This window comes from Aulonocara stuartgranti (genome assembly GCF_965226115.1).
Source record: "Aulonocara stuartgranti genome assembly, chromosome: 9".
NCBI lineage: Eukaryota > Metazoa > Chordata > Actinopteri > Cichliformes > Cichlidae > Aulonocara > Aulonocara stuartgranti.
Genome location: NC_138960.1, coordinates 12,535,051 through 12,603,498, shown reverse-complemented (window position 1 = coordinate 12,603,498; position 68,448 = coordinate 12,535,051). Strand labels below are relative to the sequence as shown.

General features: G+C 43.6%; 1 protein-coding gene across 2 annotated transcripts; it reads right to left on the bottom strand.

Moving 5' to 3' along the window:
* Positions 1-22,078: 22,078 nt before the first annotated feature.
* On the bottom strand, positions 22,079-26,463 carry LOC309714714 (cell adhesion molecule 3-like; the record flags this gene model as incomplete). 2 transcript variants are annotated; one of them, XM_082547364.1, is made up of 7 exons in its annotated part: positions 25,960-26,463; positions 25,381-25,767; positions 23,273-23,578; positions 22,908-23,189; positions 22,674-22,752; positions 22,486-22,525; positions 22,079-22,321 (listed from the first exon to the last, which is right to left on the bottom strand). In XM_082547364.1, exons 1-7 carry the CDS (start codon positions 26,036-26,038, stop codon positions 22,079-22,081), a joined length of 1,416 nt encoding a protein of 471 aa, XP_082403490.1. In that variant the 5' UTR covers positions 26,039-26,463. The 2 variants fall into 2 exon arrangements, with proteins under 2 accessions (XP_082403490.1, XP_082403489.1); XM_082547363.1 differs by lacking the exon at positions 22,079-22,321 and having other exon boundaries at positions 22,450-23,189; positions 25,960-26,011; positions 26,177-26,463.
* Positions 26,464-68,448: the final 41,985 nt, after the last annotated feature.

Below are 68,448 nucleotides of genomic sequence, written 5' to 3'. Positions count from 1 at the left end.
CGACTTACGAAATTAATTTGTTACCGAGGGTCTTTCGTAAGTCGAAAAGTTTCGTAAGTCGAAGCACCCATCGCGCCTTTTGAGTGAACGATAGGCTATAGGCTAATTGCTAACTGCAACAACAATACGTCGTTCAAGTGGAACAGCGAAGCACCAGTACGAAAGCCAAGGGGGTTGCCACATGATTCGGAAGGCATTGTGGGCATTGTAGGCATTCTGGGCTCAGCCAATCAGAGCCAGAGAATTTCGTTACGCGGGCATTTTGCCGTTTCACGGGCAGAAATATTGCCCTTAAGTGCCATTTTTCGTTAAATGGGGTATTCGTAAGTCGGGGTTCCACTGTATAGGGTTAGACCCCCGTTTAATATTCAGATACTTCAGATTCACAGCTCTATCTCTGTTCTTCTGAAGTACAAAGTCTGGTCATCTGTTCATGACCAGAAGCTGAAGCATACAGGTTTTGCAGCAGGGCAATTATCAAAAATAAACCATCAAGTCTGCCTCTGAATGTCTTAAAAGAAACGAAATAAAGAGCTTTTTAAGGCCTTGTCTAAGACTAAACTCAATGACGCTGAGATGGTGTGGCATGACCTTAAACAGACAGTTCATGCTCAAAAACCCTCCAATGTGACTGAATTGGAACAATTCTGCAAAGATGAGTGGGCCAAAATTCCTCCAAAGCTTCATAAAAGACAACTGCTAAAAAGACATTGCTAGTTAGCACAAATGCTTGATTGCATTTTGTGTTTACTTGTGTTATGTTAACACATTTAAGTGCGACAAACATACAAAAAATTGGAAATCAGGAAGGGAGGAAACACTTTTTCAGAGCATTTTATACACTGCTCAAAAACATTAAAGGGAGACTGAAAACATATCAGAGTTTAATGGGGGACAATATCAAACTGATATGGGCTAGTTATGTGCGATACAAAGCAAAATTCAGGGTGGTATCAACGATACGGCTCCAATACGATACTTTGTTGTATTTCAAATTATAGCTCCATAATTACTACAAGACATCAGACTACTTGTTCGTATTGTTTAATTTTGAAGAATTGTAATATAGAAATCAAGAACCTGAAGCTTTCTGTTAATTCATGTGATTTGAACATGTATATCTTGTCATTTAACATATATATACTTGCCTGGACATTTCAACAAAAACATTCAACATTCACACTTTCTTTCATTCACAACAGTGCTGCGCCACACTACAAATTTTTGGCTTTGATCCAATACCAAGTAAATACAGAGCCAGTATCATTTACACTTATCTGATGCGATGTTTAAATTGGTAGCTTGCTGACATCAACCACCCCACATTCCAGACATTTATTTCAAGATTGCCCCAAATTAAATAAAAAATTCCTCAAGAGCACAAAAAGCATGCTTTTATAGAAATCCTATATGAACATGATGACACAAATTTAAACAGCTGAAGTATGTGGAGACTAAATTTTGCAGAACTATTTGTTTTTTGTGAAAATCAGTTCCTGATTCAACTTCTGTTTAATCAAATTACATATGACCACAAGGAATCACCTGAAAACAGTTGGATGAAGTTACTACAGAAAACTAAGCTTAAAAAGCGGCAGAATGTTGTTCGTTTAATTTTGCTAAACTGTAAAACACATTTTGTCACGGCACTGGAACTGGTGACCCAGTCTTTGTGTTCTTGGTTTAAGTTTATTCTTTGAATTATTGTTTTTTGTTTGTATTGTATTTATAGTTTCTGGTTTCTAGGTTTTCTGTTCAGTTTCTATGCCTCCCCTGTGTTCCTGGTGCCGTGTCTCTACAGGGTGGGCCATTTATATGGATACACCGTAATAACATGGGAATGGTTGGTGATATTAAAGTCCTGTTTGTGGCACATTAGTATATGTGAGGGGGCAAACTCCTCAAATATGGGTGGTGACCATGGTGGCCATTTAGAAGTCGGCCATCTTGGATACAACTTTTGTTTTTTCAATAAGAAGAGGGCCATGTGACACATCAAACTTTTTGGTAATGTCACTAGAAAAACAATGGTGTGCTTGGTTTCAACGTAACTTTATTCTTTCATGAGTTATTTACTCATGTAAGTTTCTCTTTGTTCACAGCCATTGATATGTCGAAGAGGTAACGTGTTTTCTTTTTGTCCGTTAATAATCATGTGGCACTGCACATGATTGCAGCTAGCAGGTTGTTATTGCTATCCATCAAGTCTAAAAACAACATGTTAATACTTGGAGGTTCTGAAGGCTGCTCCAAAAATGATCAGATTATATTTTAAATATTTGTTCAGTTCTCTTCTAAACCCCAGCTGTCTATTGTAGGTTTTGAATGTTTACTAAACTAAAAAGAAAATTGTTCTAACATCTCACCTGTTTGTTTTTATTCAGGCATACATGTATACTAAAGAGATTAAGTTTGTGTTTCTGTCACAAAATCATAGTGCTTAACTGTATGAGTGTTATTAGATATTATAAAACATATGATACGTAAATTCTCTTTTTTTTGCTTAAAGAAATCTACTACATCATGTGTAAATGTTTTTATGTCATGTGCCATTTTGTATTGCAAATATTAATGACAGTTTAACTAAGAGGCGATGGCAGGAAAGACTCCGGAACTGTAATGTCATCAATTACACTGCCGTTCCAGTTGTAGAACGATCGCGCTGTGTTCTGGGGAAATCTCGACTTCCGAAGTCCAGACAAGCGAAAATGCGAGTACGGATTTGCGTACTTGAGAACTGAGAAATGGCCTAAGAGTCTGCAGTCTATGAACTAACCACAACTAAAGCCAGCTAACAAATGTGAGCTCGCTGGTGAGTAGCCTTCATTAATAGCAATAATGTGGGGCGATCATGGCTCAAGAGTTGGGAGTTCACCTTGAAATTGGAAGGTTGCCGGTTCGAGTCCTGGTTTGGACAGTCTCGGTCGTTGTGTCCTTGGGCAAGACACTTCACCCGTTGCCTACTGGTGGTGGTCAGAGCCTTCCCTCTGTCAGTGCGCCCCAGGGTGGCTGTGGCTACAATGTAGCTTGCCATCACCAGTGTGTGAATGTGTGTGTGAATGGGTGGATGCACGTGTGTAAAGCGCTATACAAATACAGGCCATTTACCATTAATAGTAATAAAAATCACACAGCATAAGAAAGGATTTATGAAAACATGTTCTCCCTCAGATGACATACGAAAGCTACTCCATTTGATGTGGCTGAGCCAGTCTAAAGATACCCCAATAGCAGCTTTCTCCTTAGATCTGGAGAAGGCTTTTGACAAAGTTTTTATAATCTTGTTGCAGTGTGGGTTAGGTCCAGATTTTCTAGACTGGGTTACTTTGCTATACAAAGAACCAAAGGCGGCGGTAATATCAAATGGTATGATTTCACCCTTTTTAGTTTGTCACGTGGAACTCATCAGGGCTGTTCTTTAAGTTCTTAATTTTTATAGAAACATTGGCAGTGAGTATTACATCAATTAAAGGTGTGATAGGTGGGCAGCAAGAAAACAAACTTCTCCTCTATGCTGATGATATTCTTGCCATTATGACAAGAAGATTGAAACGAAATATTGTTTCTCACCAGCCTCTACAGTGCAATAAGCAATACAGTTTAAAAAGAATAAGTACAGTTTAAAAAGAGTAAATACAGTTTCAAAAAATTTGTTTTAAAAAAGGAGCAGCAAAAAAGGCATAAATAGCATAAAATTTAAGTTCTAAAACAAACTCCAGTCACATTCGCTTGGGTAGATAGCATCAGTCCTTTCATAGTAGGGGATGGAATAAATTAGGTAGTGTGTGTATCTGGGGAGTGTATTTTGTGTGTGTGTGTGTGTGTGTGTGTGTGTGTGTGTGTGTGTGTGTGGATAGGGGCAACACAATCTGCTTGTTGATCTCAGAGTGTAGCTGTGTGAATGGGTGTGTGGGTGGGGAGGGGGCACAGACCATTTATCAGTCTCACGGCTTGTGCAACGAATCCTTCCAGCATCCTGGTGGTTCTGCTGTTGATGCTCCTGTACCTCTTGCCAGACAGCAGGAGTGAGAACAGGCCATGAGAGGGGTGGTGGGAGTCTCTGATGATGGAGATGGCTCTGCGTGTGCAGCGCTGGTTGCAGATCTCCTCAAGCGGTGAGAGAGGGGCACCAACAATCCTCCTGGCAGTCTTAACAATCCTATTAAGTTGACGCTTCTCATAGGACTTGCACCTGCTAAACCTAGCTTTAAAACTTTGCGTCAGGATGTTTTCAATTGTGCCTCTGTAGAAAGTTGTGAGATGAAGTGTGCAGAGTCCTGCTTTCCTGAGTCTCCTGAGGGAGTGGAGACACTTTAGTGCTTTTTTGATAACTGCTGTGGTCTTAATGGAGAAGGACAGGTCATCAGCAAAGTGTACACCCAGGAACTTAACACTGCTGACCCTCTGCACAGCAGCACCATCTATGGTGAGGTCGGTGTGGTGATCTCTGCCAGCCGTCCTGAAATCGATCACTATCTCTTTTGTTTTGTCGACATTGATAGTGAGATTGTGGGATCTGCACCACACTCCAAGCTGCTCCGCATCCATTCTATAGGCAGACTCATCGTTGTCAGTGATGAGACCAACCACAGTTGTGTCGTCTGCAAACTTCAACTCTCCTTAGTGCCGCGTTTAATGGACACCATAAAGGCATTTTCTGAGGTGTCAGGTTATACTATTAACTGGGGAAAGTCTGAAGTAATGCCACTATCCCCACTATGTTATCCATACATGGTAGAAAAATTCGATTTTAAATGGGTACCTAGAGGGATGAAGTATCTCAGGATTAGGCCAAGCCCAGTTATGGAGGTCCTACCCCAACTCAATTTTGACTGAATATGACTAAAAATAAAAACAAATATAGAAAAATGGGGCAAATTAAAAATCTCATTGAGGGGCAAAACTGGTTAATTACTCGGGAAAAAATCAAGCTGGACAGGAATGGTTAAGTATAGAGTCTGAGATTTATACTCCTCTCGATTCAAAAGTATGCTCTCTCAAAGCCGCACTTCAACGAACCTAATTTTGCTTCACTCTAGCCATGTATGGCTCAATATACATAGAATTCTTAAAATATCACCTCGTGTGCAGTTTTACTTATCTCTTTGGAACAATCCAGCTATTTGTATAGGGGGAAAAAAACAAACTGTGTTTTGGAAATTGTGGAAGTCTCATGGCATAAATGTTGTTGGTGACTTATTTAAAGATGGAATTTATGTCCTATATAGATCTTGTCCAAACATACAAATTGGAACGGGAAGGAAAATTTTTGGAGATATTTGCAAATTAGACACTACAGTACAGTACAGTACGTCCTGAGCTGAAAGACTGGATTAGAACTGCGTCCTATGAGTCCATGCTGAATAAACTTAAAAATGATACAGAAGACAAAGATAAATATTGGGACTAATTTTGGAGCTATCTAAAACAACCAGGAAATCATGACCCTAATTTCATAATCTGAAGGATTATTATCTGTGACCACCGGTCCAAATGTTACTTTACTGTCATTTTTATTTGCCCGTTTCTGTGTTTCTTTCCTTGGAACCCACTGTAAGTACAGTCTGCCTCCGCCAGACTGTATGGAGTTACGAAGAGGACCCAAAATGCAGACACGAAAGGAACTTGGAACCAAAACTCGAGTATTAACAAAAGGCGAGCTGTTTAATGAGGCTGGTAAAAAGGGTACAAACAAAGGGCAAGGCAAACTGAAGAAAAACTAGCATTAACCTAAATGTAATGTAACAGTAACCTAAATGGGTGAACTAAACAGACGACAAGAAAAACCTGGACATGAAAGTTGGAAACATGGCGTGGAGAACATAACGTGAATAACAGATGACCTGACAAAGAATGAACAGAAACGCACAGGCTGTGTCCCAATTTAGAGACCGCACGCTTGAAGTACGCTCAGTACGCGTACTACGGACGGTGCGTACTATAAGTACGGGAAATGTGGAAGTGAGAGGCTCGTGAAATGGGACGGTCTACCCTTTGAATTTGCGTCACCAGCTGTGCCTGCCCGTACCACCCCTCCCGATCGGCAACATGGACACAGACCACGTCCTGAGGTGTCTGCCCTGGAGGAAGTACCCCCTGACCACGATTATTGTCATCAGGCAAGTAGCCCTTAGTGGTGCATCTGCACAGTGCTGGGATTTCACGTGACAGATCTGTATTAACATGCTTGTTGTTACCATGTCGTTTTCCCACTGCCATGATTACAATCCAGTGACATGGCAGCTGTCAGTTTCACCAGCCCTGCAGACCCAAGTGGAGGATGATGCGGTGGACAGTGGGAATGAGCATACCTGAGCAACATCTGGGGACGCCTTTGTGGGATGCTCCACTCAGTACCTGGCTATGCGAACCGGGGGTCTTACCTGTGGCACCTCCCTCATCTCTCTGGTCCTGGTCCAGTGGACCAAGCAGCACTGCCCGTGACTCCCTGCTCAGGCAAACGTCAGGCCTGGTTGATGATGTATGTGCATGCTGGCACACTCAGGTTTATCCTGGACCACAGTGGGCAGTGCATTTCCCACAATCATGTTGTGTTTTACGTTGCACTGTTTTTATTTTCACAATTTGGCATGTGCAATAGGTCAGGTCCCCTGAAATTGTGTTATGTAGTTTGTGACAGACATGCACTCACAGTTTGGATGTTCTGGCTGTTTTATTTACACAACTAAAATAATCATGTTTGTGCAAAACAAAGGTTGGAGCGCCAGCATAAATAAAGTGCAACTATGTACAGTGGCTGTCTTTGGACACGACTCAGTCCTTTTTCTGCTCCACTAGCTTTTCGAGGACACCTATCAGCCTGTCCATCCTCTCTGCTCTCTGTTCCTCCATTTGGCGTTGCTGAGCCATGTCCTCTTTTATTAGGGCAATGAGCTCATCCTCCCCGTCCCTCCTCCTTTTCGCCACCCGTGCCTCAGGCGGCTCCTCATCCTCCTGCCCCTCCTGGTGTGGGAGTGGGTTGCCCACTGCTGCACTGGGCCCTGGTGTGTCCTCCTGGATGGAGGCGATTAGGACATGTGGCCTGGTGGAGGGCCTCTGTCCTAGCACCTCATCCATGGCACCAAACCAGGGCCATGTTGCGGCAGTGGGCTTCCCACTTGCACCCTCGCCTGTCGCTTGATACTTGCTCTCCTAAGGGCAGAGTACATCACAAGTGGCAGTTGGCTACAACAGCAATATTGCAGGTTTACATAGGTGACTTCTCAGTGTTCCGTGTGCAGCTACATCTGTCACTATCACTGTACATACTTTGTTTTTCCTCTTCAGGTTCTCTCATTTGCGTTTGGCCTGCACAAGGGATATTTTCCCCGCCAGATCCATCTTCTCCACGATTTCACTGACAGACAAAATATGAGAGCACATGTATATCAGGTCATTCTGTTTATGGCATCCACAGCAGGATGTACTGGATTAGGACCACAGGGCAGAAAGTTCACTGTCCCTTGTGCCTCATACTGTTGCTGTACCTCCAACCCACTGCGGCTGAGTGTTTCGCACCCGTGAACAGGTGCTTATTGTCACGGCGGAGTCGGATGAGGTCTGCCATCTGCTCCTTGGTCCCTGTAATGCAGCATGACATTGGATTACATTCCCCACCATCCTGCACTTCTGTTTTAGCAGTTCTCCGTTTGCTGTCTGTTCAGCATATACAGCTGTATGGGACATACACACTGAAATGTGTATGTATGTATGTTGAAAAGATGGCGCGGCCACGTCCAGACGCCTTCCTGACCGCTCCGCTCCGACTATCCACTTTTCTTGTTTTTTACCTATTTTTTGCTCTGGTTTACATCCCAAAATCCTCTAGTCTTATAGTATTGACAGCAGATCACTTGTAAACATCGGTGCCAAGGTTGCACATCTAATCTTGGACACTTTTAAACCTGACCCTTCCTGGCCGCCAGAGATTCTACGTGGCGCGGAGAACAACAAAGGACGGGCCGCTCATCCGAGGCACAGAACAAAGAAGCGCCGGGGAAAACGCGCTGGTATTAGGAACAGACTGAGACAGCAGGCGCATCGCGCACCACTGCCCAGTATCCTACTGGCCAATGTACAATCCATGGAGAACAAGCTCGATGACCTAAGAGCAAGGGTCACCTTCCAACGTGACATGAGGGACTGCAACATTCTGTGCTTCACGGAGACATGGCTGACCCCCACCGTGCCGGACCAGGCCGTAACTCCGTCGGATTCATTCTTTGTGCTCCGCGCGGACAGAACGGCAGAGTCGAACAAAACCCAAGGTGGGGGAGTGTGTTTCATGATAAACAGAAAGTGGTGTGATGCCAGGAGCATTTCTACTCTCTCCAGCGGCTGCTCGCCACATCTGGAGTTCCTGAGCATTAAGTGCCGCCCTTTCTATCTGCCCCGTGAGTTCACCTCAGTCATCGCCACGGCGGTCTACATCCCACCCCAAGCGGACACAGGTATGGCTTTGTCCGAATTACATGATGTGCTGAGCTCGCTTCAAAACAAGGACCCGGGCGCAGCCCTCATTGTAGCAGGAGACTTTAACAAAGCGAACCTCAGACAAGTCATGCCAAACTTTTACCAGCATGTCTCGTGTCCAACGAGAGGGGATCGGATTTTGGATCACTGCTACACGCCATACAAGCAGGGCTACAAAGCTGTCTCACACCCGGCTTTTGGGAAGTCTGACCACAACGCCATCTTCCTCATCCCCCAGTATAAACAAAGCATACGGAGGGAAGACGTGACCAAGAGGGAGGTAAAACGGTGGACTGCCCAATCAGAAGCTACGCTACAGGACGCACTCAACGACGTAGACTGGGACATGTTCAGAGCATGCGCAGTCGACATCAACGAGTTTACGGAAGTAGCAGTATGCTTCGTCAACATGCTAGCGGAGGAGATTATCCCCACTGCGAGAGTCACCACATTCCAAAACCAGAAACCGTGGATGGACAGATCGATCCGCACTGCAGTAAACGCCAGGACCGCCTCCTACAACGCGGGTCTCGCCACTGGCGATATGAGCGCCTACAAAGCGGCCTCATACGGCGTGCGGCGCGCGGTGAGAGATGCCAAGCGCCGGTACCGGGAACGTGTGGAGTCCCGCTTCCACCAGGGCGACACACGGAGTATGTGGCACGGACTACGCACCATTACGGACTACAAAGCCAGGGACACTGCGCCGATCAACGCCGACTCTGCATTCACCAACGAGCTGAATCAGTTCTACGCCCGTTTCGAGGTTAGCCAGGCGGCTAATGCTATCTACCGCCTGACTACCGAGGACAGTGACGTCATCAGCGAGAGACCGGTGACCAGCATCGCGGAGCATGACGTCCAAGCGGCACTGAGGAGAGTGAACACAAGGAAAGCGGCGGGGCCAGACGGCATCACCGGCCGTCTGCTGCGCTGCTGTGCTGACCAGCTAGCAGGTGTGTTCACTTACATCTTCAACGAGTCCCTGGCGAAGTCTGTGGTCCCCACATGCTTCAAAAGATCCACCATCATCCCTGTGCCCAAGAACAGCAAACCCTCATCCCTGAACGATTACCGGCCAGTTGCACTGACCTCGGTAGTAATGAAGGTGTTTGAGAGGCTGCTGAAGAACATCATCATCTCCTCCTCCATCCCAGACACCACAGATCCGCTGCAGTTCGCCTACAGATCCAACAGATCCACAGAGGATGCCATCGCCCACGTCCTACACACCACTCTCAGCCACGTGGACAAGAAACAGGGTAACTATGTGCGAATGCTGTTTGTTGATTACAGTTCAGCGTTTAACACAATAGTGCCCTGCAGACTGTTCACAAAGCTGAGGGATCTGGGACTTAACAGCCATCTGTGTGCATGGGTGTTGGACTTCCTCACTGGCAGAACTCAGGTGGTGAGGGTGGGCAGGTGCTTCTCCAACAGCATCACCATCAACACAGGAGCACCTCAGGGATGTGTCCTCTCGCCACTGCTCTACTCCCTCTACACTTCAGACTGTGTGGCCACCCATGGTTCCAACACCATTGTGAAGTTTGCTGACGACACAGTGGTGTTGGGTGCCATCTCCAACAACGATGAGGCGGCCTACATGGATGAAGTGAAGAATCTGGCATCGTGGTGCCAGGACAACCACCTCCAGCTGAACGTCAGCAAGACCAAGGAGCTGGTGGTGGACTTCAGAAGGGGTCAGCACAGAGACTACAAGCCCATCATCATCAATGGAGCTCCAGTGGAGAGGGTGCAGTCCTTCAAGTATCTTGGTGTCCACATCTCCTCAGACCTGACATGGGCTGCCAACATTCAGGTCCAGACCAAAAAGGCTAGGCAGCGCCTGTATCACCTACGACAACTGAGGAAGTTCAGGGTCTCTCCAAAGATCCTCAGGATTTTCTATACAGGCGCTGTGGAGAGCATCCTCACACAGAACATGACATCGTGGTTTGGGAACAGCTGTGTGAAGGACCAAAAAGCTCTCCAGAGAGTGATCCGTACAGCAGAACGCTGCTGCAGGATTGCTCTCCCCCCGCTTCAGGACACCTACACCAGGAGATGCCGGACTAGAGCAGCGCAGATACTGAAGGACCCGTCCCATCCTGGCAACAAACTGTTCCAACTTCTGCAATCTGGTAGAAGGTTCCGCATCTTCCGGGCAAGGACAGAGAGACTCAAGAGGAGCTTCTATCCCCAAGCCATCCGTGCCCTAAACACACACACCCGCCCTCTCACATCATCTATAATTGACTGAGACAGGACTCTCTTCCAGACACTAAACCAAGGCACAATGTACATTTCAATTCCTTTAATTTTAAATATGCTTATATTGTCTATCCTGTAAAATAGTTAGATGTCTATTCATATAAATGTACAGAATTCACCTGCTTGCTGCTACTACTGCACATTCACCCAGTGTATATACTGTATGTATGTATATATATATATAATGTTCTTCCTCTACACCCCCCCCCCCCCCCCCCCCCAATTTTTGCACATGTCGAGGAGCGTGTCAGGCTACATTTCACTGTGTGTTATACTTGTATAAACTTGTATAACTATGCATGTGACAAATAAAGAACCTTGAACCTTGAACCTTGAAATGTCAGGCAAAACGGTTTATTGCGGGATGGGGGCAGCACTGACTGGGGCAAAACATTTACTTTATCAGGCCCTAGGTTGGGGTCAGGGGGTTCTCTGTCATATTTTTAATTCAATTCAATTCAGTTTTATTTAGATAGCGCCAAATCACAACAAAAGTCGTCTCAGGGCGCTTTAAAATATCCCCTTTAAAATATTTGACATGGCAGGTGTGATAACCGTTGCAAATGTATATATGATTTGCTGCGGACACAGCTACATTCCTGCCTGGTATATGTTGACATTTCTGTTTGCGGCTCAGGAAGAGTCATATTAGTACAGTTGATTGCATTTGTAGTGGTGATACTTCTATTCATACTGCCCTCCGTCTGGTACAGGATTCACAGCTTTGCGGGTCTGTGCATTTACGGTCACGTGGGTCCGACAGGTGTCACATGATTCACCTTGACATTTACTAGTGATGGCCCGCTTGAAGCTGAAGCTCCGGTGCTTGTGTCAAAAAAATCAACACACTGCTTCAGAAGCACTGTGTCGAAGCTTGATTCGTTTGGCCAGAGTCACATGATCAGTGACGTCCGAAGCTTCATTTAGAACCTAACTGCTGATTCAATGGTTTAAAAGGAAGTGAATCATTTGCGGGATTTGTGGAGTGTTTTGATGGTGACAGATAGCAAACCACTGATCATTCCACTGAGAGATTTGGAGCCAGCGAGGAATAGAGGAGGTTCTGTTGTGTGGGAGTATTTTGAGTTGATTTTTGTCAATCGGGTGGGTTTTCCAGCTTTGTTTCTGGCCGTTTGCTTTTGTTTTGTGCGTGTTTATTATATCTAAAAACGGGAAAAAGATAAAATGTCAAAAATCTGCTTCCATAATATAAATATCATTAAATAACTTTAGAAAAACTTCCACTTGACTCTTTACATGTAATGTTGTAAAAATATATATTTTATTGTTTAATTAATCTGAATAATGTTAGTCTGCCAAATGTGCAGCAATTGAATTTATTTATTCTCTTTAGCTGATAGTTTGTGGGGCCCAGGTAGACTGTAAAACTGCATCTCTACCAGTTTCTGTGCACTCCAGCCTCCTCTGTGCCATGTGAAGGGATTTTCCTTAAGGCAGGAGATATTATCGCCACGAAAAGGAACAGGTTCGGCCATCGCACATGGAACAAATTCTCTTCTTAAATAAAAATGAAAAAGGGCTACTTTAAATGCATCATGTTTTTCATTTGCAAGTTCATAAGCATTTTCCATTTCCATTTCACAATCAATTCTGCCCCCAGGTCAAAAATATGTCTGGGAAAATTTCCCTAATATAATATTATGTATAAATATACCCGTCTAGCTGTTAATTGCATAAGTGCATGGAGGCAGGACCTCACAGCAGAAGCATACTCCATAATGTGTTGTACATTATCATATGTATATTATATGTAATGTGGTATTTTTCAATTATTGTATTTACCAACATCAAGAAGTCACAAGCAAAGAAAGATCACACCATGGAGCATGTTTAAACAAGAATGGTAAATGGCCTGCATTTGTATAGCACTTTTCTAGTCCCTAAGGACCCCAAAGCGCTTCACACTACATTCAGTCATTCACCCATTCACACACACATTCACACACTGGCGATGGCAAGCTACATTGTAGCCACAGCTGCCCTGGGGCGCACTGACAGAGGCGAGGCTGCCGGACACTGGCGCCACCGGGCCCTCTGACCACCACCAGTAGGCAAACACGCGGTTAGTATCTTGCCCAAGGATATTTGGCATGCAGCCAGGAGGCAGCCTGGGATCGAACCACCGACCTTCTGATTAGTGGCTGACCTGCTCTGCCACCTAAGCTACAGCCACCCCAAGAAGAGTTTACTGGTCAAAATTATTTATTATACAAATAAACCACATTTTTTTAACCACCAAAAAATACACGTTCAAAGCAACACAACGGCAGCCCAATATCAGACAGAATTCCACTCTGTAGAGTGGGGAATCTTAATGAAGCAGTTGGTTTTATTTTGTGGATTCAAGCGGCTCTTCATATTTTGGCCACCAGATGTCACCAGAGAGGACTGTGTTGAAATGCTTCGAGTAATGAACCGTTTTTCAATACAAGCTTCAGTGCTTCAGAAAGCTTCATTTGGCCATCACTAACATTTACTATTTGTGGTGTAATTGCATTGTACAGTAGATGTTAATGCAGCCGGTCAGTGTAGTTAGGCTGATGGCAGCTAGAGGGCGAGACCGGTGTTTCTGTAGAGAATGTTATGTTATGTGGGGGCAGAGCAAGAACAAGGAAATAAAGTGTGGTTATGAATCGTACAGTGGACCCGCGTATAATTGAATAACACGACATGGTGTCAGAAGTCCTGTACTGATCCATATAACCTCGACTGAATGAACCTGTGTCTGGCGGAGCTCGCGGAAATACGAGGGGAGAATATGGTGGATGAGACTGCACAGAGAGCACCGGCGGGGCTGGGCGGGGCTGAGCGCGACATTCAGCATCCAGCCACCGGAATCCTTTGACTTTTCAAAACCGCAGGAGTGGTCCAAATGGATACGGAGGTTCGAGAGATTCCGTCTCACCAGTAATTTGAACGTCAGCTCGGAGGAAAACCAAGTCAACACGTTGATTTACTGCATGGGAGACGAGGCGGACGATGTGCTTCGCGGTCTGAGTTTAACAGCGGAGCAAAGGACAACGTACGAGGGGGTACGTGATGGTTTCCAGGCTTTTTTCATTGTGAAGAAAAATCTGATCTATGAGCGCGCCAAATTCAATATGCGCCGACAGGGAGACAATGAGACAGTGGATGTTTTTGTGACAGCACTGTATGCGCTAGCAGAACATTGCAACTATGGAGTGCTACATGATGAACTGATACCATATAGGCTCGTTGTCGGTCTCACGGACAAACGGCTGTCAGAACGCATGCAGCTTGACCCAGATTTGACTTTGCAGAGAGCTATCAACATGGCGAGGCAAAGTGAAGAGGTAAAGCGACAACAATCCTCCTTGCGAGGTCACTCTAGAGCTGAGGCTAGCGATGCTAAGTCAGTAGATAGAGTGCATAAAATCAGTCGTAAGCCTGTTGGAACCAAACTACTCCAGACTAATAGTCGTCAAGCTAAAACATGTGGATTCCGAGAAGACGGCAAAAAAGGGCCAACCTGTCAGAAATGTGGTGGCGCTCCATCCCATTCAAAGCAGGATTGTCCAGCGAATGAAGTGAAATGCCATGCATGTGGGAAAAAAGGACATTACAGGCGTGTATGCAGGGCACCAAAAACAGTGCATGAGCTTGAAGAGGATGAACACGGTTTGTTCCTGGGCAGTGTTAAGTGTGAGGGTGAGCCGTGGACTGTCGACTTAAGCAAAAACAACAAAAACGTGTCATTTAAAATTGATACAGGTGCCGATGTGACAGTCCTACCCCTTAAGGTGTTTAAGGAGCTCTACAGACACAACCACCCCCCCAGTCTCCACAAACCAACCAAGGCTCTGCTGGGTCCCGGGAGGAGTCGTTTGGATGTTGTTGGTGCCAGTGAGCTTGCACTGAGGAAGAAGGGAGACAAAGAAATCCTTGAGGATGTCTTTGTTATCAGACACATGCACACTGCTTTGCTGGGGAGACCTGCCATTTGCAAGCTGAAGCTTGTGGCTCGTCTGGAGAGCATAACTATAGAGACGCTTAAAAAGTGCTACCCAAAGCTGTGCAGTGGTCTCGGTGAAGTACGTCAGCCGTACGACATCAAACTGAAACCTGGAGCTCAACCTTTTTCCTTGAAGATGCCACGGAGAATCCCGTTACCTCTGATGGACAAAGTTAAGCAGGAGCTGGCCCGTATGGAAGAACTAGGGGTGATCAGCAGGATTGAGGAGCCAACTGATTGGTGCTCAGGCATGGTGGTGGTACCGAAGAAGACAGAAGATGTACGCATATGTGTCGACCTTACACACCTCAATGAGTCAGTGTGTCGAGAGAAGTACATACTGCCATCGGTGGAGGAAACATTGGGCAGATTGACTGGTGCCAGCATATTCAGCAAGCTGGACGCTAACATGGGGTTTTGGCAGATACCTCTGACGGAAAACTCAGCCAAATACACCACTTTCATCACACCGTTTGGGCGGTATTACTTCAAGAGACTGCCCTTTGGGATTGCTTCAGCACCGGAGCATTTCCAGAACAGGATGGTCACAGAGGTCACAGATGGTATGGAAGGGGTGGTTTGCCACATGGACGACGTGCTGGTCTTGGGCAGAACGCAGGAGGAGCATGACTCTCGCCTACACGCTGTGCTGGGCAGGATCCAAAAAGCTGGCATCACCCTAAACATTAACAAGTGCGACATCGCGAAACAGCAGGTGACGTTTTTAGGGCATGTTCTCTCAGCCAGCGGTATCAGCCCTGACCCAAGCAAGACCCAGGCTGTGAGGGAGATGAAGAAGCCACAAAGTGTGAGTGAGATAAGGAGCTTTCTGGGAATGGTTAACCAGCTTGGAAAGTTTATCCCACAGCTCGCAGAGAGGGACAAATCTCTAAGAGACTTACTGTCTAAGAAAAACTGCTGGAGATGGGACCAGGCTAGAGCATTTCAGAACCTGAAAGATGTGCTCACATCACCGCCAGTGTTGGCCATGTATGACCCAAGCCGTGACTGCAAGGTGTCAGCGGACGCATCATCGTATGGCTTAGGGGGTGTGTTGCTTCAAAGATGGGATGAGGAGTGGAGACCTGTTGCCTACGTGTCACGCTCCCTCACTGCAACAGAACAGAGATACGCTCAGGTTGAAAAGGAGGCTTTAGGTCTGAGCTGGGCTTGTGAGCGGTTCCGCAACTTTCTTATTGGCAAACACTTTCAAATGGAGACAGACCATAAGCCGCTGCTAAGTCTGCTGGGGGCACAAACTCTGGATGCGCTCCCTCCCAGAATTCAACGCTTTAGGATGCGCCTCATGCGATATTCCTACTCGATTTCGCATGTACCAGGCAAACACCTGTGGACAGCTGACACGCTCTCACGATCTCCAGTGAAAGCAAAAGAAACACTTCAAGACAAGGAGTTGTTGGAGAGGGCTAAGCCAGCAGATAAATGAGCTTGTCCTTAACTGTCGGACATGTTGCCAAGTGAGAGAAAACCACACAGAACCGCTGATTCCATCACAGTATCCGGGGCGGCCGTGGCAAAAGCTAGGAGCCGATCTGTTTATGCTGAGAGGGAAAACCTACCTTCTTGTTGTGGATTATGCCTCAAGATTTGTTGAGATTGCCCCTCTCACACCTTCAAGGTCAGAGGACGCAATCCATCATCTCAAAGGGATTTTTGCACGTCATGGGATCCCCGAGCAGCTGGTAACAGATAATGGGCCACAGTTTTCAGGGGCAGCTTTTGAGACATTTGCAAAAGTGTATTGCTTCTGTCACATTACAAGCAGCCCGAAATATCCCCAAAGCAATGGCGAAGCCGAACGAGCAGTTAAGACTGTCAAGAATCTATTGCGGAAAGCTGCTGATCCACACTTGGCTCTGCTCGCTTACAGAGCCACCCCACTGCAGAATGGCTATAGTCCAGCCCGACTCTTGATGGGGAGACGGCTTCGCACCACAGTGCCAATACTGCTATCTCTGCTAGACCCTGCACTTCCTGATAGTGTGGTTGTCGCCCGGAGGGAAAAGGAGAGGAGGTCTAAAGAGGCACAGTCATATAACCTTCGTCATCGCGCACGCAGCCTCGATAGACTCACTCCAGGCCAAGAAGTGTGGATAACAGACCAGAGAGCCAGTGGCACCGTCATTGGCAGCCACTCCACACCACGATCATATCTCGTGGAGGGACCTCGTGGGACAATTAGGCGGAATCGTCGGCATCTTGTTCCCATGAAACACTCTCCAGACCAAACTGAGAGCAATAATGGGGAGCCAGAATCTGCAGAAGCCTGGGAGCAGTGCTCAACGGACATGCTAGAGACAGTTTCTCCAGAGCTTCCATCTACACCCAGAACCAGATCCGGAAGAGTGGTTGTGAGACCAACCAGATTGGACTTGTAACGGATAAGATGGAAAGGACTGTTTTATACAAGAATACCCCTCTTTCGTAGTATTGTTTGCACAATATGGGTAACAGTGTAAAAGCTAAAAGGTTGTCTTTTTCAGATATGCATGTTCAGAAGTTGGGAAATACAGGAGGTGTGACAAGTTAGCATGTGAGAATTTGTGTTACTTAACGGGTTAATTAGAGTTAAGATTTTCATTATATAGTACTCCTTACAGGTAAGCAAGGACCAGACCTTCCAGCCACAGAGGCAGAATAACCCTCTAAGGTCTGGTGAGTCAATGGTAGTCTACCCATTGATTCTAGAAAGGGGAGATGCGGTGTAATTGCATTGTACAGTAGATGTTAATGCAGCCGGTCAGTGTAGTTAGGCTGATGGCAGCTAGAGGGCGAGACCGGTGTTACGTATTGACAGACCATGTGTTTAAGCTACAAACCTATCAATAATAAAGAAAAAAAACACACAACAAAAAACAAACAAACAAAAACACAAGAAAACTACTGATGTGCACCCCTCCTCTTAAAAGTCTAAGAGAAAGAAAAGAGAAACTAACTTACTGTCATGTTCCTGGGTCTGTTGAGCCAGCGTTTTAAGTTTTAGTGCCTCTGCCTCAATTTTATCCCACAACTTAGACGTTCACATTACTCACACCCTCATTACACACACATAGGATCTTGGGGGTGGGCACGATACACGGAGTCCAAGTTACCATCAGGGTGTACACCTCACCCCTGGCATCGTTGCCCACCTCTCAATTTTAAATACACATAGACATTGAGGGCTAGCAGGAGGGACTATGTGCTTACCTGCTGCTCTCTGGCAGGTAGCTCCATGCCCTCCTGGGTTTTAATTGCACCTTAGAACAAACATGCATCAACACTACAATGAGTGGGTGGAGGGAGGTTTGGAGTCTTCTCTCACCCCCGTTCTCTGCGGCCTGCTGGAGCGGGGGGGCTAGGAGGAGGAGTTGGCCCGTCCGACTGCGGTCTGGGGTGTGGGGCCTCCCTGCTGCTGCTGAGTCGGGGCGGTCTGCCTCTCCCCACCTCAGGGAAAAGGGTAACACCACCTGGGTCTGGGTGCAGTTCCCCCCTCCAGGGGCAAGGGTACCTAGACCCGGTTCGTAGAGTACGCTTGGGGAGTGTGATCGTGTGTACAGCGTCTCTTTATGTCTGTCTCCACGTCGGTTGAGTGTGGAGTAAGTGCATATGAGAGCATGAGGGTGGGAATGGATGTTTGTATCTGTGTGTGCCTGTATGTCTATGTCTATATGTCAGGTTGGGTATCAGACGCCACCTCTCTGGGGACATTACTGGGACAGTGGCGCGGCTGCCCCTCTGTTGGTCTTCCTTGGTCTCTTGTGTTCTGGGGGCCTCTGGATGTCTGGAGTTTTGATCTCCTCCATACCTGCTTCATACACTGGAGGACGGGGCTGTGGCTCCCCACACTCCCTAGCAGATCGTTACATGGAGAAACCTTTGGAATGCAAGCATGCTGATCCACACAGGTATGCACACAGGTGTACACATGGGTATTCACAGACGTGGACTACAGCTTTCTTGGCTGCTGCCTCAAAGCACATTGTGCGCTGTCTATCTTGCGTGCTGCACAATATCGTTTATTATTTAGTAACTATTGATATCTACTGCTAGCTGGTTTATTGTGATGGTGCTTTTTTTTTTCTTATTATGTTGCTCTTTGTTGTTTGCTTTCTCTTCTGTTTTTTTTTCTCCATACAGGTGACCCAGGTGTTTTGTTTTTTTTGTTTGTTTGTTTGTTTTTCTTCCCCCCCTTCTCACCGTCTCTTCTCCCCTTTGGTTTTCTGTCTCTCCCTCTCTTTCTTTCATTCTTTCTCCCTGTCCTATCCCCCAGTCATGTCTGTCCCGTTTGTAGCAACTGAAAATAGAATGAATTCTTTATAAATAAAATTATAATAAAGGTCAATCAAATGGACCAATATGGCAAGGCCATGATGATCCACTTGGTAAAATAAATCTGCTTGGCATCTTTCTTGGCCTTAAGACAACAATTCTGATGGCTAAAGATCCAAACGGGACAAAAAAAAAAAAAAATGCACTGAGTGTGATGCAGTATGGCAACACTATTATGGGATATGCTGTGAATTTAGGTAACATTACTTAGCAGTAATGTGAGTTAATTTACTCAAGTGAAAGCTTTAAACATTAGCCTAATATATAACTAGCCAATTTAGGCTTTCTGGTTAACCCTCTCGGGTCGACGGACCCAGAGTATCTATTTCAACTTGGATCGAACGTGCGGACTTCAAACTATATACCAGTTTTTAAATTGTGTTGATAGGTCATGTAAATCTGAAGTTTTTTGGAGGGGGTTCTGAATAAAATAGTGGCGTTTACTCCGGGAAGAAACGGTATAAACGGCGTTTTCTATGGAGAGCGCTAGCAAACACGCTTTGCTTGTGAGTGAAAAAAGAGAAAGAAAAAACACTTCTTTCCTATTGGTGGAAAAATGTACCATTTCGACCAATCAAAAAATGACATGGCAACATGTGGCATTTGGTTACTTGGGAAGAGGTGGAAGTTTTAGGAGTGACCTGCGACAGAGAGAGAGTGAGCAAAAGAGAGAGAGAGAGTGTTTTGATACGTGAGAGATTTGTGATGTTTACCATGTTTGGAGTCTCAAGTTAGTGTGTTGTCTTGTGTAGTTAGTGTGTAGTGTAGTCGTTGTTTTGTTCTACTAGTGAACGTCACAGTTGCTGCAAAAAAGCCACCAAAGGCAGGTTGCAGTGTAAACGCTAGGTGACACACCTGCTGTCAGACCTGCAGGATTTATCCCTGTGCTGTTCTCATCTGTGTTATAGTGGACACAAACTATTTTTTGGAGTTGCATAAATAATTTGTGTGCCTTCTTATTTGATGCAGAACACCTGATTGTTCTGTAAATAGTTTGAAATGGTTATATAAAAAACGCCTTGGCCGTATCTTTAAGTAAATAGTACCATATAACTTTGTTATTTGCAAAACTTTTTTAAAAAAATGTACAATTTCTATTTGCATTTCAAGTTATGAAAATGTTCGTTAAACATGCTTGTGGTTTTTACAGTCAAAAATATCACTTTCTACTCGTATTTTAAATTTTGTCTGAATTTAAATAAATTGTGCTGATGCTGTTTGTCAAAATGAGAAAATAACAGATTGGCAAGATAAACCGTTTTTAAAGGTGAACTATAGAGGCAAAATCAAAAGTAGTCAAAAACGGCCAGTTATACCCTGGACCCCAGAGGGTTAAAGGCTAAAAGTAAAGTTGTCACCAAGTACTGTTTATATTTGTGTGTATTGCTGCAGCTTTTTTGAGTATTAACTTGGTGCCTTTGGGTGAAACAATGGTAATATGAGGGTATAGCCACTTGTTTCTGTGCTACCAAAGTTCCCCGGCTTTCATTCAAAATATGTTTCTAGTCAGCACCTGCACATTAAACTACTTAAACATTATAAATGTCTTCAAGCTCACACTGAGGCCTGTGGGGCACAATCAGCCACTCAGACAGTACACACATTTATATGTGTATTTGTACATGAATATTTCATACTTTAAGGCTTTCTGTTTATTTAAGGGAGATAAACAAGATACATTGGAATTGTACATAATAATAACACAGATGATAAATTCAATAGATTTTAAGTAGATGCTTGTGCATCCTTAAAGTCTTATATGTTGAACTGAACTATGTGATCTGTCCAAAGCCTCCCAGTCAGTGCTGTTCTCCATGTTCTCCTGTCTGACTGTACATGATGTTATTAGCACAAACACTTCAAAGGTGATCATTTAGGACTCCAGCAATAATACAGACAGCAATGTAGTTAGCAATAGAACAGTTTTATTGGGAATTAACTTAAAAAACAAACAAACAAACATATGTCTCCTATTTTTTGTCACACAGGAAAGAAGCATCAGTATCTGATGAGAAAACGCATTTATTTAGTTTTTTTTTTCAACAGGAGAAGAATATCTCTAACAAGTTGATTTGTTCACATTTTCACATCTTAACTTTTAAGTGAAATGTGCATTTTGAGTTTATACACTATGTATATAAGAGGACCGTTTCCTTTTGCAGTATTTTTGTGTGGTGCATTTTTAACAAAAGGGGAACAAAGGAACAAAGTTCACCTAGGATGATTTGTTTAAATGGCCTTACTGAGGTGATGCAAATTGAAACATGCATTTTAACGGGGGGGGGGGGGCTGGAAAAGCTTGAAAAGGGACGTTGAATCCTGAAAAAGGCATATGAACCCTGACAGTCTGATGCATAATGGCATCAGCTGTCCTCTCTTTAACAAAAAGCGAGCCGGCTCGTGAAAAAATACAAAAGCAAATGGCAGAGGCGCACAAAGCTGAAAACTAAACTATTACCTATACTGGGTGAACTAGGACTAGACTTGAGAAACATGAACATGATGAGACTTGAGAATTCCAGTGACATGACACAAATAAAAACAGATAAACAAAGGGAGACAGAAGATTGAAATACACAGAGGGATAATGGGGGAAGTGGAAACAGCCATTACAAAATAAACATGATGACACAAGGGAAGCAAAATGAAACACACTGGACATGGAACACAAGAATGTCAAAATAAAAGAGAGGCATAGACTGGGAAACGTGAGCTTGACACAAGTGTTGAGTGCAGAGTGCAGAAAAAACTCAAACGAAGCTGCAGCATGTGTAGGTTTTGATTTTCAGTTTTACAGAACAGAATCGGCTGACATGTGAAACCAGTTCCTTATTGAAGTGCTGAAACTTCTGCTTATTCAGATTTTTCATGAACACAAGAAAATGAAAACAGAACATGAAAAGTTGCAGGGTGTTGTTTCTTTGTCATCACTGAACTGTGAAAATGACCCACAGAAAGGCTCCATGTGTGTATGTCAACGCTGAAGTAATGTCATTTTACAACATTTTAAATTTTCTTCACCTCACTATAGACTTCCTCCTGGACATGAGGACTCTGTGTTAAGTTGTTTTCTGGCTTGCTGATTTGCACCTGTGCGTACTCTGTGTCCTGCTCCTGTCCTCTCTCCTGCACTGAGTCAGAGGATGCTTGATGCTTGGAAATGTTAATCTCACTATAATGGATGTTTTCTTCAACTTCCTCTGTTTTACTTCCTGGTTCTTCAACAACCTGCTTTTCATTTATTTGAATCTATGGAATTAAAATAATAGAATATTCCTTAAGCTGACTCTGTTATTTTTTTGTTACATTAAATGATCAGACTGCTCTGACAAAGATGCTACTGTAAATAATCACTAGAACAGTCAGTTATCCTGCAGATAGATTTTTGTTTTGTTTTGTTTTAATTCCCTTACCTGAGTCTGTTGTTGTCTTTGATGCTTTGATTTTAACCAGCTGGAAGACACAAGAGGCTGTTAAATTAACTCTACTAAATATAATTGTGAATAAAGTTAATCTGTTGGAAAACAGATATTTTAATTTGCAGATAAAATATCTTTGACACTAACAGTATGTGTTTTCTACTTTCATGTGTGATACTTACCAAACAAAGATTATCAAGCAGAGTAAGATTAAGAGTAAAATGATCCCAATAATTACACCAATATGTTGCCACAGTTTGTCTGTTGAAGCACAGAAATCATGAAGTAACAAAAAAAAAAGATTTTATGTTGACATATTGATTCAGGCTGTGCTTCGTTACTACTTGAAGTAGTTTTTTTAAATGAAAGATATAATAGATACAAAAAAGTTTTAAAAAAATGATGGGAGCACATACTTTCCTCTTTAGGCAATGGGCCTTTAACAGTCATGTTAATCTCTGCTGATGTCTGATTACCCAGATCATTAGTGGCCACACAGTAATAAACTCCTCCATCTGTTACATTGAAGCTGTAAATCTCTCCTTCAGATACTTTCACAGCTCCATCTCTGCTCTTCTTGAACCAGGTGAAGCTGCTGACTGGAGGTTTGGCTCTGCTGGAGCAGGTCAGGTTCACCCAGCTGCCTGCTGACACCAAACATGTTGGACTGATGGATGCTGAGGTGTCTTTAGGAGCATCTGGAGAGAAAAAAGAAAGAGATATCCCATACATCATTTTGTCCTTTAAGATTCAGTTCAACAACAAACTCTGATTGTCTTACATGAAACACTGAGAGTCTCTTCTGTCTCTGCTGTCTTGGTGTCGTTTCCTTGGTTCACAGGATATCTGGCAGAGCAGCTGATCTTCTTTCCATCATGTGTGTCTGACAGAGTGATGTTCTGCTGGATTTTAGTTGTAAAGCTTCCATCTGTGTTTTCCTCTATTTTGCTGTGAGAGTCTTGTTGGAGATTCCAGGTGAGTTGAGGAGGGGAGTGTGGACAGGGAGTGAGAGCTGAGCAGGTTATAGTGACAGACTCCTTCTCCTTCAGATCACCTGAGATTGTAATATTGGGCCTCCAAGGAGAATCTGTGGTTTCACATTAAACACAGTTTGTAAACTAATAATACCGTCAAGAAACAGATGAAGATCAGCCACAACAATGGATTAAAAACCAAAGTGAGGTATTGTCCTCCTTCCTGAAATCCTGCATATTTGTCTCACTTAAAAGTTTCGGATTAAAATTCAGTTTAATATTAGACAAAGATAACCTGAGTAAAAGATGGTGGTGGTTGTGTTATGGTCTGTGACTCAAAAAAATAAAAAGTAAAAAAAAAACCCTGAATGAAGGTGACGTTTATCACGTGAAATCCAAAATTAAATGTAATGCTTTGATTTTAAACAAGTTGTTCATGCTTGGAAAATGTAGCTGAATAAAATTATTAAGCAAAGAAGAGGGAACCAAAATTCTTCAATAGCACTGTGAATGACTCATTACCAGCTATCAAAAACACTTGCAGTTCTTGCTGCCAAGACATTTAAGTATTAACACAGGGGCTTGGATAACATTTTTCCTTAAAAATAAAATCATCATTCAAAAACTGCAATTTTTATTCAGTCTTTGTCTTATCATAAAATATTATTTCAGTTGAAACATGCAGAAGTGACAAATATGCAAATGCCGTTTTAGTTTTTAATCACTAACAGACAGGATTCTTCCTTTTATGTCCCCTGTAAGTGCAGGAAAGGTTGGGGAAGAGATGTAGAGAGAGACTTGTGTCAAGACGTTAGTTTGTTGAACAGTAACTTGTGAAATTTCCATGGAAACCAGACTATTTATGTCACGGTACTGGGTACCGTGTGTATGTTGTTAATGTGTCATTTTGTATTAATTTGTGTTCTAGTTTCAGTTTAGCTCATCCAGTCAATTTCTAGGTTGCCATTAGTCCTTTGTTTCTTAATTTCTTTGTGTCATCTTTCCCTGTGTTAAAACTCCCCTTGTTGTTTATTGTTTGTTATTGGTCATGTTTCTTGGCTGTCTGGTTAATGTTGTCAAGTTTGTGTCATGCCTGCGTCTTGTCATGTTTTCCTGTTTATTGTGAAAGTCCAGTTTCCATGTCTTTGTGTTTTTGGTTTACATTTCCTGTGTATCATTATGTTCATCCTAGTCAGCTATTTCCTCATGTGTCTCCACTCCCCCTAATCACATTATGTGTATATTTAAGTCCTTTGTCTCTTAATGTTTTTTGTCAGGTCGTCTGTTATCTTTGCCACAGGTTTTACAGTTTTACCCTCATTGTTTCAGCGTGTTTCATAGCATCCCTAGTTACTCTGTATTCATAGTATTTCATAATCTTTTCACAGAGTGTCATTGTCTTTTAGTTTATACAGTGTTCATAGTCCCCTTAGTTTTCCCAGTTTCAGTGTGTCTCTAGAGTTGTTCTCATGCCATCAGCCACAATAAAGGCTCGCTTTATTTTTGGAAACTTAGTTCTGTCTTCACCGTGTCTGCTTTTGGATCTACCTCATCTACACACCAGCACACCCTGCCGTGACAATTTAAACATAACAAAAAATCATAAATATGCTTTTAAACAGTGACTTTTTCTTTGTATGCAGGATTTCTTCTCTTTTGTTTTTTATTTTATTTTTTTTTCTGTCTTTACTACAGTTTTTTTTACTGATTCCCAATTTTACTGCTCACAATAAAGACCCCAGAAGACTAATTATTGTCCTGAGCCGCCTTAATTTTCCGAGTTTCCAGCTAAACACAAAACACTTAAATGTGCTCATTTCTGTTACATTTGTTCATAATTTATTTTTTAGTTGTTTCGAATAAAAGCTGCAGCTGATTATACTTTGTTTATAGAAATTAGAGGAAACTTTCTTACCTTTAATTGTTATTTGAAGAGGATCACAAACAGCTGTTGCCATGAATGCTGAGTTCATAATTCTGAAGTAGTATGTGTTTGTATAATTTGTGATTAAATTGGAAAACAGAGTGGTGCAGTTTCTCTGTGTCAGGTTTCCTGTAATATTCATTGGATAGATGTTAACTGTCTTACTGCTGTTGAAGATCACGTTTTCTGGATGACTTTTCAAATCAGTATGATTATTTTTAATCCACACTGCAAGCACAGGTCTTGTGCTGTCAAACTTTTCTGATCCAGCATCACTAAAGTTACATGGGATTTGTAAACAAGATCCACTCAGAGCCTCCATCTCTGTTGGTGCAGTGATGAACAGGTGTGTGTTTGGAGGACAAGCAGCCACAGTGCCTGAAAAACAGAATATCATGAAAATATAGAAATGTAGATAAAGAGAAAATCCATGATGAACAATCTGACTTTAAGAGTCGTGGGTTTGCTTTTTATCTCTTGTTCTTTCAACATCCTCAGATACTTGACTTTGTCAAGTATCTGTCTGCTCTGATCTAACAGACTGTAAATGACTGAAATGAGATGGCTCACTTGGAATAATGAGGAAACTCAGTAGCATGATGTCTGTCATAAAACCCATCACCTGGAAAAACATGAAGAAAAGAATCATTACACAAATAAGACACAAAAACAGGAACTTGCCTCATTTTGTAAAGCACATACAAAACAAAAACTAAAAAAATCAAATAAAGCCTTTTTTTTTCATTGCAATGCACAAAATTAATAAACTGAATGAATGTTTTCTTACCAAATGATCAGTCTGCTACACAGGAGAGACGACAACGTAAAAGTCAGTGTGTGATTTTAGCAGTGCGAGTGAAACACTTCTCTGTTTAGATGTTGTAATGTCAAAGCAAACAGACCTGTGATAATTTTGGTTTTCTGTTGTTCGTTAATCGGTCAGTCTGCTTTTTATGTTCCCATCATGCACTCTGTTGACACTTCAGATGCTGCCACTCCCACCTGCCTGTAGATTCACCTGACACTCCACTCACATGCAAACATATTCCTCATTCTCTCAGTAGTTCCCTTCCATGTACGCCTCCCTTGGCTTTGTCTGTTCTGAGTTTTTTGAGACTGACCTTAGTGTCCGTGTGTTTGTTTTATTTTATTTGCTAAATAAGGACATTTCATTTTTATTTGTATCTAAAAATATTTTAGAAAAAATGGGGGGGGGGGGGGGGGGGGGGTTCTTACAGCAACAGAATAATTGCCAAACAGCTATTACCCAAAAACATAGTATCTACATGGTGTACACTGTATTTTCCACACAAAAAAGAAAGAAAGGAAAATAGAGGACAAAAGTGGCATGCCTTAAAAAAAATCTGCAGCACTTTCACAAAAGATTGCCAAATTAATGTCCATGTGGCAGGGGTGTGGTCTCTAGCCTGCTGCTGCTGAGCGTATGGGGCACTGCTGGGATGTCAAAGTGGACAGGTGATTTTGATGGGATTAGTGACTCTCTTCCCTTTTTATAGTGACAGAGGAGACTGGCAAGAGGTGAGTGTATAAGTATAACAATCAAATCATTTTCATTCTACTTATGTTGTGTAAATATCGACACCAAGTTCTTTTAATTCCTCAGAGGCATTCGATGGAAGACAAAACACTGCTCAGTTGACCATTTAACTCTTTATTTCTCTTTCATACTACTTCTAGACGGGAGATGCGTCCTGCATGACACACTGCCACGGATCTCAAAATGTTGGTGTGCCCCTAAAAGTTTTATTACAGAAGCTCTCTCATTCTAGTCTAAAAAACAGTGTCCCATTAACTTTCCACTAGAGATGGTCCCCTCTTATCTGCATTTTCCCAGGCAAGCATGAGTGAGAGTCTGCAGCTTTGTACTCACGAGGACACATGTTCACATGCCTTTTTTTTTCAGGGCTGTGTACTTAATACTACACTTTATAACTATATAACACTTATTAATAAAAAAGCATAGCATTATTGAGGCACTGCAAATTATTTAATCCCAACAGTTGCTAACCTACTCTGAGCTAATACTGATTGTGATGGACCGAGTTGAAAAACAGGAGGAGCCCAGGAATTATTAGAAAAATATAGTTTCCATTTATTTAACCCCCAAAAATTATATTTATAAGCATAATAAATGTTGAGCTCATAAAAGAGGTCAAAGAAACAAAACTGAACTCAGGCAAAGACTGCAACCTTAACAAACCAAATGACTGCCCAAACATACATAACTGACCTAAACATGAAATGACATACAAGGGTATATATAATGGCTGATCAGACCATTGTGACACATGAGGGGTAACAAACAAAACACAATCATAAATCACAAACGATGCAGTACAATCTAGTTTGTTAATAAACTAAACACTAAAGAAGAAAATCAAAAACCCCATTAAACCCTAAACTCAAATAATTAATTAAATACAAATACTTTGTTTTTAAAGTAAAGAAAACACACATTCCCCCTTCAGCAGGAAGTGGTGGTGTGGTCCAATTATCTTCCTTCATATTTAATGGTTTCAAACCCTGGCTACCATCTTTTGTCCAGCAACTCCCAGGGATGATGGCAGGTAAGAAATAAAAAGACAAAAGTTAGTCAGAAAGCAAAGAAATGAAGTAGTATGAATACATAAGTAAACTAAATGTGCGCGCTTACAAATAGAACAAATGTATCCAAACCAATCAATAAAGTTATTGGAAACTAAAATGTATTACTATGTTCAAATGAATGAAAATACAAAAGTTACCGACTTTAGAGTGTGGCCACGGGTTTGGCCATCACACTGATTTTATTCTGATCCTTTGGAGGAGAAAGTTTGGAGAACAAAGCAAACCAAATCCAAAGATGCACGTATCACTGTGTCCCGAGTTGATGATGATCACCCAATAAGAAAGCAGCATCCCCTGGGCATTCAGTGGAAAAATGATGCAAAACAAAATCCTTCTAAATTAATCATCTAACACAGCAAGAATTGAGAGGATAAAGCAAAAAATATACTAAACAAAATTGCAAGTTCACAGTTTGAACAGCGGTTGATCCCTCTGGTTTCTCTGCTGGAATTTTTAGCTGTGAATGTGTGAACAAGCAGCTTTCTTTCAGATTAAGCTCTGGAGCCGGGGAGCATGTTGGTCCAACAAATCACAAAAGTGGTTCTTCAGGTAAAGGTGTGTAATCCTGTGGAATTATACACAGATGTGAACACACAGGATAAATTTACATTTACAAGTTTCAATTAATCTACAAATCTCTGCAAAGTACATCAAAATCCTTACACTACAAAGGAATAACTTGTTCAGACAGGCCAGATAACAGAAGTCAATATAAAATACATCTTGTTAGATACATCTATATACATTTTTACCTGAGACTCCAGAGTAAGCCAGCGATCCAGGATCTGACCCACTGGTAGGTCATCACTGATAATCTCTTTGATTCGCAAGGCCAAAGTGGTTTGCATCAGCTTTGTAATCAGGACAGGATTCTTTTTACTTTTCTTGACTTCATCTATAATCTGTAGTCTTAGCTGATCAAGGCGAACAGCAACTTCACCCCAGAAAATTTACTTCTGCCCTGGCATGGACATAACAGTAAAACACAGAAGACAAGACAGACTAACCAGAGAACATAAAAGACACATGACCAGATAGACGTAGATGAAATATAAGTGTGAAGTAGTGCAGCAGTGCAGCAGTGCACATTGATTCAACAATTTATCCACAAGGCAGTTTATAATCTGCAAATCCAGAAACACCTTCTAAAGACTCTTAAAATAGTAAGAGATTAGAAAAGTAAGAGCAGCACCTCTGCTGGGACTAATAATGTGTTATACTAAATGTCTTGATGCATTCTCAATCATCCAGGTAAATAAATTTCCAAAACACCAAAAGTTGATTCTGTTCATGGAAAATGAGTATAACAGAAGCAGCTGACTCACAAAAGCTGCAGCTGATTTTTCTTTATTCTTTTTAGAATGAGAGGAAACTTTCTTACCTTTAATTGTTATTTGAAGAGGATCACAAACAGCTGTACATCTGTAGGGCAAGTTCACGATTCTGAAGTAGTATGTGTTTGTATAATCTGTGGTTAAAGTGGAAAACAGAGTGGTGCAGTTTTTTTTTGTCAAATCTCCTGTAATGTTCATTGGATAGATGTAAACTGTCCCACTGCTGTTGAAGATCACATTGTTTGGATTATTGCCAAATTCATAATTATTTTTAATCCACGCTCCAAACACAGGTCTTGTGCTGTCAAACTTTGGCTGCTTGTCCTGATCCTACAAACCTCTTCATCACTGCACCAACAGAGATGGAAGCTCTGAGTGGATCTTGTTTACAAATCCCATGCAACTTTAGTGCTGCTGGACCAGTAAAGTGCCTGAAAAACAGAATATCATTAAAATATAGAAATGTAGATAAAGAGAAAATTCATGATGAACAATTTGACTTTAAGAGTCGTGGGTTTGCTTTTTATCTCTTGTTCTGTCAACATCTTCAGTATAAAATGTGTGACTGTAAAGTATCTCTTTCTGCACTGATCTGTCAGACAGTAAATGACTGAAACTAGATGGCTCACTTGGAATAATGAGGAGACTCAGTAACGTGATGTCTGTCATAAAACCCATCACCTGGAAAAACATGAAGAAAGAAATAATTACACAAATAAGAAACAAAAACAGGAATTTACCTCATTTTGTAAAGTACTTAAAAAAGAAAAAACAAGAAAAAAACACCATTAAGTAAAGCCTTTTTTCATTACCAGGCACAAAATTTGTAACCTGTATGAATGTTTTCTTACCAAATGATCAGACACAGAGGAGAGACGACAAAGTAAAAGTCACTGTGTGATTTCTGCAGAGACAGCGAGTGAAACACTCTGTTTGGATGTTGTAATGTCAAAGCAAACAGACCTGTGATTGGATTTCTGTCTTTCTTTTTTCAGTCAGTCTGCTTTTTATGTTCCCATCATGCACTCTGCTGTCATTTTAGAAAGCTGCAACTCCCACCTGCCTCTAGATTCATCTGTTCTGAACCCTCCACTCACATGCAAACATATTCCTCAATCTCTCAGTAGTTCCCTTGAACATGAAGCAGTTTATGTACTCTCCTTTGGCATTGTCTGTTCTGCTTTGTTCTTATCAGTTCTGATATGTGTTTTCTGAGACCAGTGGCTATTTTGAGCTTTCGGTCCATGTTTGTGTGTGTGTGTGTGTGTGTGTGTGTGTGTGTGTGTGTGTGTGTGTGTGTGTTTTAATATAGAAGTTAGGACTCTGCATTTTTATTTTTATTTTAAGGTACGGTTTTTTGTTTTGTTTTACAAAATAATTGCAATAGAGCCAATTACCCAAAAACATAGTATCAATTCAGTGTATGCCCCCCCCCCCCCCCCCCTTCCCCCAAAAAAGAAAACAGAGGACAAAGTGGCACTTCAAAAAAAGAATCTGTAACAGAGGGGAAAAAATTCTCCCTTTACGATTTCACGATTTTTGATGGGACTAATGACTCTCTCCCCTTCTTATTGTTATGCAGGAGACTGGCGAGAGGTGTGTGTAGTGGAGAGTGCTTGTTGTATAAAAATAAATCTTAAAGCCACTGTGTGGGTCCAGTCATTTCACAGTTTGCAGGTAGAAATTGTATTGATGCACTTTAGCAGGACCAACGCAAATTATAACTACCAAATAATTTTAATTCTACTTACTAACCTACTCTGAGCTAATAGTGATTTTATTCTGATCCTTTGGAGGCGAAAGGTTGGAGAGGACAAAGCAATCACCCAACAGGAAACAACATCCCCTGGGCACTCAGTGGAAGTATGATGCAAATCAAAATCTTTCAAAATTAATCATCTAACGTGGCAAGAATTGAGATGAAAAAGCCAAAAATATACAAAACAATGTTCACAGTTTGAACAGTGGTTGATCTCTTTGGTTTCTCTGCTGGAATTTTTAGCTTTGAATGTCTGAAATCGAATCTTCAGAATTTCTCACTGAAGATCTCACAGAAGACAAAAAGGAAGAACCCCATATGCATTCTTCATGTTCATTTTATACTTATACACCCTTCCTTCCCCCTCTCTTACTGGAAGCCAGATGTCATTTACTGCGATGACAAATGGACTCATCCATGGTGACATCCAGTCACTTTGTAACTGCTGTTACTAACACTAGGCATGTAGAAGTGTGGGGAAGCAGTGGAAAGTGTAATTAACATGGCAAGGAAATAGTTGGCGGACATCATTAGAAAGTGAGCAATTCAAATAGGTCTATTTGTGTTGGCTTTCATCTTTTCTTGGTGCTGTCGGCTCCATCTTCATACCTAAATACTAAAAAGATGTTGTGTGAATAGAGATCTGTATTGTTGTGTAGGACTGTACCCTATGAGTTTATATTGTTAAATAATAATAAATAATCAATGAGACAGTGCTTTTTAGTTCATTTCACAGAGAAATGCAAAAGTAATGTAAGGAGTAGTGTAACTAATTACTTTCTCCTGGGAGTAATTGAAGTTGAATGATGATTTATGATTTATTTTGGTGCTGAAAGGACCACAGTGATAGAAATATACATTTAAATGCCTGCTTTGGTGCAAGTGGCTCAACTGATAATTGACTCATTAAATTAAAGCAGAAACATTTAAGCACATTGAGAAAGCTGGTCAACAGGAAGCTGCAGGTAAAGTTCCTGCAACCTGTGTTAATACAGGCACTCAGTCATGTGGTTTGCCATTCTGTGTATTAGTACCTCTTGGAAACACCAAATATTCTGTAATTTCTTCTTCTGTTTTCTGGTTTAATTTATTGAATACATTTCATTTGCAGAAGGCTAATTTGTTAGGAGTTGCTCTGATGTCCCTTTTTTGGATTTTTAGCGCCACCTTCAGGCTCCAACATGCTTTGCTTCTGTTTTTTCTTCAGTCTTTAAACTGACCACAAAACCACAAAACTGAAACAGAGCACATGTGTATGATTTCCCCATTCCACCTATCTTTCTTTCAGGCAACTTCCCAGCTACTCTTTCCAGATGCTCTTCCTAACATAGTAGGCTAGAACCAGGTCATTCTCTCCAAACTTTGAAATCTGAATTTCAATAGTCTCTATCTTTGGTTCAACAGACTCCACTGTCTTGGACTTCAGCTGGTGGCAATAGTTCTTGACCTGCTTTCAAGGTCCACAACAAGCTTTAGCGTCACTCTGAGCAGAGGGTATAGAAGATGAGAGACAAACTCATCAAACTCACAGAGCAGAACAACAACTAATGTCACAAACCCTTTTAATGAAAGGTTTCTAAGATGGCTGTCTTCCATTTGTAGTGTTGTCCCATCCTGTTTCAGAGTGACACTGAAAAATGTATTTGTAAAAGTATTTGGCTTTTCTAAGCTTTACTACTGTAATTCTTTATAATCTGTACTAGCAGATATTACCATACTACATGTCAAACTAAAATAGAAAATATGAAATCTATAAGCCTGACACACACTTACTACTGTTCTGAATGTGATACAATGCTACGATTAATATTTGTACATAAGCTCCAGTAATGGGCAAGAGTTTTGTATATGCTAGTGGTTGTTAAGTTAAAAAAAAATAGTTTATGCAAAAATACATATTTAATTTTGGGATTTTTTTTCTTGCAACAGGTTGGATGTCATGTTCTATTTTTGCCAGTAGGTGGTGGTAATAGGTGTTCAGTGACTGCTTCGTTTTAACTAATGGAGGGAGTTTGAAGGTTCAGTTTGTTCCACGACTGCATTTCACTCACTGCCTCTGTCTGTATCTCTGTCACTGCAAGACAAACACGGACCGAGAAGTCAGCGCTCTCAGGAGGCCGACAAACACAGAAGATTAAACATTTAAAAAGACACCAACTCGTCCACAGTGAACTGAGACCATTCAGTTGTGACTTGTGTGGAAAGTCTTTTACTGAGTCTGGAACCTTAAAAAGACCCAAACTCCTCCAGGGCACAGTTCAACCTACAGCTGTGATCAGTGTGGCAGAGCTTTGGCTCGCATCTGCAACATGCGGAGTCATCAAGTTATACCCTATGGAGTTAAACCATACAGCTGTGACTTCCCTGGACAAACTTTCCGCTGGCTACTGAGATGAAAGCTACATGTTCACACCGGGTATGATGTGTACTGCTGTGATCAGTGTGACAAACAGTTTGCAACAGACTCCCACTTAAAACCCCACGTTTACCCACACTGAGGAGAGGCCTTATAAATTGGACCTGTGTGAGAAGACTTTTAAAGATCCAGTTTCACTTAAAGAAGTTTATTACTTACCCAGTTTATTACTGGCTAATGTGCAGTCTCTGGAGAACAAGCTGTGCGAGCTTCGGGCACGGATCTCATTCCAGCGAGAGATGCGGGACTGCTGCGTGATCTGCCTCACAGAAACCTGGCTATCGAACAAGGTACCGGACTCCGCAATACAACTACCGGGGTTCTCCATGCATCGCGCGGACAGGTCACAGGATCTTACTGGGAAAAGCAGAGGCGGTGGTGTGTGTTTCATGATCAACAACAGCTGGTGTGATTATGCGAACGTGCACCCGGTCAAATCCTTCTGCTCACCGGACCTAGAGTACCTGATGATTAAGTGCCGGCCATTCTGGCTACCGAGGGAATTTACAGCAGTGATTATTACGGCTGTTTACATTCCCCCACAAGCCGACACTGACCGAGCACTCAGGGAACTGTACAGCACGATCAGCAGCGAGGAAACCGCACACCCAGAGGCGGCGTTTATCACGGCCGGAGACTTTAATAAGGGAAACCTGAAGAAAGTCTCACCCAAACTCCACCAACACATCCACTTTAACACTCGTGGAGATCGGCTACTCGACCACTGCTACACTTCTTTCCGGGATGCGTACAAAGCCCTCCCCCGCGCCCCATTCGGCCAATCAGATCACCGCTCCATCCTGCTCCTGCCCGCCTACAGGCAGAAGCTGAAACAGGAAGCTCCAACCCGGAGGGCGGTGCACTGTTGGACGGACCAATCGGAGTCTGCGCTGCAGGACTGTTTTGACTGGGAAATGTTTCACGTGGCTGCTAGGGACATTGATGAATACACAGACTCAGTCTGCGGATTTATCAGGAAATGCGTGGAAGATGTCGTCCCATCCAGAACAGTTAAATCCTTCCCAAATCAAAAACCCTGGATTAACGGAGATGTTCGCGCGGCACTGGCGGCACGGAGCACCGCCTTTGCCTCCGCGAACACATCGGACTACAAACACGCACATTACCAACTCCGGAAGACGATCAAAGCAGCCAAACGTGAGTACAGGGACAGGGTGGAGCAACAGTTTGACAACCCTCGGAGTATGTGGCAGGGACTAAACACGATCACAGACTTTAGAGGGAAAACCAGCACACCGCAGACCACGGCCTCTCTGTGTGAGGATCTAAACGTATTCTACGCTAGATTCGACACAGCGAACACCATGAGACCGGACAGTGTGCGCACCGCGGATGACGTCAGTGCGCACACTGTGTCTGAGGAGGATGTGCGGAGGTGCTTCAGGAAGGTGAACGCGCGCAAAGCTACTGGTCCGGACGGGATTCCCGGCCGCGTCCTCAGGTCATGCGCGGCTCAGCTGGCTGGAGTGTTCACGCACATCTTCAACCTTTCCCTCTCTCTGTCTGTAGTCCCAGCCTGCTTCAAAATGGCCACCATCGTCCCTGTACCCAAATCCTCCACCATCTCCTCATTGAACGACTGGCGACCTGTAGCCCTGACCCCCATCGTAAGCAAATGCTTCAAGAAGCTGGTCAGGGACTTCATCTGCTCTGTACTACCCGACTCACTGGACCCTCTACAGTTCGCATACTGCCACAACAGGTCCACTGATGATGCCATAGCCCTGACACTACACACTGCCCTGTCACACCTGGAGAAGAGAGACGCGTATGTGAGAATGCTGTTTGTAGATTACAGCTCAGCATTCAATACCATCGTTCCCTCGAAGCTGGACAGGAAACTGCAGGATCTAGGACTGAGCAGCTCCCTCTGCAGCTGGATCCTTAGCTTCCTGTCTGACAGACGCCAAGTGGTCAGACTGGGCAGCATCACCTCATCCCCCGTCACACTGAACACTGGTGCTCCACAGGGGTGTGTACTGAGCCCTCTCCTGTACTCACTCTACACCTACGACTGCACAGCCACTAACAACTCCAACATCATTGTGAAGTTTGCGGACGACACTACAGTGGTGGGTCTTATCACCAACGGTGATGAGACGGCTTACAGGGAGGAGGTCAGCGCCCTGACCCACTGGTGTCAAGACAACCATCTCACCCTCAACGTCGCAAAGACAAAGGAGTTGATAGTGGACTTCCAGAGGTGCAGAGAAGTACACACCCCCATCACCATCAACGGCGCTGCTGTGGAGAGAGTGAGCAGCTTCCGGTTCCTTGGCGTACATCTGGCTGAGGATCTTACGTGGTCAGTACACACAAACAAAACAGTGAAGAAGGCGCAGCAGCGCCTCTTCTTTCTCAGGAGACTGAAAAGATTCGGCATGAGCCCCCGCATCCTCAGGACCTTCTATCACTGTGCCATTGAGAGCATCCTCACTGGATGCATCACCACCTGGTATGGCAACAGCACCGCCTACAACTGCAAAGCTCTCCAGCGAGTAGTGCGGTGCTCTGAACGGATAATTGGAGGTGAGCTTCCCTCCCTCCAAGACATCTACAGGAAGCGGTGCCTGAGGAAAGCGGGGAGGATCATCAAGGACTCCAGTCACCCCAGCCATAAACTGTTCAGACTGCTTCCATCAGGAAGGAGGTTCTGCAGCATCCGGTCCCGTACCAGCAGACTGAGAGACAGCTTTTTCCATCAGGCCATCAGACTGCTGAACACTTCATAGACACCTCAGCTTCACTACTGGAACTTTAACATTATGCACTCCATACTGTACAGTAATGCCACTGTTTTGCACATGTCTCAACTCTGTATATTTTATTTTATTTATTTTATATATTCTATTCATTGTTTACTCTATTTAATTTGTAAAATATGTGTACACACACACACACACACACACGTAGAAAAATATTTAGTATACACATCCAGAAATGCATATACTATTATATATTGTACATATATTTATTAGTTTCAGATGTAGCCATTCTTGTATTTTGCTTGTTTACATTATTGTATTTTGCACAACTCTGTTGCTTGTGAAGCTCGCACACAAGAATTTCACTCACATGTGCTGTACCAATGTACCTGCACATGTGATGTGACAATAAAAGTGATTTGATTTGATTTGATTTGATTTAATTTGATTTGAAGAACACCAGCAGATCCACACCACAAACAGACTACAACTGGAGTTACTGTGTTATTTTTATTTTTTAATGTTTGACACAATTTTTGTTTCTGATCCCACTTTTTTTCATATGTATCACTCATTTACATGAATGTTTCAACTGCAGCATTGGGAAATGGAATCTGAATTATAAATTTTTTAAACTTGGAGGCACAAAATCTTCTGCCACCAGGTAAAAACACCTGTTAGCCTTGAGCAGCATAGAGGAAATACTGTTACAGTGATTTTAAAACATCTAAATTATCTTTCATTTTAAAAGCCAAGGGGACATAAAAACTTAATGTACAGAATATTGAAGTCAAACTGGATAAAAATCACCTAAAAGTTTGTTAAATCTGCTAATGTAAATTTGATATAAAATAAACCACAACACTGTAATCCCCTTAAAAGATGCACTTGACACAAGCTGAACTACTGCAAAGAATGTGGGAGTGGCTCTAGATTTGAACTGGGAGCGTGAAACTAATACAAGCATCTGACTGGAGGAGCGCAGAGTTCAAGTGGGTAGGTGCAAGCTAAGGAGATCTGAAATGTAACCTGGAGCCAAACCATAGAGAGAGTTAAAAACAAATAATAAAACCTTAAAATCAATTCTATATTTAACTGGCTGCCAATGTAAAGATGCGAATATTGGAGTAATACTCTCTCTTTCTGGTACCCGTTAGGAGCCTTGCGGCTGCATTTTGAACAGGTTGCAGGCGGGACAGGCCTGAGTGACAGATGCCTGAATAAAGAGAGTTACAGTAGTCAAGACGTGATGATACGAAGGCATGGAGCCTAATAGGAGCATGTATAGGGAGAATAAGACGGGGCACAGAATAGAGCCCTGAGGTATTCCACAACTGAGTATAGATGGGAAAGAGTATTTGTTACCCAGCATCACAGAGTATGATCTGCTCTCCAAATAAGAGGCAAACCATTTTAAAACAGAGCCTTGAATGCCGACACGTCTTTAGACAGTTTAATAAGAATGTGTTGTTGACAGTGTCAAATAATGCACTCAGGTCTCGAAGAATTAAAACTGTACTTTTTCCAGAGTCAGCAGCTAAAAGCACATCATTGAACACCTTCAGTAGAGCGGACTCTGTGCTGTGGAAGGCTCTGAAACAGACTGATATTTATCCAGAATATTATGTGTGTCTAAGAATGAATATAATTGGTGGAGGACAACTTTCTCGAAAACCTTAGACAAAAATGGCAGCTTAGAGATTCGTCTAGAATTGCCAAATACTGACGGGTCCAAACCAGGATTTTTTAGAAATGGCTGGACAACAGCTTGTTTAAATGAATGAGGGACAGTTCCATTTGAAACACTGCCATTTACAATAGCGAGGATGTTGGGGCCGACTGTCTTCAGCACATCTCTGAGAAATGGCGTAGGTAACACACCCAAGGGGCACATAGTTGGTTTCATGTGCATTATTATATCAGTAAGATGGGATAATGAGACTGCTTTAAATTTGGAGAAAAAGAATGAACATGTAGGTGGTTCAAAAGGACCGTGGAGCTTATCTTTCTTCGTTCTGCTTTCCTGCATTCCTGTCTGACGCCACGAGTGGCCTTATTTAGCCAAGGCTGAGTTTTAAATTTTTGCCATCTACATTTTAGAGGAGCAATTGAGTCCATAATGTTGGTACAAGCATTGGTTTTTTGTTTTAATGCGATCAACATAAAAAATAAAGCTAGAGCCTCAGGACAGTATGTTCAAAATAGTACAAGCATAACATAGCTATTATTCATAAAACACTGGAAGTTATTTGAAAACTCTGAGGACAAAGAACACACAAACACACAGTGCCTCAGTGATTTGCAAAACTGTTTCACAGATCACAGAACTATATCAGGGTGTCATTTCTCAGGCAGAAATGTAGATAAAAATAATGAAATCCCCAAACAAGTGCAAAAAACACAGAGTCAAGAATAGGTTAAATATATAAATATAATCAATTAGAAACAGTAGCACATCAACATAAAACATATAAACATAAAGTTGGAGCCCGAGGACAGTGTGTCCAAAAGCACAACATAGCTATTAATTCAAGTTATTTTAAAATTTTGAGGACAACGAACACACAACCACACTGCTCTTTATTGAGGTTACATGAATATGCATAGGTTCATTAACATATGATGTCTTATACTTAAACAGATACAGGGTAGGTGTCCTCCTATACCATAAATCAGTAAGAGAAGGTACGACCTCTCTCATGACCTTAGGATGTGTGTGCATGCCAGAGTGCTCTGGGAGGCACACAGAGTCTTTGCTAACTGCTAAGGATCAGACATCCTGTAGAGGCTAAGCCTATGCTTGAAGCCACTGAGGTGGTCGTTAACCGGGGTGACGCGATGTCACTGGTATGTATGAATTAAGTAAAAAGTCCAATAACTCCAGCAGTACTTATCTTGTCCTTTTTGGTCTTTATTCCCATATCAACTTAACATAACAGCGCAACGGTCACAAACTGTTTGCCTTCTTACAATTAATGACACACCTGACGCCGAGTACGTGCGTCTACCCTAAATACCTTTACATGATCAAAACAGAAAAAGGTGACCTCTAGCGACCACATAAGGTATTAACCCAAGAATGGCTCCTACACATCCTATCAATATGCAATCGATTATACACCGTAAAAAAAAAAAAAATCCTAAAAAAACGGTAACATTCGGGCAGCTGGGGAGCCAAAATAATACCATAAAATAACAGTAAATAACTTTCACATGAAATTACGGTTATTTTCAGTAATAACAATACAGTTTGTTGCCCTAATTTTACATGGGATTTTGCCTTTTTCAAATGCTTTTAAACATTAAATTAGGAACATTTTAACGTGATTAAACAATGAAATTACCTATAAACAAGGTCCATGAATGCGGCAATATGAATAATAATACTGAAATGTACAGAAATATACAGTTAACAGTTGGTTTAAATAATAATGGATTGCATTCATATAGTGCTTTTTGAGACCCTCAAAGTGCTTTACAATTCCACTTTATAATTCCCCTCTGGCCATCACCAGTAGGTGGTAGGTGAAATGTCTTGCCTAACGTTGTCAGTTCGACAACGGGGCTCGAACCTTCTGATTACAAGGCGAACTGCCAACTCTTGAGCCACGATCGCCCTAAGTAACAATAATAATAATAATTATTTGATGTAAAAAAAATTTATGAGAATCATTTTATATATTTTTCCATAGCATTACATTTGAATTAAACAGTTCAATCTTTCAAATAACGGACAAACATTTGTGAATGTATTTTAATAATCTAAATATGCATATGTACAGACAAATACATTAAAAAAAAACAAGAAAATTATGTTATATTACAATACAGTGATTTTACGTTAATTTACATTTGAAATGTAAAATCACAGTCTATTGATGTAAATTTAATGATATTTTAGAAGAACAGTACAAAACTGTAAAATACACAGTAAAATACTTTTATATTACAAATTTTTTTACAGTGTATACCTCTAAGGATATATGAGTATATATTTCTAAGCATAAATGACAATCCAACAATATAAAAGTAACACTATTATTTCAAGTTGGATCCTGATGGGCAGATCAGAGGGATTCACGGTGAACGCGAGCAAAAAACTTGAAGTCTTTCTCCAGTTCACCAAAAATCTGAAATCATTGCTCAAACTCCAGTAACAGTCCCGTTATTTTATCTTTGAACTGCTTCATGTCTACCACACTTTGGGTCATGCACACATTTTTCAAACAGGGGAAGTGAGCTGCATCACCACCAGGACTGGACTGGGACAAAAAAACGGCCCGGGCATTTTGACTAGCGACCAGCCCACCAGGTATTATAGGAATAGGAACATTCCTATGGTTTTTTTATAGGAAAAACCATAAAGCCTTTGAATGAAAACAAACGCTGTTGTGACAGTGATGTACACTGTCTTGTTGGTATATATGTATCAATCTAATAAACTTAAACCTACAGCATCCTCTCTATTCTGGTATTCTAAACAGTACTTAGCTGAAACCCAAAGACTGCTCGGTCGAGTTAACCTCCTGAACTATCTACAACATATGGTGGAAACCTGAAATCAAGACAGAGAAGACTAAAGGTGAGACATGATCATTACTGAATATTAAAAATAATAAATGACAGATTTAGATATATTTTCATAAATTATTCATTTACCACATCAATAAACAGCATGGCAGGACAAAATATTTTTTTAACATGGCAACCTTTAAAAAGTGAAAGGAGACAGAAAGACAGGTGAGAAAGAATAAAACTTAATTATACAGTATAATGGGACCCTGAAAAAATATTACTATGTACAATAATGGATTTCTATACATTTTACATCAGATGAAAACGTTTGTTGTAAGATTCAAATAATTTTTGGTAAAAGCTAGACATTTTAATTGAGAATAACAAAAGAAAAGTAGTCCTTGTGCCCCACTTTCCCTGTTAATGCCCTACCTGGCCCCCTGGCAAAATTTTGCTAGACCCGCCCCTGCACAGTTACCAGCTGTCAGCTACATAGAAAAAGGATGATGGTGTTATTTGTCTCTCAGAAACAGTTCATAACTTCCCTTCAACTCATTCATGTCAACTAAAAGGTAAACCTGTTTTTCCATCACCTGTTCAGCTCTGATGATTCAGTAAGGACATCTCCTGGTTTCATCTTCATGTTTCCCTCTCACCACATATCCAAACCGATATCATGACCAGCAGCTTTACAGCTGTGGCTCCAGAAAACATCAGCTGATAGTAGAAATTAATATTACATAAATTCTAATAACAGCTGATCAAGTTTAAACGTGCTGCTGTTGTTTAGCGCGACCTCCTCTGGGTTCCTCGTTCTGGTGCAAAGTGGACAATAAACAAGCAAGAGAGACAGGACTTGCATCAGAAAAGCCGATCATCTGATCATTGATCAGTTTCATGATTGTGGTAGCAAAAGGAGAGGGAGGGGGAGAGGATGAGAGAAGAAGAGACAGCTGACAGCGTAAAGACGCAGAAAAACTCCAGCTTTGTGTCTTTTTCCATTCTAGCTGAAGTCCGGGACAAACTGTGCTCCTTAGGTCAATACGAAACGCGGAATATTTTCTCTGAATACGAGACGATTCGGTTTTTTACGGGACGGTTGGAAACTCTAATAACTTACCTTATAAATAAAATAAAGTTAAACATCAGTAACATCATAGCACCCACCCAGCAGTATATAAACTCCGTCATGCTAGCTAGTACGCAGAGTTATTGTAACTGACTGTAAAAAGTCAGCATAACGAAAATAAACTCCACCTAAACTTGGTTTATATCTGACCCAGACAGACTGCAGGTCATAAGTTCTCACTTGAAGTTCAGTTCACCTGACACTCGGACCGACGGCCACCTCAAGTCTCTGCTCTTCCTGCCTCACCTTTCCATCATCCACCTGCTGGCCTCCACCACTTGCTAACATTACTGAATCTGTGGAAGCTCCGCAATAGCCACCTCCAAACAACAATTGAGTTATTTTTACACATCTCCCAGCATCTGGCCAATCCACCACCTTTCAGTGTTTATACCGTTACGAGAAAAAAAAAAAGAAAAAAAACTCATTGGCCCACCGGGCAAATGCCCAGTATGCCCGATGGCCAGTCCAGCTATGATCACCACCAGTGAGCTGCGTCTCCCACAATGACAGCTTCAACTTGAAAGAACGTATGCTGTCATAATACTGCGCGACAACTTTATTGCATCCTTGAAGCTGTTTGTTCAAGTTATTCAGGTGCTCTGTAACATCCACCATAAATGCAAGTTCTGCATCCATTCTGCGGAATGAAATTCTAACACTGGTTTGCCCTTTTCTTCCATGAACTGTTCAATTTTTTTCTTGTAAATCAAAGAAATGACTCAGCATAGCACCTCAGCTCATCCATTTTACCTCAGTGTGGTATTGCAGGCCATAGATGTGGTCTTTTTCTCTGAGAAGGCTGACAAACTGACGGTGATTGAGGCTTCTGGAACAGATGGGATTAACAATTTGGATGACCACCTTCATGACATTATCCATTTTTAATGACTTGCAACACAAAGCTTTCTCGTGCAAAATACAGTGAAAAGCCCAAAAATCAAATACTCCATTTGCAGATTGCGCTTTATCTCTGAACTTGGTTACGGCGCCTGCTTTTTTCCCAATCATTGAGGGCGCACCAGCTGTAGCCAGGCTGACACCGTGGGACTACTCCACTCCAACCCTGTCCAGTGCGCCGACGAGTGCGGTGAAAATAGCAGCTGCGGTCGTTGTATCTGTCATCGGCACCAACTCCACGAACTCCTCTGTAATGGTCAATGTGTCATCAACTCCGCGGATGAAAATTGCCAGTTGCGGAACATCTGTAATGTCCATGCCTTCATCAATTGCAACTGAAAACGCAATAAATAACTTTACTTTTTGCTTCAACTGGCTGTCCAAATCCTCTGAAAGATCAGAAATCCTGTTGGCAACTGTGTTTCTTGTCAGGCTGATATTTACAAAGGCCTGGCGCTTTTCAGGGTACACTATCTACGATGCCTTCATTATACGTTTTTAGAAATTCACCCTCAATAAATGGTTTTGATGCTAGTGCAATTTCATTAGCGATGAGGTAGCTAGCTTTCACTGCATCGTCACTGATGTCTAGGCTGTGAGTAAATACAGACGGCTGTTTCTTCAGACCCACCAACGGTTCATTCACCTTCTCTCTACTTCAGTGTCCTTGAAAGTTGTCATATTTGTCGGCATGAAGACTCACATAGTGGTGACGGAGGTTATATTCTTTCAGATCTGCAACAAGCTGGGAACACATACATACAAACATACAGTCTTCCTATTCACTTTCGTAAATAAATAGGAGGATTGATTGTGATATATGTGATAAGACTTTTAAAGATCCAGATTACCTGAAGGAACACCGGCAGATCAACATTAGAAAAGGACAGCACGAGTGAAGCTACTGTAAAAAGTGTTTTTGTTATTTTTATTATCTAAATTCAACTTCTTTTAAAACCTCACAAGTGTGTAATCAAAATGCCCACCTTGTTAATTGTCCTGAAAAGCTTTATAAGCTGGACAAAGAATCAGTGATGTTGCAGTCTTTCACAGCGATGGTGGTATAGCGGCAAACATAGCTGCATTCCAAGCAGTTGACCCGGGTTCGGTTCCCGGCCATCGCAGTTGCCATGCGCAGTGCTTTTCAAGCATGTGGACTGCATACTGTTTTACGCTAAAAACGTTGCATGAAAAGCACAAGGAGTGGACACATTTCATTGTTTGGAACACTGCTTTTCACTACAGCTCTTTGCATGTAAAAACTTTGCTCTTCTCCACAGCTGGCTGAGGGACACGCAAAAGCGCAAGCAAGAGTGGCCACAGACCCACTATGCCGGCCTTTGTACACTCTCTCCATCTAACGATAGAGAGGAAGGATACATTCACTACTTCTAGCCTCCACTATTCAAATTCAGTATTTTCACAGTGTCCTAAAAGCTTCCTGAAAAGCCTTTACACTGTTTTCCAAAACGCTGCATCCAGAGCACAGTCAGGGACTGGAAGGACAGAGTAGATTTCCCCCATATGGACTTCTCTCTTCATTGGCTCCCAATTAAATCCCAAATAAAAATCCAAATACTTGCCCTCACACACAAGGTCTTGAATAATCACCACCAACTTTTGTCTACAAGATCTCACAGTGCCATATCATCCCAACAGACTGCTTTGCTCTCAGACTGCTGGCTTCCGAGGGGATTTTAAAGTGCAATGGAAGGCAGAGCCATCACTTTTCAGGCCCCTCTCCGTGGAACCAGCTCCCAATTTGTATTCGGGACAAAGACACTTGCTCTCATTTTTTAATTAAGCGTAAAACCTTTTTGCCAAAGTCCAATAACTTGAAAGAGGAGCCAAAGACGTCCTCGTCCCAGATTCGTCCCAAGACAGATTCACACCTATTCTCGCCTTGTCTGCTGTGACCTGAAGAACTCGCGTGACCATTGCGACTCTCAAGGTGCTAAAAATCACGCAAGAGTTTAAATGCGTGAGAGGCCACACTTGAGTAGCAAAGAAGCTTTGCTGATGAGATTAAATGTGCAGTTGCATGAAAGCACTAGTCTTTTTAGTGATCTACCTTTTGACCAGTTTAGAACCTGACAAGCGAGTAATCACAATGCCCACCTTGTTGTCCTGAAAATCTGTATAAGCCGGACAATGAATCAGTGATGTTGTAGTCTTTCACAGCGATGGTGGTATAGTGGCGAGCATAGCTGCCTTCCAAGCAGTTGACCCGGGTTCGATTCCCGGCCATCGCAGTTGCCACTCGCAGTACTGTTCAAGCATGTGGGCTGTGTATTGTTTTACACTAAAAATGTTCTCCGCTCTTTCTGCAAATGCTTACAATGTCAGGCCAGGTGCATTCTTCATCGGCCTCGCTGCTACCGTTTGCTGTGGAAAGACACTGTTCACACAGGCTTTGAGTTCTCATCACTTCATACCTATACCTTCTTACATGAAACTGTGATTGGACACGCTACTTCTTCATAAAGACACCCAGTCCCACTTTAAATATTGTGCTCAATGTTTGGAATGAAGATAACATTTTACTAACCATGTACTGATCAGCTCTTTGCGGTGGCAAAATCATTAGCTGTGTGTGTTACTGTTCATGCAAACAAGCAAGCTAATGTCAGCCAGTTAGCTTCAACCGCAGCTGTGCTGCACCAATCTCACGGAACTGCAAAACCACAAGCTTTCGCACCAAAGTCATGCAGCTACCGCATTTACAATCCAGCGTGGCCGTTGTTGTGCACATCCTACTTGAAAGATGTGTGGCGTAGGACTTGGAAGACGTATGTCTTTCAAGTATGTAGTTCCACAGCCCAATGTGGTTGTTGTGGCCGAGCGGTCAAGGCGATGGACTAGAAATCCATTGGGGTCTCCCCGCACAGGTTCGAATCCTGTCGACAACGGTCAGCTTTTTTTGCGGCAGTCCTGACGTTGATTTGAGAAGAAGGCATGGAGATCACCTGAGAAGGTGCCAGGAGAAAGAGCCAGGCCTTTGCTTGTGAAAATAGAGCACGCAGAAGCAATGGACCCAGCTATGTCCTGACAAAATTAGGCACATATTCAGTAAACATGGCATCCTTCAATTGGTCTCTTAGCCACCCCACACGTGCCCCCGTGTAGTCGTCCAGGATCCAGTCTGAGTACCGCCAATGACTCATGCGTCTGACAAATGCTCATTGCTTTGCAAGAGGACTGGGATCGGGATTGGAGGCACAGCGGATTTCACCGGAAATGGGACAACAGCAGAAATAGCTTCAAACATCGAACATTACTGCATGAAAAGCACAAGGAGTGGACACATTTCATTGTTTGGAACACTGCTTTTCACTATAGCTCTTTTCATGTAAAAACTTTGCTCTTCTCCACAGCTGGCTGACGGACACGCAAAAGCGCAAGCAAGAGTGGCCACAGACCCACTATGCCGGCCTTTGTACACTCTCTCCATCTAACGATAGAGAGGAAGGATACATTCACTACTTCTAGCCTCCACTATTCAAATTCAGTATTTTCACAGTGTCCTAAAAGCTTCCTGAAAAGCCTTTACACTGTTTTCCAAAACGCTGCATCCAGAGCACAGTCAGGGACTGGAAGGACAGAGTAGATTTCCCCCATATGGACTTCTCTCTTCATTGGCTCCCGATTAAATCCCAAATAAAAATCCAAATTCTTGCCCTCACACACAAGGTCTTGAATAATCACCACCAACTTTTGTCTACAAGATCTCACAGTGCCATATCATCCCAACAGAGTGCTTTGCTCTCAGACTGCTGGCTTCCGAGGGGATTTTAAAGTGCAATGGAAGGCAGAGCCATCACTTTTCAGGCCCCTCTCTGTGGAACCAGCTCCCACTTTGTATTCAGGACACAAACACTTGCTCTCATTTTTGAATTAAGCGTAAAACCGTTTTGCCAAAGTCCAATAACTTGAAAGAGGAGCCAAAGACGTCCTCGTCCCAGATTCGTCCCAAGACAGATTCACACCTATTCTCACCTTGTCTGCTGTGACCTGAAGAACTCGCGTGACCATTGCGACTCTCAAGGTGCTAAAAATCACGCAAGAGTTTAAATGCGTGAGAGGCCACACTTGAGTAGCAAAGAAGCTTTGCTGATGAGATTAAATGTGCAGTTGCATGAAAGCACTAGTCTTTTTAGTGATCTACCTTTTGACCAGTTTAGAACCTGACAAGCGAGTAATCACAATGCCCACCTTGTTAATTGTCCTGAAAATCTGTATAAGCCGGACAATGAATCAGTGATGTTGTAGTCTTTCACAGCGATGGTGGTATAGTGGCGAGCATAGCTGCCTTCCAAGCAGTTGACCTGGGTTCGATTCCCGGCCATGGCAGTTGCCACTCGCAGTGCTGTTCAAGCATGTGGGCTGCGTACTATTTTACACTAAAAACGTTCTCCGCTCTTTCTGCAAATGCTTACAATGTCAGGCCAGGTGCATTCTTCATCGGCCTCGCTGCTACCGTTTGCTGTGGAAAGACACTGTTCAAACAGGCTTTGAGTTCTCATCACTTCATACCTATACCTTCTTACATGAAACTGGGATTGGACACGCTACTTCTTCATGAAGACACCCAGTCCCACTTTAAATATTGTGCTCAATGTTTGGAATGAAGATAACATTTTACTAACCATGTACTGATCAGCTCTTTGCGGTGGCAAAATCATCAGCTGTGTGTGTTACTGTTCATGCAAACAAGCAAGCTAATGTCAGCCAGCTAGCTTCAACCGCAGCTGTGCTGCACCAATCTCACGGAACTGCAAAACCACAAGCTTTCGCACCAAAGTCATGCAGCTACCGCATTTACAATCCAGCGTGGCCGTTGTTGTGCACATCCTACTTGAAAGATGTGTGGCGTAGGACTTGGAAGACGTATGTCTTTCAAGTATGTAGCTCCACAGCCCAATACCTATACCTTCTTACATGAAACTGTGATTGGACACGCTACTTCTTCATAAAGACACCCAGTCCCACTTTAAATATTGTGCTCAATGTTTGGAATGAAGATAACATTTTACTAACCATGTACTGATCAGCTCTTTGCGGTGGCAAAATCATCAGCTGTGTGTGTTACTGTTCATGCAAACAAGCAAGCTAATGTCAGCCAGCTAGCTTCAACCGCAGCTGTGCTGCACCAATCTCACGGAACTGCAAAACCACAAGCTTTCGCACCAAAGTCATGCAGCTACCGCATTTACAATCCAGGGTGGCCGTTGTTGTGCACATCCTACTTGAAAGATGTGTGGCGTAGGACTTGGAAGACGTATGTCTTTCAAGTATGTAGTTTCACAGCCCAATGTGGTTGTTGTGGCCGAGCGGTCAAGGCGATGGACTAGAAATCCATTGGGGGCTCCCCGCACAGGTTCGAATCCTGTCGACAACGGTCAGCTGTTTTGCGCCAGTCCTGACGTTGATTTGAGAAGAAGGCATGGAGATCACCTGAGAAGGTGCCAGGAGAAAGAGCCAGGCCTTTGCTTGTGAAAATAGAGCACGCAGAAGCAATGGACCCAGCTATGTCCTGACAAAATTAGGCACATATTCAGTAAACATGGCATCCTTCAATTGGTCTCTTAGCCACCCCACACGTGCCCCCGTGTAGTCGTCCAGGATCCAGTCTGAGTACCGCCAATGACTCATGCGTCTGACAAATGCTCATTGCTTTGCAAGAGGACTGGGATCGGGATTGGAGGCACAGCGGATTTCACCGGGAATGGGACAACAGCAGAAATAGCTTCAAACATTACTGCATGAAAAGCACAAGGAGTGGACACATTTCATTGTTTCGAACACTGCTTTTCACTACAGCTCTTTGCATGTAAAAACTTTGCTCTTCTCCACAGCTGGCTGACAGACACGCAAAAGCGCAAGCAAGAGTGGCCACAGACCCACTATGCCGGCCTTTGTACACTCTCTCCATCTAATGATAGAGAGGAAGGATACATTCACTACTTCTAGCCTCCACTATTCAAATTCAGTATTTTCACAGTGTCCTAAAAGCTTCCTGAAAAGCCTTTACACTGTTTCCAAAACGCTGCATCCAGAGCACAGTCAGGGACTGGAAGGACAGAGTAGATTTCCCCCATATGGACTTCTCTCTTCATTGGCTCCCAATTAAATCCCAAATAAAAATCCAAATACTTGCCCTCACACACAAGGTCTTGAATAATCACCACCAATTTTGTCTACAAGATCTCACAGTGCCATATCATCCCAACAGAGTGCTTTGCTCTCAGACTGCTGGCTTCTGAGGGGATTTTAAAGTGCAATGGAAGGCAGAGCCATCACTTTTCAGGCCCCTCTCTGTGGAACCAGCTCCCACTTTGTATTCGGGACACAGACACTTGCTCTCATTTTTGAATTAAGCGTAAAACCTTTTTGCCAAAGTCCAATAACTTGAAAGAGGAGCCAAAGACGTCCTCGTCCCAGATTCGTCCCAAGACAGATTCACACCTATTCTCACCTTGTCTGCTGTGACCTGAAGAACTCGCGTGACCATTGCAACTCTCAAGGTGCTAAAAATCACGCAAGAGTTTAAATGCGTGAGAGGCCACACTTGAGTAGCAAAGAAGCTTTGCTGATGAGATTAAATGTGCAGTTGCATGAAAGCACTAGTCTTTTTAGTGATCTACCTTTTGACCAGTTTAGAACCTGACAAGCGAGTAATCACAATGCCCACCTTGTTGTCCTGAAAATCTGTATAAGCCGGACAATGAATCAGTGATGTTGTAGTCTTTCACAGCGATGGTGGTATAGTGGCGAGCATAGCTGCCTTCCAAGCAGTTGACCCGGGTTCGATTCCCGGCCATCGCAGTTGCCACTCGCAGTACTGTTCAAGCATGTGGGCTGTGTATTGTTTTACACTAAAAACGTTCTCCGCTCTTTCTGCAAATGCTTACAATGTCAGGCCAGGTGCATTCTTCATCGGCCTCGCTGCTACCGTTTGCTGTGGAAAGACACTGTTCACACAGGCTTTGAGTTCTCATCACTTCATACCTATACCTTCTTACATGAAACTGTGATTGGACACGCTACTTCTTCATAAAGACACCCAGTCCCACTTTAAATATTGTGCTCAATGTTTGGAATGAAGATAACATTTTACTAACCATGTACTGATCAGCTCTTTGCGGTGGCAAAATCATCAGCTGTGTGTGTTACTGTTCATGCAAACAAGCAAGCTAATGTCAGCCAGTTAGCTTCAACCGCAGCTGTGCTGCACCAATCTCACGGAACTGCAAAACCACAAGCTTTCGCACCAAAGTCATGCAGCTACCGCATTTACAATCCAGCGTGGCCGTTGTTGTGCACATCCTACTTGAAAGATGTGTGGCGTAGGACTTGGAAGACGTATGTCTTTCAAGTATGTAGTTCCACAGCCCAATGTGGTTGTTGTGGCCGAGCGGTCAAGGCGATGGACTAGAAATCCATTGGGGTCTCCCCGCACAGGTTCGAATCCTGTCGACAACGGTCAGCTTTTTTTGCGGCAGTCCTGACGTTGATTTGAGAAGAAGGCATGGAGATCACCTGAGAAGGTGCCAGGAGAAAGAGCCAGGCCTTTGCTTGTGAAAATAGAGCACGCAGAAGCAATGGACCCAGCTATGTCCTGACAAAATTAGGCACATATTCAGTAAACATGGCATCCTTCAATTGGTCTCTTAGCCACCCCACACGTGCCCCCGTGTAGTCGTCCAGGATCCAGTCTGAGTACTGCCAATGACTCATGCGTCTGACAAATGCTCATTGCTTTGCGAGAGGACTGGGATCGGGATTGGAGGCACAGCGGATTTCACCGGGAATGGGACAACAGCAGAAATAGCTTCAAACATTACTGCATGAAAAGCACAAGGAGTGGACACATTTCATTGTTTGGAACACTGCTTTTCACTACAGCTCTTTGCATGTAAAAACTTTGCTCTTCTCCACAGCTAGCTGACAGACACGCAAAAGCGCAAGCAAGAGTGGCCACAGACCCACTATGCCGGCCTTTGTACACTCTCTCCATCTAATGATAGAGAGGAAGGATACATTCACTACTTCTAGCCTCCACTATTCAAATTCAGTATTTTCACAGTGTCCTAAAAGCTTCCTGAAAAGCCTTTACACTGTTTTCCAAAATGCTGCATCCAGAGCACAGTCAGGGACTGGAAGGACAGAGTAGATTTCCCCCATATGGACTTCTCTCTTCATTGGCTCCCAATTAAATCCCAAATAAAAATCCAAATACTTGCCCTCACACACAAGGTCTTGAATAATCACCACCAATTTTGTCTACAAGATCTCACAGTGCCATATCATCCCAACAGAGTGCTTTGCTCTCAGACTGCTGGCTTCCGAGGGGATTTTAAAGTGCAATGGAAGGCAGAGCCATCACTTTTCAGGCCCCTCTCTGTGGAACCAGCTCCCACTTTGTATTCGGGACACAGACACTTGCTCTCATTTTTGAATTAAGCGTAAAACCTTTTTGCCAAAGTCCAATAACTTGAAAGAGGAGCCAAAGACGTCCTCGTCCCAGATTCGTCCCAAGACAGATTCACACCTATTCTCACCTTGTCTGCTGTGACCTGAAGAACTCGCGTGACCATTGCGACTCTCAAGGTGCTAAAAATCACGCAAGAGTTTAAATGCGTGAGAGGCCACACTTGAGTAGCAAAGAAGCTTTGCTGATGAGATTAAATGTGCAGTTGCATGAAAGCACTAGTCTTTTTAGTGATCTACCTTTTGACCAGTTTAGAACCTGACAAGCGAGTAATCACAATGCCCACCTTGTTGTCCTGAAAATCTGTATAAACCGGACAATGAATCAGTGATGTTGTAGTCTTTCACAGCGATGGTGGTATAGTGGCGAGCATAGCTGCCTTCCAAGCAGTTGACCCGGGTTCGATTCCCGGCCATCGCAGTTGCCACTCGCAGTACTGTTCAAGCATGTGGGCTGTGTATTGTTTGACACTAAAAATGTTCTCCGCTCTTTCTGCAAATGCTTACAATGTCAGGCCAGGTGCATTCTTCATCGGCCTCGCTGCTACCGTTTGCTGTGGAAAGACACTGTTCACACAGGCTTTGATTTCTCATCACTTCATACCTATACCTTCTTACATGAAACTGTGATTGGACACGCTACTTCTTCATAAAGACACCCAGTCCCACTTTAAATATTGTGCTCAATGTTTGGAATGAAGATAACATTTTACTAACCATGTACTGATCAGCTCTTTGCGGTGGCAAAATCATTAGCTGTGTGTGTTACTGTTCATGCAAACAAGCAAGCTAATGTCAGCCAGTTAGCTTCAACCGCAGCTGTGCTGCACCAATCTCACGGAACTGCAAAACCACAAGCTTTCGCACCAAAGTCATGCAGCTACCGCATTTACAATCCAGCGTGGCCGTTGTTGTGCACATCCTACTTGAAAGATGTGTGGAGTAGGACTTTGTAGGACGTATGTCTTTCAAGTATGTAGTTCAACAGCCCAATGTGGTTGTTGTGGCCGAGCGGTCAAGGCGATGGACTAGAAATCCATTGGGGTCTCCCCGCACAGGTTCGAATCCTGTCGACAACGGTCAGCTTTTTTGCGGCAGTCCTGATGTTGATTTGAGAAGAAGGCATGGAGATCACCTGAGAAGGTGCCAGGAGAAAGAGCCAGGCCTTTGCTTGTGAAAATAGAGCACGCAGAAGCAATGGACCCAGCTATGTCCTGACAAAATTAGGCACATATTCAGTAAACATGGCATCCTTCAATTGGTCTCTTAGCCACCCCACACGTGCCCCCGTGTAGTCGTCCAGGATCCAGTCTGAGTACCGCCAATGACTCATGCGTCTGACAAATGCTGATTGCTTTGCAAGAGGACTGGGATCGGGATTGGAGGCACAGCGGATTTCACCGGGAATGGGACAACAGCAGAAATAGCTTCAAACATTACTGCATGAAAAGCACAAGGAGTGGACACATTTCATTGTTTCGAACACTGCTTTTCACTACAGCTCTTTGCATGTAAAAACTTTGCTCTTCTCCACAGCTGGCTGACAGACACGCAAAAGCGCAAGCAAGAGTGGCCACAGACCCACTATGCCGGCCTTTGTACACTCTCTCCATCTAATGATAGAGAGGAAGGATACATTCACTACTTCTAGCCTCCACTATTCAAATTCAGTATTTTCACAGTGTCCTAAAAGCTTCCTGAAAAGCCTTTACACTGTTTTCCAAAACGCTGCATCCAGAGCACAGTCAGGGACTGGAAGGACAGAGTAGATTTCCCCCATATGGACTTCTCTCTTCATTGGCTCCCAATTAAATCCCAAATAAAAATCCAAATACTTGCCCTCACACACAAGGTCTTGAATAATCACCACCAATTTTGTCTACAAGATCTCACAGTGCCATATCATCCCAACAGAGTGCTTTGCTCTCAGACTGCTGGCTTCTGAGGGGATTTTAAAGTGCAATGGAAGGCAGAGCCATCACTTTTCAGGCCCCTCTCTGTGGAACCAGCTCCCACTTTGTATTCGGGACACAGACACTTGCTCTCATTTTTGAATTAAGCGTAAAACCTTTTTGCCAAAGTCCAATAACTTGAAAGAGGAGCCAAAGACGTCCTCGTCCCAGATTCGTCCCAAGACAGATTCACACCTATTCTCACCTTGTCTGCTGTGACCTGAAGAACTCGCGTGACCATTGCGACTCTCAAGGTGCTAAAAATCACACAAGAGTTTAAATGCGTGAGAGGCCACACTTGAGTAGCAAAGAAGCTTTGCTGATGAGATTAAATGTGCAGTTGCATGAAAGCACTAGTCTTTTTAGTGATCTACCTTTTGACCAGTTTAGAACCTGACAAGCGAGTAATCACAATGCCCACCTTGTTGTCCTGAAAATCTGTATAAGCCGGACAATGAATCAGTGATGTTGTAGTCTTTCACAGCGATGGTGGTATAGTGGCGAGCATAGCTGCCTTCCAAGCAGTTGACCCGGGTTCGATTCCCGGCCATCGCAGTTGCCACTCGCAGTACTGTTCAAGCATGTGGGCTGTGTATTGTTTGACACTAAAAATGTTCTCCGCTCTTTCTGCAAATGCTTACAATGTCAGGCCAGGTGCATTCTTCATTGGCCTCGCTGCTACCGTTTGCTGTGGAAAGACACTGTTCACACAGGCTTTGAGTTCTCATCACTTCATACCTATACCTTCTTACATGAAACTGTGATTGGACACGCTACTTCTTCATAAAGACACCCAGTCCCACTTTAAATATTGTGCTCAATGTTTGGAATGAAGATAACATTTTACTAACCATGTACTGATCAGCTCTTTGCGGTGGCAAAATCATCAGCTGTGTGTGTTACTGTTCATGCAAACAAGCAAGCTAATGTCAGCCAGTTAGCTTCAACCGCAGCTGTGCTGCACCAATCTCACGGAACTGCAAAACCACAAGCTTTCGCACCAAAGTCATGCAGCTACCGCATTTACAATCCAGCGTGGCCGTTGTTGTGCACATCCTACTTGAAAGATGTGTGGCGTAGGACTTGGAAGACGTATGTCTTTCAAGTATGTAGCTCCACAGCCCAATACCTATACCTTCTTACATGAAACTGTGATTGGACACGCTACTTCTTCATAAAGACACCCAGTCCCACTTTAAATATTGTGCTCAATGTTTGGAATGAAGATAACATTTTACTAACCATGTACTGATCAGCTCTTTGCGGTGGCAAAATCATCACCTGTGTGTGTTACTGTTCATGCAAACAAGCAAGCTAATGTCAGCCAGCTAGCTTCAACCGCAGCTGTGCTGCACCAATCTCACGGAACTGCAAAACCACAAGCTTTCGCACCAAAGTCATGCAGCTACCGCATTTAGAATCCAGCGTGGCCGTTGTTGTGCACATCCTACTTGAAAGATGTGTGGAGTAGGACTTTGTAGGACGTATGTCTTTCAAGTATGTAGTTCAACAGCCCAATGTGGTTGTTGTGGCCGAGCGGTCAAGGCGATGGACTAGAAATCCATTGGGGTCTCCCCGCACAGGTTCGAATCCTGTCGACAACGGTCAGCTTTTTTGCGGCAGTCCTGATGTTGATTTGAGAAGAAGGCATGGAGATCACCTGAGAAGGTGCCAGGAGAAAGAGCCAGGCCTTTGCTTGTGAAAATAGAGCACGCAGAAGCAATGGACCCAGCTATGTCCTGACAAAATTAGGCACATATTCAGTAAACATGGCATCCTTCAATTGGTCTCTTAGCCACCCCACACGTGCCCCCGTGTAGTCGTCCAGGATCCAGTCTGAGTACCGCCAATGACTCATGCGTCTGACAAATGCTGATTGCTTTGCAAGAGGACTGGGATCGGGATTGGAGGCACAGCGGATTTCACCGGGAATGGGACAACAGCAGAAATAGCTTCAAACATTACTGCATGAAAAGCACAAGGAGTGGACACATTTCATTGTTTGGAACACTGCTTTTCACTACAGCTCTTTGCATGTAAAAACTTTGCTCTTCTCCACAGCTGGCTGACAGACACGCAAAAGCGCAAGCAAGAGTGGCCACAGACCCACTATGCCGGCCTTTGTACACTCTCTCCATCTAATGATAGAGAGGAAGGATACATTCACTACTTCTAGCCTCCACTATTCAAATTCAGTATTTTCACAGTGTCCTAAAAGCTTCCTGAAAAGCCTTTACACTGTTTTCCAAAACGCTGCATCCAGAGCACAGTCAGGGACTGGAAGGACAGAGTAGATTTCCCCCATATGGACTTCTCTCTTCATTGGCTCCCAATTAAATCCCAAATAAAAATCCAAATACTTGCCCTCACACACAAGGTCTTGAATAATCACCACCAATTTTGTCTACAAGATCTCACAGTGCCATATCATCCCAACAGAGTGCTTTGCTCTCAGACTGCTGGCTTCTGAGGGGATTTTAAAGTGCAATGGAAGGCAGAGCCATCACTTTTCAGGCCCCTCTCTGTGGAACCAGCTCCCACTTTGTATTCGGGACACAGACACTTGCTCTCATTTTTGAATTAAGCGTAAAACCTTTTTGCCAAAGTCCAATAACTTGAAAGAGGAGCCAAAGACGTCCTCGTCCCAGATTCGTCCCAAGACAGATTCACACCTATTCTCACCTTGTCTGCTGTGACCTGAAGAACTCGCGTGACCATTGCGACTCTCAAGGTGCTAAAAATCACACAAGAGTTTAAATGCGTGAGAGGCCACACTTGAGTAGCAAAGAAGCTTAGCTGATGAGATTAAATGTGCAGTTGCATGAAAGTACTAGTCTTTTTAGTGATCTACCTTTTGACCAGTTTAGAACCTGACAAGCGAGTAATCACAATGCCCACCTTGTTGTCCTGAAAATCTGTATAAGCCGGACAATGAATCAGTGATGTTGTAGTCTTTCACAGCGATGGTGGTATAGTGGTGAGCATAGCTTCCTTCCAAGCAGTTGACCCGGGTTCGATTCCCGGCCATCGCAGTGCTGTTCGAGCATGTAGGCTGCGTACTGTTTTACACTAAAAACGTTCTCCGCTCTTTCTGCAAATGCTTACAATGTCAGGCCAGGTGCATTCTTCATCGGCCTCGCTGCTACCGTTTGCTGTGGAAAGACACTGTTCAAACAGGCTTTGAGTTCTCATCACTTCATACCTATACCTTCTTACATGAAACTGTGATTGGACACGCTACTTCTTCATAAAGACACCCAGTCCCACTTTAAATATTGTGCTCAATGTTTGGAATGAAGATAACATTTTACTAACCATGTACTGATCAGCTCTTTGCGGTGGCAAAATCATCAGCTGTGTGTGTTACTGTTCATGCAAACAAGCAAGCTAATGTCAGCCAGCTAGCTTCAACCGCAGCTGTGCTGCACCAATCTCACGGAACTGCAAAACCACAAGCTTTCGCACCAAAGTCATGCAGCTACCGCATTTACAATCCAGGGTGGCCGTTGTTGTGCACATCCTACTTGAAAGATGTGTGGCGTAGGACTTGGAAGACGTATGTCTTTCAAGTATGTAGTTTCACAGCCCAATGTGGTTGTTGTGGCCGAGCGGTCAAGGCGATGGACTAGAAATCCATTGGGGGCTCCCCGCACAGGTTCGAATCCTGTCGACAACGGTCAGCTGTTTTGCGCCAGTCCTGACGTTGATTTGAGAAGAAGGCATGGAGATCACCTGAGAAGGTGCCAGGAGAAAGAGCCAGGCCTTTGCTTGTGAAAATAGAGCACGCAGAAGCAATGGACCCAGCTATGTCCTGACAAAATTAGGCACATATTCAGTAAACATGGCATCCTTCAATTGGTCTCTTAGCCACCCCACACGTGCCCCCGTGTAGTCGTCCAGGATCCAGTCTGAGTACCGCCAATGACTCATGCGTCTGACAAATGCTGATTGCTTTGCAAGAGGACTGGGATCGGGATTGGAGGCACAGCGGATTTCACCGGGAATGGGACAACAGCAGAAATAGCTTCAAACATTACTGCATGAAAAGCACAAGGAGTGGACACATTTCATTGTTTCGAACACTGCTTTTCACTACAGCTCTTTGCATGTAAAAACTTTGCTCTTCTCCACAGCTGGCTGACAGACACGCAAAAGCGCAAGCAAGAGTGGCCACAGACCCACTATGCCGGCCTTTGTACACTCTCTCCATCTAATGATAGAGAGGAAGGATACATTCACTACTTCTAGCCTCCACTATTCAAATTCAGTATTTTCACAGTGTCCTAAAAGCTTCCTGAAAAGCCTTTACACTGTTTCCAAAACGCTGCATCCAGAGCACAGTCAGGGACTGGAAGGACAGAGTAGATTTCCCCCATATGGACTTCTCTCTTCATTGGCTCCCAATTAAATCCCAAATAAAAATCCAAATACTTGCCCTCACACACAAGGTCTTGAATAATCACCACCAATTTTGTCTACAAGATCTCACAGTGCCATATCATCCCAACAGAGTGCTTTGCTCTCAGACTGCTGGCTTCTGAGGGGATTTTAAAGTGCAATGGAAGGCAGAGCCATCACTTTTCAGGCCCCTCTCTGTGGAACCAGCTCCCACTTTGTATTCGGGACACAGACACTTGCTCTCATTTTTGAATTAAGCGTAAAACCTTTTTGCCAAAGTCCAATAACTTGAAAGAGGAGCCAAAGACGTCCTCGTCCCAGATTCGTCCCAAGACAGATTCACACCTATTCTCACCTTGTCTGCTGTGACCTGAAGAACTCGCGTGACCATTGCGACTCTCAAGGTGCTAAAAATCACGCAAGAGTTTAAATGCGTGAGAGGCCACACTTGAGTAGCAAAGAAGCTTTGCTGATGAGATTAAATGTGCAGTTGCATGAAAGCACTAGTCTTTTTAGTGATCTACCTTTTGACCAGTTTAGAACCTGACAAGCGAGTAATCACAATGCCCACCTTGTTGTCCTGAAAATCTGTATAAGCCGGACAATGAATCAGTGATGTTGTAGTCTTTCACAGCGATGGTGGTATAGTGGCGAGCATAGCTGCCTTCCAAGCAGTTGACCCGGGTTCGATTCCCGGCCATCGCAGTTGCCACTCGCAGTACTGTTCAAGCATGTGGGCTGTGTATTGTTTTACACTAAAAATGTTCTCCGCTCTTTCTGCAAATGCTTACAATGTCAGGCCAGGTGCATTCTTCATCGGCCTCGCTGCTACCGTTTGCTGTGGAAAGACACTGTTCACACAGGCTTTGAGTTCTCATCACTTCATACCTATACCTTCTTACATGAAACTGGGATTGGACACGCTACTTCTTCATAAAGACACCCAGTCCCACTTTAAATATTGTGCTCAATGTTTGGAATGAAGATAACATTTTACTAACCATGTACTGATCAGCTCTTTGCGGTGGCAAAATCATCAGCTGTGTGTGTTACTGTTCATGCAAACAAGCAAGCTAATGTCAGCCAGTTAGCTTCAACCGCAGCTGTGCTGCACCAATCTCACGGAACTGCAAAACCACAAGCTTTCGCACCAAAGTCATGCAGCTACCGCATTTACAATCCAGCGTGGCCGTTGTTGTGCACATCCTACTTGAAAGATGTGTGGCGTAGGACTTGGAAGACGTATGTCTTTCAAGTATGTAGTTCCACAGCCCAATGTGGTTGTTGTGGCCGAGCGGTCAAGGCGATGGACTAGAAATCCATTGGGGTCTCCCCGCACAGGTTCGAATCCTGTCGACAACGGTCAGCTTTTTTTGCGGCAGTCCTGACGTTGATTTGAGAAGAAGGCATGGAGATCACCTGAGAAGGTGCCAGGAGAAAGAGCCAGGCCTTTGCTTGTGAAAATAGAGCACGCAGAAGCAATGGACCCAGCTATGTCCTGACAAAATTAGGCACATATTCAGTAAACATGGCATCCTTCAATTGGTCTCTTAGCCACCCCACACGTGCCCCCGTGTAGTCGTCCAGGATCCAGTCTGAGTACTGCCAATGACTCATGCGTCTGACAAATGCTCATTGCTTTGCGAGAGGACTGGGATCGGGATTGGAGGCACAGCGGATTTCACCGGGAATGGGACAACAGCAGAAATAGCTTCAAACATTACTGCATGAAAAGCACAAGGAGTGGACACATTTCATTGTTTCGAACACTGCTTTTCACTACAGCTCTTTGCATGTAAAAACTTTGCTCTTCTCCACAGCTAGCTGACAGACACGCAAAAGCGCAAGCAAGAGTGGCCACAGACCCACTATGCCGGCCTTTGTACACTCTCTCCATCTAATGATAGAGAGGAAGGATACATTCACTACTTCTAGCCTCCACTATTCAAATTCAGTATTTTCACAGTGTCCTAAAAGCTTCCTGAAAAGCCTTTACACTGTTTTCCAAAACGCTGCATCCAGAGCACAGTCAGGGACTGGAAGGACAGAGTAGATTTCCCCCATATGGACTTCTCTCTTCATTGGCTCCCAATTAAATCCCAAATAAAAATCCAAATACTTGCCCTCACACACAAGGTCTTGAATAATCACCACCAATTTTGTCTACAAGATCTCACAGTGCCATATCATCCCAACAGAGTGCTTTGCTCTCAGACTGCTGGCTTCCGAGGGGATTTTAAAGTGCAATGGAAGGCAGAGCCATCACTTTTCAGGCCCCTCTCTGTGGAACCAGCTCCCACTTTGTATTCGGGACACAGACACTTGCTCTCATTTTTGAATTAAGCGTAAAACCTTTTTGCCAAAGTCCAATAACTTGAAAGAGGAGCCAAAGACGTCCTCGTCCCAGATTCGTCCCAAGACAGATTCACACCTATTCTCACCTTGTCTGCTGTGACCTGAAGAACTCGCGTGACCATTGCGACTCTCAAGGTGCTAAAAATCACGCAAGAGTTTAAATGCGTGAGAGGCCACACTTGAGTAGCAAAGAAGCTTTGCTGATGAGATTAAATGTGCAGTTGCATGAAAGCACTAGTCTTTTTAGTGATCTACCTTTTGACCAGTTTAGAACCTGACAAGCGAGTAATCACAATGCCCACCTTGTTGTCCTGAAAATCTGTATAAGCCGGACAATGAATCAGTGATGTTGTAGTCTTTCACAGCGATGGTGGTATAGTGGCGAGCATAGCTGCCTTCCAAGCAGTTGACCCGGGTTCGATTCCCGGCCATCGCAGTTGCCACTCGCAGTACTGTTCAAGCATGTGGGCTGTGTATTGTTTTACACTAAAAATGTTCTCCGCTCTTTCTGCAAATGCTTACAATGTCAGGCCAGGTGCATTCTTCATCGGCCTCGCTGCTACCGTTTGCTGTGGAAAGACACTGTTCACACAGGCTTTGAGTTCTCATCACTTCATACCTATACCTTCTTACATGAAACTGGGATTGGACACGCTACTTCTTCATAAAGACACCCAGTCCCACTTTAAATATTGTGCTCAATGTTTGGAATGAAGATAACATTTTACTAACCATGTACTGATCAGCTCTTTGCGGTGGCAAAATCATCAGCTGTGTGTGTTACTGTTCATGCAAACAAGCAAGCTAATGTCAGCCAGTTAGCTTCAACCGCAGCTGTGCTGCACCAATCTCACGGAACTGCAAAACCACAAGCTTTCGCACCAAAGTCATGCAGCTACCGCATTTACAATCCAGCGTGGCCGTTGTTGTGCACATCCTACTTGAAAGATGTGTGGCGTAGGACTTGGAAGACGTATGTCTTTCAAGTATGTAGTTCCACAGCCCAATGTGGTTGTTGTGGCCGAGCGGTCAAGGCGATGGACTAGAAATCCATTGGGGTCTCCCCGCACAGGTTCGAATCCTGTCGACAACGGTCAGCTTTTTTTGCGGCAGTCCTGACGTTGATTTGAGAAGAAGGCATGGAGATCACCTGAGAAGGTGCCAGGAGAAAGAGCCAGGCCTTTGCTTGTGAAAATAGAGCACGCAGAAGCAATGGACCCAGCTATGTCCTGACAAAATTAGGCACATATTCAGTAAACATGGCATCCTTCAATTGGTCTCTTAGCCACCCCACACGTGCCCCCGTGTAGTCGTCCAGGATCCAGTCTGAGTACTGCCAATGACTCATGCGTCTGACAAATGCTCATTGCTTTGCGAGAGGACTGGGATCGGGATTGGAGGCACAGCGGATTTCACCGGGAATGGGACAACAGCAGAAATAGCTTCAAACATTACTGCATGAAAAGCACAAGGAGTGGACACATTTCATTGTTTCGAACACTGCTTTTCACTACAGCTCTTTGCATGTAAAAACTTTGCTCTTCTCCACAGCTAGCTGACAGACACGCAAAAGCGCAAGCAAGAGTGGCCACAGACCCACTATGCCGGCCTTTGTACACTCTCTCCATCTAATGATAGAGAGGAAGGATACATTCACTACTTCTAGCCTCCACTATTCAAATTCAGTATTTTCACAGTGTCCTAAAAGCTTCCTGAAAAGCCTTTACACTGTTTTCCAAAACGCTGCATCCAGAGCACAGTCAGGGACTGGAAGGACAGAGTAGATTTCCCCCATATGGACTTCTCTCTTCATTGGCTCCCAATTAAATCCCAAATAAAAATCCAAATACTTGCCCTCACACACAAGGTCTTGAATAATCACCACCAATTTTGTCTACAAGATCTCACAGTGCCATATCATCCCAACAGAGTGCTTTGCTCTCAGACTGCTGGCTTCCGAGGGGATTTTAAAGTGCAATGGAAGGCAGAGCCATCACTTTTCAGGCCCCTCTCTGTGGAACCAGCTCCCACTTTGTATTCGGGACACAGACACTTGCTCTCATTTTTGAATTAAGCGTAAAACCTTTTTGCCAAAGTCCAATAACTTGAAAGAGGAGCCAAAGACGTCCTCGTCCCAGATTCGTCCCAAGACAGATTCACACCTATTCTCACCTTGTCTGCTGTGACCTGAAGAACTCGCGTGACCATTGCGACTCTCAAGGTGCTAAAAATCACGCAAGAGTTTAAATGCGTGAGAGGCCACACTTGAGTAGCAAAGAAGCTTTGCTGATGAGATTAAATGTGCAGTTGCATGAAAGCACTAGTCTTTTTAGTGATCTACCTTTTGACCAGTTTAGAACCTGACAAGCGAGTAATCACAATGCCCACCTTGTTGTCCTGAAAATCTGTATAAGCCGGACAATGAATCAGTGATGTTGTAGTCTTTCACAGCGATGGTGGTATAGTGGCGAGCATAGCTGCCTTCCAAGCAGTTGACCCGGGTTCGATTCCCGGCCATCGCAGTTGCCACTCGCAGTACTGTTCAAGCATGTGGGCTGTGTATTGTTTGACACTAAAAATGTTCTCCGCTCTTTCTGCAAATGCTTACAATGTCAGGCCAGGTGCATTCTTCATCGGCCTCGCTGCTACCGTTTGCTGTGGAAAGACACTGTTCACACAGGCTTTGATTTCTCATCACTTCATACCTATACCTTCTTACATGAAACTGTGATTGGACACGCTACTTCTTCATAAAGACACCCAGTCCCACTTTAAATATTGTGCTCAATGTTTGGAATGAAGATAACATTTTACTAACCATGTACTGATCAGCTCTTTGCGGTGGCAAAATCATTAGCTGTGTGTGTTACTGTTCATGCAAACAAGCAAGCTAATGTCAGCCAGTTAGCTTCAACCGCAGCTGTGCTGCACCAATCTCACGGAACTGCAAAACCACAAGCTTTCGCACCAAAGTCATGCAGCTACCGCATTTACAATCCAGCGTGGCCGTTGTTGTGCACATCCTACTTGAAAGATGTGTGGAGTAGGACTTTGTAGGACGTATGTCTTTCAAGTATGTAGTTCAACAGCCCAATGTGGTTGTTGTGGCCGAGCGGTCAAGGCGATGGACTAGAAATCCATTGGGGTCTCCCCGCACAGGTTCGAATCCTGTCGACAACGGTCAGCTTTTTTGCGGCAGTCCTGATGTTGATTTGAGAAGAAGGCATGGAGATCACCTGAGAAGGTGCCAGGAGAAAGAGCCAGGCCTTTGCTTGTGAAAATAGAGCACGCAGAAGCAATGGACCCAGCTATGTCCTGACAAAATTAGGCACATATTCAGTAAACATGGCATCCTTCAATTGGTCTCTTAGCCACCCCACACGTGCCCCCGTGTAGTCGTCCAGGATCCAGTCTGAGTACCGCCAATGACTCATGCGTCTGACAAATGCTGATTGCTTTGCAAGAGGACTGGGATCGGGATTGGAGGCACAGCGGATTTCACCGGGAATGGGACAACAGCAGAAATAGCTTCAAACATTACTGCATGAAAAGCACAAGGAGTGGACACATTTCATTGTTTCGAACACTGCTTTTCACTACAGCTCTTTGCATGTAAAAACTTTGCTCTTCTCCACAGCTGGCTGACAGACACGCAAAAGCGCAAGCAAGAGTGGCCACAGACCCACTATGCCGGCCTTTGTACACTCTCTCCATCTAATGATAGAGAGGAAGGATACATTCACTACTTCTAGCCTCCACTATTCAAATTCAGTATTTTCACAGTGTCCTAAAAGCTTCCTGAAAAGCCTTTACACTGTTTTCCAAAACGCTGCATCCAGAGCACAGTCAGGGACTGGAAGGACAGAGTAGATTTCCCCCATATGGACTTCTCTCTTCATTGGCTCCCAATTAAATCCCAAATAAAAATCCAAATACTTGCCCTCACACACAAGGTCTTGAATAATCACCACCAATTTTGTCTACAAGATCTCACAGTGCCATATCATCCCAACAGAGTGCTTTGCTCTCAGACTGCTGGCTTCTGAGGGGATTTTAAAGTGCAATGGAAGGCAGAGCCATCACTTTTCAGGCCCCTCTCTGTGGAACCAGCTCCCACTTTGTATTCGGGACACAGACACTTGCTCTCATTTTTGAATTAAGCGTAAAACCTTTTTGCCAAAGTCCAATAACTTGAAAGAGGAGCCAAAGACGTCCTCGTCCCAGATTCGTCCCAAGACAGATTCACACCTATTCTCACCTTGTCTGCTGTGACCTGAAGAACTCGCGTGACCATTGCGACTCTCAAGGTGCTAAAAATCACACAAGAGTTTAAATGCGTGAGAGGCCACACTTGAGTAGCAAAGAAGCTTTGCTGATGAGATTAAATGTGCAGTTGCATGAAAGCACTAGTCTTTTTAGTGATCTACCTTTTGACCAGTTTAGAACCTGACAAGCGAGTAATCACAATGCCCACCTTGTTGTCCTGAAAATCTGTATAAGCCGGACAATGAATCAGTGATGTTGTAGTCTTTCACAGCGATGGTGGTATAGTGGCGAGCATAGCTGCCTTCCAAGCAGTTGACCCGGGTTCGATTCCCGGCCATCGCAGTTGCCACTCGCAGTACTGTTCAAGCATGTGGGCTGTGTATTGTTTGACACTAAAAATGTTCTCCGCTCTTTCTGCAAATGCTTACAATGTCAGGCCAGGTGCATTCTTCATCGGCCTCGCTGCTACCGTTTGCTGTGGAAAGACACTGTTCACACAGGCTTTGAGTTCTCATCACTTCATACCTATACCTTCTTACATGAAACTGTGATTGGACACGCTACTTCTTCATAAAGACACCCAGTCCCACTTTAAATATTGTGCTCAATGTTTGGAATGAAGATAACATTTTACTAACCATGTACTGATCAGCTCTTTGCGGTGGCAAAATCATCAGCTGTGTGTGTTACTGTTCATGCAAACAAGCAAGCTAATGTCAGCCAGTTAGCTTCAACCGCAGCTGTGCTGCACCAATCTCACGGAACTGCAAAACCACAAGCTTTCGCACCAAAGTCATGCAGCTACCGCATTTACAATCCAGCGTGGCCGTTGTTGTGCACATCCTACTTGAAAGATGTGTGGCGTAGGACTTGGAAGACGTATGTCTTTCAAGTATGTAGCTCCACAGCCCAATACCTATACCTTCTTACATGAAACTGTGATTGGACACGCTACTTCTTCATAAAGACACCCAGTCCCACTTTAAATATTGTGCTCAATGTTTGGAATGAAGATAACATTTTACTAACCATGTACTGATCAGCTCTTTGCGGTGGCAAAATCATCAGCTGTGTGTGTTACTGTTCATGCAAACAAGCAAGCTAATGTCAGCCAGCTAGCTTCAACCGCAACTGTGCTGCACCAATCTCACGGAACTGCAAAACCACAAGCTTTCGCACCAAAGTCATGCAGCTACCGCATTTACAATCCAGCGTGGCCGTTGTTGTGCACATCCTACTTGAAAGATGTGTGGAGTAGGACTTGGAAGACGTATGTCTTTCAAGTATGTAGCTCCACAGCCCAATACCTATACCTTCTTACATGAAACTGTGATTGGACACGCTACTTCTTCATAAAGACACCCAGTCCCACTTTAAATATTGTGCTCAATGTTTGGAATGAAGATAACATTTTACTAACCATGTACTGATCAGCTCTTTGCGGTGGCAAAATCATCACCTGTGTGTGTTACTGTTCATGCAAACAAGCAAGCTAATGTCAGCCAGCTAGCTTCAACCGCAGCTGTGCTGCACCAATCTCACGGAACTGCAAAACCACAAGCTTTCGCACCAAAGTCATGCAGCTACCGCATTTAGAATCCAGCGTGGCCGTTGTTGTGCACATCCTACTTGAAAGATGTGTGGAGTAGGACTTTGTAGGACGTATGTCTTTCAAGTATGTAGTTCAACAGCCCACTGTGGTTGTTGTGGCCGAGCGGTCAAGGCGATGGACTAGAAATCCATTGGGGTCTCCCCGCACAGGTTCGAATCCTGTCGACAACGGTCAGCTTTTTTGCGGCAGTCCTGATGTTGATTTGAGAAGAAGGCATGGAGATCACCTGAGAAGGTGCCAGGAGAAAGAGCCAGGCCTTTGCTTGTGAAAATAGAGCACGCAGAAGCAATGGACCCAGCTATGTCCTGACAAAATTAGGCACATATTCAGTAAACATGGCATCCTTCAATTGGTCTCTTAGCCACCCCACACGTGCCCCCGTGTAGTCGTCCAGGATCCAGTCTGAGTACCGCCAATGACTCATGCGTCTGACAAATGCTGATTGCTTTGCAAGAGGACTGGGATCGGGATTGGAGGCACAGCGGATTTCACCGGGAATGGGACAACAGCAGAAATAGCTTCAAACATTACTGCATGAAAAGCACAAGGAGTGGACACATTTCATTGTTTCGAACACTGCTTTTCACTACAGCTCTTTGCATGTAAAAACTTTGCTCTTCTCCACAGCTGGCTGACAGACACGCAAAAGCGCAAGCAAGAGTGGCCACAGACCCACTATGCCGGCCTTTGTACACTCTCTCCATCTAATGATAGAGAGGAAGGATACATTCACTACTTCTAGCCTCCACTATTCAAATTCAGTATTTTCACAGTGTCCTAAAAGCTTCCTGAAAAGCCTTTACACTGTTTTACAAAACGCTGCATCCAGAGCACAGTCAGGGACTGGAAGGACAGAGTAGATTTCCCCCATATGGACTTCTCTCTTCATTGGCTCCCAATTAAATCCCAAATAAAAATCCAAATACTTGCCCTCACACACAAGGTCTTGAATAATCACCACCAATTTTGTCTACAAGATCTCACAGTGCCATATCATCCCAACAGAGTGCTTTGCTCTCAGACTGCTGGCTTCTGAGGGGATTTTAAAGTGCAATGGAAGGCAGAGCCATCACTTTTCAGGCCCCTCTCTGTGGAACCAGCTCCCACTTTGTATTCGGGACACAGACACTTGCTCTCATTTTTGAATTAAGCGTAAAACCTTTTTGCCAAAGTCCAATAACTTGAAAGAGGAGCCAAAGACGTCCTCGTCCCAGATTCGTCCCAAGACAGATTCACACCTATTCTCACCTTGTCTGCTGTGACCTGAAGAACTCGCGTGACCATTGCGACTCTCAAGGTGCTAAAAATCACACAAGAGTTTAAATGCGTGAGAGGCCACACTTGAGTAGCAAAGAAGCTTTGCTGATGAGATTAAATGTGCAGTTGCATGAAAGCACTAGTCTTTTTAGTGATCTACCTTTTGACCAGTTTAGAACCTGACAAGCGAGTAATCACAATGCCCACCTTGTTGTCCTGAAAATCTGTATAAGCCGGACAATGAATCAGTGATGTTGTAGTCTTTCACAGCGATGGTGGTATAGTGGCGAGCATAGCTGCCTTCCAAGCAGTTGACCCGGGTTCGATTCCCGGCCATCGCAGTTGCCACTCGCAGTACTGTTCAAGCATGTGGGCTGTGTATTGTTTGACACTAAAAATGTTCTCCGCTCTTTCTGCCAATGCTTACAATGTCAGGCCAGGTGCATTCTTCATCGGCCTCGCTGCTACCGTTTGCTGTGGAAAGACACTGTTCACACAGGCTTTGAGTTCTCATCACTTCATACCTATACCTTCTTACATGAAACTGTGATTGGACACGCTACTTCTTCATAAAGACACCCAGTCCCACTTTAAATATTGTGCTCAATGTTTGGAATGAAGATAACATTTTACTAACCATGTACTGATCAGCTCTTTGCGGTGGCAAAATCATCAGCTGTGTGTGTTACTGTTCATGCAAACAAGCAAGCTAATGTCAGCCAGCTAGCTTCAACCGCAGCTGTGCTGCACCAATCTCACGGAACTGCAAAACCACAAGCTTTCGCACCAAAGTCATGCAGCTACCGCATTTACAATCCAGCGTGGCCGTTGTTGTGCACATCCTACTTGAAAGATGTGTGGAGTAGGACTTGGAAGACGTATGTCTTTCAAGTATGTAGCTCCACAGCCCAATACCTATACCTTCTTACATGAAACTGTGATTGGACACGCTACTTCTTCATAAAGACACCCAGTCCCACTTTAAATATTGTGCTCAATGTTTGGAATGAAGATAACATTTTACTAACCATGTACTGATCAGCTCTTTGCGGTGGCAAAATCATCACCTGTGTGTGTTACTGTTCATGCAAACAAGCAAGCTAATGTCAGCCAGCTAGCTTCAACCGCAGCTGTGCTGCACCAATCTCACGGAACTGCAAAACCACAAGCTTTCGCACCAAAGTCATGCAGCTACCGCATTTAGAATCCAGCGTGGCCGTTGTTGTGCACATCCTACTTGAAAGATGTGTGGAGTAGGACTTTGTAGGACGTATGTCTTTCAAGTATGTAGTTCAACAGCCCAATGTGGTTGTTGTGGCCGA